Source organism: Pseudopodoces humilis, chromosome 11 (genome assembly GCF_049639895.1).
Source record: "Pseudopodoces humilis isolate 2021_Gansu_Grassland_sample_001 chromosome 11, ASM4963989v1, whole genome shotgun sequence".
In the NCBI taxonomy this organism is placed as follows: Eukaryota; Metazoa; Chordata; class Aves; order Passeriformes; family Paridae; genus Pseudopodoces; species Pseudopodoces humilis.
This window is the reverse complement of record NC_142210.1, coordinates 22,888,080-22,960,168: the sequence shown is the minus strand read 5'-3', so window position 1 is coordinate 22,960,168 and position 72,089 is coordinate 22,888,080. Positions and strand designations below refer to the sequence as shown.

The 72,089-nt window shown below is 42.2% G+C and overlaps 1 long non-coding RNA gene across 1 annotated transcript; it reads left to right on the top strand.

The window, feature by feature from the left end:
• Positions 1-42,879: 42,879 nt before the first annotated feature.
• Positions 42,880-52,750, top strand: LOC148183632 (uncharacterized). Its single transcript, XR_015773520.1, has 2 exons — positions 42,880-43,003; positions 52,367-52,750. It is a non-coding gene; the product is annotated as an uncharacterized LOC148183632 (long non-coding RNA).
• Positions 52,751-72,089: the final 19,339 nt, after the last annotated feature.

Below are 72,089 nucleotides of genomic sequence, written 5' to 3'. Positions count from 1 at the left end.
TTTTATAAAATAAAAATCCCCACAAACACCCACCAAAACAGTCAATAGAGGCCCAGTTACCATCATGCACCAAACCTTTTCCAACCAAGCCACAGAAATTCCCAATATCTGAGCATTCCTGGGAAGTTCTTTAGACTTGAACACTGCAACATCTCAGGAGAAAAATGAGTCTGTCCTGGGCCAGAAAAGATGAAGCATGCTTGAGAAAAATCTCCTGGAAGTGTGATATTTTTCCTTTGGCTCTGTGATTTTTTTGAGAACTTAACATAAAAATTTGTCCACTAAAGGGATGTCTTAACTGCAGCAGTCAGTGACTGAATCATTGAATTATTTCTTAAGGTGCTTGGAGCTTCCCCACCTGGAAAGTGTCAGTCAAAAGCCATTAAAATATGTGCACTCCATCTTCTCAATACCAGTTTGATGATTTAAAATCAAACTAAACCTCACTGTCCTATTTTTGGTGTATCATTTAGTTTTCCATTTATCTTCCTCGCTTGCTTTTTCAAACTTTTATTCTTTTTTTTGACAGTCAGTCTGCAATAAAATATCAGGAATTTGATTTTATTTGATGGAGACCTGCTGAAGTGTCAATGTGACACAGTGACCTGCTGAAGTTCTAACTGTCAGTAAACATAAATCAAGACTCAGAGGTGATGGACCACAACTTGGTTTAGGCTCAGTTTCTACATTTTTTAATTAATAGGGTAATGAAAAAGGTTATGAATTTGGGAAGGAATTGTTGCCTGTGATATTGGGGAGGCCCTGGAATAGAATTCCCAGAGAAGCTGTGGCTGCCCCTGGATCCCTGGCAGTGCCCAAGGCCAAGTTGGACAGGGTTTGGAGAGACCTGGGACAGTGGGAGGTGTCCCAGCCATGGCTAGGGTGGAATGGGATGGGATTTAAGATCCCTTCCAACCCAAACCATTCCAGGATTCCATGAATTAAGGATTAGGTGGCAAAGCCAGTAGTGTTGTCTTTGGGAGGACTGACAAGATTTGCTCTGGGACAGAACCTGCTCTGCTGGGGACTGAGGAAACCTGGATATCCACTGAGAGGCCAATTGGGATCTCCACTGGGATATCTATCAGGATATCTCTTTACTCCACGTTCAATCAAAGTTGTTTTTGGTAAGAAATGGCTGAATATGTGGATTCACATGATTATGTGAAAGCAAACAAAATTACAGCCTCACAAACTATCAGGAGTCTGTGCAAGAGGAGTTTGGCTTCTTTGAGATGCCAAATAACTCATTGAGTGCAATTCTTGCACTAATTTTTGGTGGATACCCACTGTACCCATATCCTTTGGGGTTTCTGGAGCTCTCATCTGTCTCTGGTTCTGTCTGCACTTCGAAGGGGCAAAGAGCACATGAAGGATTATCCTAAAAGAGCGTTTCCACTCTCTCATGTATTACAAGAAGCAGCTTTAATAACAGTGTGGATGGCAGAGACTGAGCTGGAGCCTTTATAAACACGAGGAGATGGAATGGAATATTTTGTATACAAAGCTGAAATATCATTGCCACCCAAAGTGCAGCACTTACGCCCGGAGTGCTCTCTAATCCATTTTAAATTGAATAGGAATACTTCAGGGAAAACGCCATCTCTTTTCATCAGTGTGTTGTCTCTTTTAGAGCAGTCACTGATCCTATGAAAGCCCCCACTTTTCTGGCTCAGCCTGTTCCCAGACATGGGGCTGGATTTGCTGTGCATGGATATTTGCTGGGGTTTAGGTTTTGTTATGGGGTTGATACATTAAATAAAAATTTCACCTGGGGGTTTGTGATGTGGCAAGGTAAGGGCTTCAGCCTTGTGAGCCAAACACATCTAAAATGTTGTTCTTTAGGCTTAACTTTATTGTCAAAAGTAGGTATTAGTCAAAGATCCATGCATTTGGTAATCAGGTAATCCTTGGAGGGATTGCCTCATGTTGTGAGCACTTTGCCTTTCTCTGGTTGCATGGAATTTGTGACTGGGCTCAGAGAAGTCACCATTTCTGTAATGAAGTTTTAGATTCTCTGTGAAATCTGGTTTTGTGGGGTTAGGATTGACATGATGCATGAGAAAAGCCACATCCAGCTGGGAGAGATGGAAAGGAACGTGCAGGCACAGCATGGCAAGTCCTGGGTAAATATCACTGATTTTTACTTTATTTTTAGATTAAAAAGTTGCTGTTAGCACAAAGTCTCCTCTGCTTAGAGCTTGTTTTATTTCCACCAGATTTGCTCGCAGCATGGGAGCTCTCTGTGGAGCCAACCTCGTCTTCTGGCAGGAATGTAGAATTGTTCAGGTTTCAAATGCTCAGATTTCAAACCCAAATGGATTTGGGGAGCCAGGGCAGTCACAGCAGACACAGCTCTGGAGGGTGAAGGGCTTTGCACTGAACCACTGCGGCGTTTGTCACGTTAGCAAAGACAAAAGCTGCTCTTCTCCATCAATTTTGACCAGGGTTTGGATGCTGCAGGATTGTCTGGCGTTGATTGATGTTGCCTCCAGTCCCCCAAGGGCTTTGGTGAGGAACAAAATGTTTTGGAGAGAGAGAAAGCTGGAGCAGCGACAAGTGCTCCTTCCTTCCAAAAGAAAATAAATCCAGGGCTCATCCAGCCCATCCATCACTTCTGTCCCCACGGTGTCTCGTGTGGAAAATGTCTGAGTTTTCCACTGTGAAACTCCCTGGTGAGACAGAAGGAGGTGGGAATGCAGTTTAATTGAGATGGAAGCTCCCCATCCCTCCTGGGGGATTCTGCAGGAGTAAATTCCTTCTTTTCCTCCTTGGTGTCATCATTCAGGGGATGTGTTCAAGCTGTGTCCTAGAGAATGTGGTGCTTCTCCTGCTGATAAAACAACCCCACAATAAAGTACATTATTTAAAATTAAATAATGTGTTATTTGGCTTTGCTGCCAAAATACAAAATGGAGGAAATATGTGAAAAATTGCCAACAATGCTGGATTTTCAATTAGAGTTTCCTTTTCCTTGGTGTTTTTTTGGTTATATTCAGCAGAAGATACAGAGAGGGAATATGACATTTTATGGATAAATGTGATGCTGTCCCAAAGTGAGGTCTGTGGAAGTGAAATTAATTTCTCACAGAACTTTGAATTATTTCTGGTCAAATTGGAAGTGGAAAATGTTTGGGTTATGTTTTGTAATTGCCAGATTAGACAGTACTTCTGTGTGGGATTAAAATTATTATTTCAGAGTCAGAGCCAACCAAAACTGGAGCCAGAGTGGGCAAGAGCAGAGTTTGTTAAACTGGGCAAGTTTCCTCTGGGATGTTTTTCCATAAATACCCCCCTGGTGAGCTCTGCCTTCACACATGGGATGAGCCCCAGCCACTCTGCCCACATCCCTCTCCCCACAAAGCTGCTGGCAGCTCCCCAGCAGGTTTGTTCCCTGTTTTTATCCTAAAGTAAATTTACCCAGCTCCCTGCATTCCTGTGGATCTGGTATTTTCTTTTATTAAAATGAATGTCTTGGCTCTGTTCGTGGATATTCTCTATTCCTGTGAAGAATGGGAAGCTGGAATGATTCATTAGAAAGGTTTTGCTAGAGTGATTGCCCAATGCCAACTTCACCTTTAAAAATTCCCTATAATTTTGTTTTTTCCCTTAAAAAGGCTTGGGAAGGCAATTAACTTTTTATCAATTTATTATTGTCTTACCTTGGGATGAGAACTACAGGAACTTTGATAAATGGGTTCAAAAGTTTGTCCAGCCTTAAAACTGCTCTTATAAATCTCTGCTTTCTGCTGATCTGAGGCCCTGGAGTAGAATTCCCAGAGCAGCTGTGGCTGCCCCTGGATCCCTGGAAATGTCCAAGGCCAGGCTGGTTGGGGCTTGGAGCAGCCTGGGACAGTGGAAGGTGTCCCTGCCATCGCAGGATGATTAAGGTCCCTTCCAACCCAAATCATTCCATAATTCTCCCTTGCTTTGGACTGATACACAGATATTTCTAAAATTTAACATCTAGGATTTGTTTTATTCATATTTAACTCTGAAATGAATTGGATTTTTGTTCCTTTTTTTTCTCCTATTTGCTTTATTATTCTGGATCTGCTGTGTGAGATGACAGAGCTGTGGTCAGGTTAGCAGCCAGGCTTTGCCCTGGGAGCAGCCACTTCTCCATGACAACAGAGAGTTCTTGTTTCCTGGAGCTATTTAAAGAAGTATTTCTTAAACCATCCTAGCCTGATGTTAATAAGCACACTTTTCATGGAATTAGCAGAACAAATTCACATGGACACAAAAAAAAAAAAAATTCCCCATTAATTGCAGCCTGACAGATTTGGATCTCCCTCTTTTTTTCTCTGTGCTGTGGAAGGAGCACTGGGAGGTAAACTGGGATGTGCCTTTTCCCCAGCCCCTCCTTGCAGCAGGGCTCCACGAGCTGCACGCAGAGAGAGATTTTTCATTTTGAACCAAACAATAAAATGACATCTGAGCAGCAGCAGCGGCTCCAGTGACCTCCAGCTCGCCCGTCATGGGCCATCAGTCCCTGAGCACTTGTCACATCCCAGGACTGCGTTAAAAAAATGTCACAGTGTCAACACATTTACCATGTGAAACTCTTCTGCTCGTGTCTCCTCTTGTTTTATGTCCCCATCAGTCAAGCCTAAAGCGTTGAAATTCCAGCAAACGCTTTGGAAGTGGAGCGGTGATGTTTGGGAACAGAATGCTCGTTTCCTTTAAGTACTTCCATCCAGCCCCGAAGAAGTAATCACTTCACAGAAGCTAATAAAGAATGGATTAAGCTCGAGCTTTGAAGAACTCATCTCAAAAGGGCCCCGAAACCACTGTCTAAAAGCAATATTAGCAGTATTAGGAGCTGAAAAATTACACCAATGTATCTAGGTCAGTGCATTATAGGGAGAAACAATGGAACTGATGTCAGGAATATTACCCAAAATCTGCCTTGGGTAGTCTGGGGGGATTTAAGTCATCAACTGTGCTTTCATTTGAAGAGTTTGGGGCATGGCTGTATCAATTTGCATCCTCATGTTTGGGATTTGGCTCACCAGGGGAGGTCCCACTGCAGGGTTTTGTTTTAAAGGCTGAACGCCATGGTAAGGATTTCCCTGCGTGTTTATGATCGAGGTGTGCGAACTCCTGAGAACAAACACCTGGACATGGAGCCAGGGGAGGTTCAGACTGGATATCAGGGAAAAGGTCTCCGTGGAAAGGAATGTTGAGCACAGCTGCCCAGGGCACTGCTGGAGTCACCACCCCTGCAGGGGTCTCGGAGCCATGAGGATGTGGCTCTTGGGGACACTCAGGCTGGACTTGATGGTTTTGGAGCTCTTTTCCAACCTGATGGCTCCATGCTTATTGTGTAAATTCCCAGTTTCCTTTGGAGTGGTTTAGAGTGGTTCTTTCTGGGTTTGTGCTGTTTAGGGAGCCACAGCACCAGGCTGTGACCCTGCTGGTGACATCCAGGGACAGCCCCCTGCACGATTTGTCACATTTTAAACTCCCCAGCAGATGATGCTGATAAAAACCCTCCTGGATGGGCAGGTTTCTTTAACCACTTCTGTATCCTGCTCAAAACACCTGCTAAAACGAGGCCTTTATTTCTTTAAAGTTGTGTTTGGGAGGGTTTTACATCTTTTTATTGAAAGGGAAGAGCTCTGAGAGGTGCTGAATGTTGTGAATGCATTATTTGCATTGATGTTAAATGCATACTAGAGACTAAAAGCTCATTGGTGTGTACAACAACATCTCTCAACATCAGCCTGAGGATTTGAAGTGAAGACACAAAATTATGGGTTTGATGTCTGGAGGTTTTTTCAAGTCACTCCGAAGCCTCCTGCACTTCAGAAGAATAGAAATATTATTATTTATATTAATCTACACTGCAGCACTGAGGCCTGGGAAAGACCTGGTCACAAAGGGAGGTAATGCAGACAAAGTTTCAATCCTGAGCTAATATTTTATGTTGTATCAAACTAAAATTTTGCATTGTTTTAGCACTCCAGTTGAAAGCACAATTTTAATAATAAGATAATGGAGAAAAACAAAGATGACTGGAGTGTCTGTGACAAAATTCTAAAAACATTCTTTTCTTTTGTGAATGTTGATGGATACCAGGAAACCACCTCTCCAGCAGCTGGGTAATTTGATTTTGTGTACTATTACAAAAGATAATTAAGCATCTGAGAGGAAGAAAAAAGGAACAAAACCAAAAAAAAAAAAAAAAAAAAAAGGCAGAATAAAATGAGCTGTATAGCTACAGGAAAGCTATTTTAAAAGAAATCAATTATTCCCTGAAACATGAGAAGCTTCATTTCAGAAATTACAACAAAAGGAACTGCTGGTAACCACCCCAATACATCTCCATTTCTCAAAATAGTACAAGCACTTGCAGAGAGAAGCCAAGTCATTCATTATAGAGTACCCCCAGGAGAGAGGTTTTCTCCAAGTGAACTTCACATTCCTCTTTTGCAGAGAAAAGCAACCCTGAAATAAAGACAAGTGCTCAGAAAGAAAACTAGAGTGGCCTTAAAAGTTTATACATTCATGGGCAGTGTAGGCATTCTATGGGTCAGATTGTTCATTTATGTATTTAGAAGTTTTAAAATCCTTGGGTTTAGACAAAAAGCTCTCTCTGTAGCTGTAACTGGACTGTAATACATCATTATTTTAAATAATTGAGTGTGATAATTAACTTGTTAAAGTGTTCAGGTGAGTGGTGTTAAAGGATGGAGAGGAAGAAGTTATGTCAGGTTTGATTTGCCACTAGAGAACTCTTGCTTCTGCAAAATGACAGCATTTTATGCAAAAGTCTGGATGTGATTCCTGGAAAAGCAGCCAATACATACAGTAATATTTTCACAATAAAATAGATTTTCCACAAGAGAAATTACAGTTTTGCAAAATTAGCAAGTCAGACACAAAAAAGAGCATTCTCAAAATTGATTTTTTTTTCTTTTATCCTGCCATTACTTTTTGATAACAAGACAATAAATTGCTGTGTTCTGCTAATTTATAATTTGGCTTCTAAAGATTTCACTTTGGTAGAGGATTAGCAGAGCTGGTGTGCAGCACTCAGCAAGGTAAAGAGACTTTGCTTTTAACTGTTTTCAAAGGGATTTGATGTTTGCCATCCCCGCAGAGCTTTCCCTGGGAATGGTCATCTCAGGGAGCTGGAAATGGGCCCTTTGCAGGAGAGATTAACGCTGGACCTTTGCTTGGCAGATCAGCTCAACGTGCAAGGGAGCTTTGATCAGTTTATGCACAACTCTGAGCCTCTAATGAGTTCATTTTGAAGCGCTTCTTCAACATGAAGAAGGGAATAATCTCAATTTCCGCACTGCTCTTCCCTGTGTTTTCCTCGTGTACAATGCTGCCCCTCGCTGACATTCGTGTTCCTCCAAAAGCTCAGATAATTGGGAGCTGAACCAACAAATTTCTCATCATCATCCTCCCTCTCTGAGACCTCAGGACACTCCAGCATTCCCTGAGAATGGGATGAAGCCCTTCAGTTGTAGCTGCCATTGGGTCTTACACCAAACCTGCAGCATTTTGCAGTTCAGGAGGAAAAAACACCTTGGTTTTGATCTTTAGGGTGGTGCCCTGGCTTTTTTTCTTCTATCTTTTGTGGTTTGCTGCGAAGGGATTGGTGGATGAAGGATGGAAAAGGATGAGGGAAGGGGGTCAGGGCAGTCATTGGAAGGATGTTTCCTTTTAAAAGAAAGTTCAGTGAGTGTGAGGGGGAAATGAGAGGGTCAGCAGCACAAACTTCACCAAAAGCTGAGTCTCCTCTCCAGCTTCTCTGATCTGGGGCCTGTGGGATTTTTGGGAATCTGCACCTGGCTGGAGTGGTGTCATGGATTCCTGCATGAGCAGGAATTATGACATCACACAGAGACTCAGCTGATACAAAACAAACCCATCTCTTTCTTCCTCGAGCCAAAACACTGGAGAATTATGAACCACCTAAGAGAAATGATGAAAATTGGTGTTTGAGGCTGGCAGTCACTGGCTGAAATAAAAGGTCAGATAAGGCTTAAAGAACCATGCCCCCCTTTCTACCTTGGCTCACCATCAGGAGCTGTGGGAAACTCTTGGGATGGTTTCCACAGGAAAAAGTGGTAGAAACCACATTTGTGCTCCTTGGGATGCTGATTGCTGAAATATCTTCTTTAAATGAGGCACACAATTACAGGGGCTTCAGAAAAATGAGGCAAAACTCACCAGCAAGTCTTTGAGGGATTTTCTCTTCCTCTTCCATTCCTGCCAGTTTGAAGGGATTTGTGCATTTTCCCAGTTTTGGGGGAAAGTGTTGTTCACACCTCCTTCAAAGTGAAGATTAAATCTTCAGTAATTCAATCTTACTTGGAATTTGAAGTCTGATTGTGGATGTTACAGACTGTTCACCTAATTTAAATAAGTTAAAACCATCACATAATCCATTTTTATCCTGGAATTACTAATGTTGCTAATTAAGTCATAGTGGGCATGGTGGTATTCAGTTGAAGGTTGGACTTGATGATCTTGGAAGTCTTTCCCAACCTTAATGAATCCATGATTCTTTAATTATGGTTCTGGAAATCAGGCTATTCTCTGTATTCTAAAACAAGTTTGGGATTTTTCCTTCTAAGCAACAGTCCTTATCCCAAGATAAATGTTTGGTCCTGGCAGCAAAAAAAGCTGTTCCCCACCCTTTATGACCTGGGTTGGTTTTGGTTTCACTACAGAAATCAAGTCAGATGAGGAAAGCTCTAACAAAGCTACAAGAATATGTGGAGTTCCCTCTTCCCATTAATTTCCAGGAAGACTTGGATGCCTTAAATGCTTTTGTGCCTTTGAAAACAGCACCCAAACAACTTTTAATTGAAGCAGAGATTCAGCCACTATAATCAGGGCCTTTCCCATCCTTTGAGTTCACAGGCAATAAAAGAACTTTCAACACCAAGAAAACAGCAGAAAATACTGTTTGTTTGTCCGTCCTGTTCCTGTGACCTTTGCTATCAGTGGAGCCTCTAAAGTAGGGCAGAAAAATGAGATTTAGGCCCAGCGTGGCTGATACCCAAAGCAACAACATAAGACAGATTTCTTTTTTTTCCCCCTTTCTCTTTTTCTTTGCTTCATGCTTGGGCAATTTTTTTGTTTTTGTTTTTGGAGTTGACATTGTGAGATCAGTCTGGCTGGTGGTGAATGATGTATGAACGGGAACAGTCCCTGCCCATGGCACAAATAAACAGCCACTGCAGGCAGATGAAGTTTTTGTGCTGGGCTCTTGGCAGTGGCCTTTGTGCTCAGCCTGACCATGAAGCTGGAGTATAAAAAGAAAGGTCTGAGGTGTGTATCCCAAAAAAGAGGGAAAAGTTGAGAAACAGGCACTTAAAAGTATTTTTTGTTTGTTTTTTCTTACCACGTTTCTGAAGAATTCCCTTTTTTCTGTGAGTAAATCTGGTGGAATTTGATTTTTCTTGGTTTTTTTATAAAAAATTCCTCGTGTGATACCTATGGATAAATTCCTAATGGCATTCTGGGAAAGCACAGGAAAATTACAGTTGTGGTGTAATTATAAAATGCATTTTGTCATGCAGTGGGAAGGGAATGAAACAACAAGTTCAGCTTTAACTAAATGTTTATATTTTTTTCAAATATTTAATTGAGCAACAGTCTGATAGGCTAAATATTTATAATTAATTTGCAGAGTAAGGAATGTAACGAGGATGATGTTTGGTAGATCTTGATATTTAAAGGGTGTTTATTTGGAAAGTTCCCTTCCTGGGGAAATGGGAGAGTGAGGATTTCTCCATTAACAAAAGGTTCTGTTTTTATGTATTACTCGTCTGTATGTCCATGAGCACGGTGAGCACAGCCCTTCTTGTTCCTTGCACCACTCACAGAACAGTTCTGGGATCTGTAAAACCTGTAATTAATCAAAAGTATCTATTAGCTAAAGTTTCTCGAGTAATTTGTTGGTAGGAAGTGGTTTTTTGCCACATTTTTCATAAATGTATTTTATAAACAAGACTGTATTAACACTGGGCAGTTTTATGCATGTAGGTTTGCTCTCATGAAATCAAATTTTTTTTATTTTTAAAGATTGTATTTAGCCACCTGGGATGCATCATTAAGTTCAGAATTGACCTTTAACCCCCCCAAAAAAATAAAAATCAAATCTTGAGAGCTCCAGGAATTTGAATACTCTGCTGCTGGAGGATAATATTTGTGTTTAGGTTTTCCATGATTTACCATGTGTCAGTTGTCGTGTCCCAAGGAACTGAAAGGAAGGAAGTGACAAGTTGTCGTGACAAGTCTGGAACGAAAAGATGGTGGGATGAGCAAACAAAAATAAATGCAGACATAGCTGCTCTTTTCTGTGCTGCTGCAGAGATGAAATCCTCAGGCTGATGAGTTTGGGTTTGCTGTATCACTGCCTGGAAATTGTGGCTCTGGATCTTGCTGGGCAGGGAGCCCTCGGGATGGGAAAAAAGAGGATCTTGTTCAACAAGAAAAGCAAAGAGGGTGGTGTAGCTGTGGCTGAAATGCAAAATGCAGCAGAGCTCCTTCCCAATCCCTTAGTGTCTTCCTCTGAAGTATTTGAAGAGTCAGTCATTTGTTATTTTAACCATGATTTTGTTGAAAACTTCAGCCTTCCTATGCGGAAATAACTGGGGAAAACATGAAAATATCATCTAAATTTAAACAAATGCAGTAAAAGCAGAATTTTCACAGGTTTGGGTTGGGAGGGACCTTAAAGCCCATCCAGTGCCACCCCAGCCATGGCAGGGACACCTCCCACTGTCCCAGGTGCTCCCAGCCCCAGTGTCCAACTTGTCCTTGGGCACTGCCAGGGATCCAGGGGCAGCCACAGCTTCCCTGGGAATCCCATCCCAGCCAGGAATTCCTTCCCAATATCCCATCTAATCTCCAATCAATCTTCTCATTTCTGACATGAGTTGGACCTACAGGCACCTTAAAATACACCAAATCAACACTCACGGTTATGTTTTCCTCTCTAAAGCAGGATTTCAACTTACAGGTGCAACATTTGGTTAGGGCTCAAAGCTCCCTGGATCTACCCACGCTCCCCAGTGACAGAAAGCAAGCAAGAAAGGAAAGAAAAGTCAAGGCAACTGGAAGATATTTCATATAAGAGGATATAAAAAACCTCTTAAAGCCATGGCCCAGCCTTTTAGACAAATTGAAATTAATTAAAAACAATTAATACTTGAAGTCTAGTGTAAGCTAATGGGTTCAACAGCTGCAAATAACTCCAAAGTCACTCATGGGTCATGGTGAATAATGTATCCCTCAGCAGAAATCAGGGATTGCTGCTTATTCCAGGCATTGAAGGGTCTGTTTGGAATTATTTTACAGCTGTGTATGTGCCACTTGCCCCTTGTGGATTTTGGTTATCCACACCTCCTCCTAACACAATTGTACATGACTTAAATGGGTTTTTTTCCTTATGCAGTTCAATAGATCAGGAAGGGTAAGGTCACCTCAAGCTCTGCCTTACAATTCTTTCCAGTGTATAATTGAACATTTTGTTAAAAAATTGACATTTGAGGAGGGAGTGACATTCACTTTACTCTCCAAACAGATGCAATGTGAATTTATTTGGTTCTCAAGACTGTTCTTATCAACGCCTAATTCATTTCTCAACAATGTGGGAAGATAAAGAGAAGCTTTTTATTCCAACTCTCCTAACTCACTCCAGCTTCCTGGCTCGAAGCAGGTTGTGTTTGCACGTTCAGGGATTGATCACAATTTGTTAGAACAAGATATAATTCTCCACTCATCCCTTGCTGCTGATTTATAAATGGGTTTTATGGGCCCATCTGATCTGTGCATGCTGTTCTTGCATTTCAAGAGGCTTTAATACATTTATTTTGACGGCAACTTTTTGTTTAATAATAATATGTCAGTCTTACATCCTGGCTTGCATAAATAATTCCTTCCAACGGCGTGTTGCTCAAACATGAAAGTGTTCTTTAAATTATTCTTTAGTAAATGTCTCTAGAAATTCGTTCCACTCCACATTGAGAGCTCTTCATGTGCATGTTTTATATTTGAATTGTCTGTTGGGTGGAGAAATTCTAGTATAAATCTAAATATATAATTCTAAAATAATATATATAATTCTGTATAATAGACATAGATAATTCTATATAATATATAGAATATATAAAATAAAATCTATATGTAATATATAATACATATTATATCTAATTCTATATAATAATATATGTTATATAGTTCTATATAATATATAATTCTAAAATAATTTCTAGTGCTCATTTTGGGGCTGCTGACCTCTGATTCTGGGCACATTTGAGTCATGGAGCATTTCTAAAATATATAATAATAATTTTTCATTTACCTGTTAATCAAGCCAATTGATGAATGGGTATTGTCCACTTTTATTCAGGGAGAACAGGGGATTTTAGGTTATTTAGAAAATCTCATTATTTACTACTCCTGAGACAGGAGGATTCCAGGATCCAGACAATGGCTCTGCAGCTGTTTCCCAGTACACACTTCCCAGTTTTTCCTCACAGCTGGGAAAAGGAAGAAGTTTTTTAAGGAAGCAAAGATTCCAGTGAGTCTCAGGAGCTGGGAGGGGACGTTTTAAATCCTTCAGGTTTATTTTTCCTGGGCAAAACTGATGTAATTTTAGGATTTCTTGCTGTTTATATTCTCCAGGATGGCTTAAAAAAATTGAAAATTGGAGGGGGGACAAAAGCAGCGCATCCATCCATCCATCCTACCCAAAATACATCCATAGGAGATATTTTTGTGCACTGTAGTTCTCAGAGCACACGTTTAGGGAGATGTTTCCACGTCAGTTCCCCTCTGAGTCAGAATCCAGGATGGAATGATATTCCCAAACACAGGAACAGCATCTCTGCACGTAGCAGGACTTTTGTTTTTATGGAAGACATCTCTGAAGGCTTTCCATCAAAACCAATGTCCCCTTGAACAAAAGCTGTTGAAAAATGTATTTTTTGTTCAGTGAATTCTTGTCTTTACTGTTTACAGGGTTTGTTATTTATAGTTTGGGGAGAATATATATTAAATAAATTAAAATACTCTGGTTACAGAGTTTATAGCTTGTGTTTTCTAAATAAACACAGAAAACCTGCAGTAGCAAAACTGCAAAAGAAGTTTTCTCTCTCAAAATGGCCTTTAATTTGATAACAGTGAAATAACAATAATAATAATAAATCTCTCTCACTGCCATCAGTCACACTTAAATCACTGTGAATATTTTATTAAAAGGAAAGATTGCAACAAAGTAATTTTAAGGCAGCAGAATTGAAGTCAGTTCTTGTGGGAATGGACTACTGTTCTTTCCTTCAGTCTATGATTAATTTTTAAATAAATGAAACTACACAGGCATGAGGCCTTAGAGGCTTCTGGTTTCCTCCTCTCTGAAATGTTCAGATTAAACAGTGAGACAGGAGGATTCCAGAGATCCAGATTTGAGAACTATTGTAAATATTGTAGTTTGTTTCGCACTGGAAACTTCTGATATGATGGGCCCAGGCTGTGATGAATATTTCATTCCACATTGTTATCAGGGCTGGGGTGATACGAGGTCCTGAGATGGTTTGGAGTGTGAGCTGGGGGTGAGTGCACGGTAATATCTATCCCATTATCCTAAGGAGAATCCCAGGATCATTTAGGTTGGAAAAGCCCTCTGAGATCGAGTCCAGCTGTTTCCCACCCCTGCCCCACAACCCAAACACCCACACAGCTTTGAAATCCCTCCAGGGGTGGGGACTCCACCCCTGCCCTGTCCCAGGAACCCTTTTGGTGAATAGATTTTTCCAAATATCTGAGCCAAACCTCCCCTTGTGCAACCTGAGGCCATTTCCTCTCATCCTGCCCATGTTCCCTGGGACAGGAGCCTGACCCCACTGAGCTCCAGCCTCCTTCCAGGGATTTTTAGATGCTCACCCACACTCAGCCTCCCTTGCTCACACCTGGGCACATCCAATCAGCTCATCCAGCTCCAAATATCCAGAATAAACCCCCTCTGCTGTTAATTAACACACAGAATGCAAAGAAAACCTGATGCTGTGTCCATTTCTGCCTCCCTGCCCAGCCTCTCTCTGCTGTGGGGTTTGGCAGGAGCTCTTTGTGCAGTAACACTGTTCACTAGGAGGGCTCTGGGTTCATTTTTGGGTAGAGGAGGCTTTGATTTAAGCTCAAAGTCAAGCCTTGGTGACTCACACCGTAAATTTAAATTTAGTAAATTTAGAAAATATAGTCCATAATCCTCAGCCCAGCAGCTGTATACTCCATCTGATGAGAATCTCTGGTGCTTTGGCTGCAATAGAATATATGAAAAATACCTTAAGTGGCTTAGGAAATTGTGCCAAATCCTGTTTGATTAATGCACTTCGTCTCCCCGTTCCTCTACTTGCAGCTTTGGACCATTCTCAAAAAATAAAAAAGTCTCAATAGAAACTAATTTTAGTGTGGATATGACATCTCTTGACAGTGGGTCCCTCACAGCCTCTTAAAGCTTAATTTACTTTCCTGTCTTAAAAGACTTCTAAAATCTAAAACCCCAAAGCCCTCCCAGAGGACTTTTCTCCCTTCTTCCCCCAGAAAACAATTATTGTCCATGACTAATTCAATCATGGTGGATTTAAAATTCTGGAGCAAATAGGTAAAGCCAAAGGGAGCAAAGCTTTTTTATTTATTTATTTGTTGCTGTTGCCAGCCGTCTGTGATATTTTTCATCCTTAATCATCCCTGCATGAAATCAGGAATAGAATGGGACTGATCTGCTAAATGAGCCCAAGTGGTGCAGGGCTCCTGGACACCAGATGAAAGTGGTGTTATGTGATAGAGCTGATCTATTTTAGCAGATTTTTGTGTGGATTAGAGGCTATAAATCTCTTCTGGGGTGGGTTTTGTTCTGTTCAATATGCTTTGCATCCGGGCTGTATTATTCCACACACCTCCTATCACAGATGGGATCGGATTCCTTCAGCCTAATGTGGTTTGTAGCCATTTGGAGACCTACTAAGTCTAGATTTTTTTTATTTTTTTTTTAAATAGAATTTGCCTTTTTATGGAATTAATTAGATCAGACAACGTCTATTGAATGATGTGGTGGTTTTGTACGACTGTGATAAGAATGGTGTTGGCTCGATATTAAGAAAACTTAAATATCTGCCCCTCAGGCGGTGGAAACAATACAAACTTCTAAGGACTCCCTGCATGGATTCTGTGTTTTAGACATCTGCTCTGATAGCCTGGGTAAGTGATTAATGCTGTGTCAAGGATTTGCAAAGTTTCTGCTGAGAGTCGAACACTTGTGACTATGAACCCACAAATCTTCTTGCTAAGATGGAAAGAGTAGAACAATCTGGGGGGAAAAAAGGATAATTCTCATGACCACCAACCTCAAAACCCCAAACTGTGCTGCTTGAGAAGTTACTTCCAAAAAAAATTGTTCATTTTGTTATCCCAGGAGCTTTGAAATGACGTGAAATATGTGATGGAACCTGAGTTCCACCACGCACAGGTTGTGAGTTCAGAGTTCCTGGTTTCTTGATGGTTTCTACACTTCTTGTTTTGATATATACAGAGAGTTTCAGATAAATCTCACTGTGCATTAACTTCATTATTATCAGATTATCGACACATGGGCAGTTCTGCACTGAGAATGGGAGTTCAGGAAGCGTTTGGACAGGGTGGGATTCTTGGGATTGTCCTGTGCAAGGCCAGGAGTTGGACATAGATGATCCTTGTGGGTCCCTTCCACTTCAGGATATTCCATGATTTATTATTTATCATGAGGGAGCACAGCAGTAGGTTCTCAACCCACAGGCTGTTGGTTTCAGGCATTTCCTTATGGAACTGGGATAATGAAGAGGGAAAATGGAATTAAGAAAGGTGTTCAAAACAGGAAACAGTGGTGCCAAACCTGAGATCCACATGTGTGTTTTAGGCTGTACATCCTAGAGGCACCTGCTGCCAAAGCATCGTCTCTGTGGGATGTAGGATTGTCTCCAAACACCCCACAAATGTCCAATCCGTGTCATTCCATGAGTACAACTGATGGAAACAATCAGTTAATGGGGGAAACAGAGAGAAAATTTGGGGGTTTTGGCTCAACGGCCACTCACCATCAGTGGGTCTAACAGGGCTGTGAGGATGGGGGGCACACACACCTGGGTATTCCAGGTGGAGTGGAGCTGTGCACCAAAACATACCTTGGAGGCAGCAACATCAGAAGAGTGAAGTCATTGATGATTAAAAAAACCCCAAAACAACCCAAAAAAGAAATGACTACTTGATCTAAGCTTTTAATCTGTTCACCAGTAGCTGTTGCCCAAACACCATCAGGGAATATCCAAACCACACAGGTTATTCACAAGGGCACAGAAGTGCTTTGCTGCCACTGCTCAATGAATGACAAATCAAATCCAGGCATCTCCAATTGGGAGAATCATCTGCCATCTGCTCTTCATTCACTTGGGAAGTCTTTTCATACTGGGATGGGAGAGATAAGATCCAAATGATGGGGAGGCTACAGAGAGAGAAACATTTTGTGTCTTTTTATCCTCTAAGAAATCCCATAAAAAGCCTTTTACTTTGAGTTTGGTACAAAGGTAGATTTTCAGGCTCTGAAACAAAGCATTTCTGCTTGAGATGATAAATCTTAAAAGGAAGAAAAGGCCATTTTTCTTCTTGGCAAAGTCTCCCAAGTTGATCAGTTGGATCCGTTTAATGAAACTTGGGAGGGTTTGCATTTGACCAGCAGCGTTGGGATCAGCAGCAGAGGATGGAAGGGCAGCCATGGATCAGCCAAGGGAATTCAGTTTCACAGAGATTGCTCCTGAAAGGGACAAGAAATTTCCTCCTTGAAGCAGCCCTGGAGACATCTCCCATAGAGCAAAAACTGAGCCAGCAGAATGGAGAAATTTTGTACAAATCATTAATAAGCACAAGGAAATGCTACAAAATATTTATTGTCAGGCTGTTGATTGAATTCCAGTTGTGGGGAGACATCTGTTTGTCTTTGTTCGAGCTCAGGAAGCACCATGAAGCATTAGAAATAATTCCAGAGTTGTTACATTTGTGATTTCATTGTAGTTCTGGGTTTGTTCTTTGATAAAGCACATTCAAAATCACAGCAGATGCCAGCTTTCAGCATAATTTTTGAAGGATTAAGTCTTATTCTGATCAGGTTTGAAATAAAACAGGTAAAGAGTTTCTGAACTCCTGATAAATCCCTTCATAATTAAAAAGAAGGGAATTTGTTTCAAGCCTAATTTGAAGGATTTCCTTAGGATGATACTGCTGCAGTTCGCTACCCACCTTTATTATAATTAATAACGTAATTACAATCAAAAGGGATCTGAGTAGGAATTCTGATAAGAAATGGGGATTTTGATAACATTGGACATCATGGAAAAACTTGTTGGCCTATGAAAAAATCAAGGATTTTTGTCCCTCACTTTTGACATTGTTTGACCAGACCTGCAAGGCACAGAGGTCAAAATAAATTCCCTTATTTTATAGAAAGTAACAGAATCAAGAGACTTCACACATCCATGTGTCCAACAAGGAAACAAATTCAGAAGCTGTTATTTGAAGGGGCTACAGGAAATTCAATTTAAATGGCTCCCTTGAATACATATCTTCTAAGTGAGGTTTGTTTGGATGACACCTTTGCTCTGACTTTCTATTTGATCTGCAGAAATATTTGTCTGGGGATTTTTTGCTTTGTCTGGGATTTTTCATGGAAGTTTTCTGTTCAATAATTACTACAAGCCCTTGACTCCAAAGGACACAAATTGCCAGGTCCAAGAGTGTCTGTGGAAATCATGAGTGATGGACAAGGGAATAAGCTCCAGCCTCCACCCTGGGTTAGAGATAAAACTGAAATCCTGAGATGTGAATTGTTTGCTTGTGGAGTCAGGCTGGGTCCAAGATGTCAGCAGGAATGTTTGGTTTGCTTTCCCTGATTTTTACAACTCTTTTCCATGCCCGTGTTTGAATGGAGCTGGTGCATTTCAGGGAATTAAAATCCAGTCTTGCTCAAGTAGTGGATTCAGCAGGATAGAGAAATTAGTGAGGAAGTACAAAATAAAAAATAAAATATAAGATATAAAATAAATATACAATATGCAACATGCAATATATAATATACAACATGTGATATATAATATACATGTGATATACAATATACAATACACAATATACAATACACAATATACAATATACAATATACAATATACAATATACAATATACAATATACAATATACAATATACAATACCCATGCATGACCAGGGAAGCCAGCAGTGATTGAAAGCTGCTCCTGTAGATAAAAGAATTGAGTCAGGGGAGAGAGAGCTGGTGAAGACAAACTCTTGAGCACCTTTATCAGGAAAAAAAGGAGCTGGATTGGCTGTCAGAAAGGGAGAAAATGAGATTAGAAAATCAAATGGCAAGGCCTCTCCTGCTCCTCTTTGTTAGGGTTCAGCTGGGCATCCTTCTGAATTTATATTGGCATTATCTTTGGACATGTGGAGAAACTGGAAAATACAGCTGATATTGAATTGTTGGGAATTTTCCCCTAAAACAGGAGGACTGTATCCTAATTTGCAAGTACAGAATATTCAGAATAATTCAGGATATAAACCAGGTCCTAAATAGTCAAACACATAAACTTACTGTTTTTTCTGTCCCAGGAAATGCCATCATAGCTTAATTTAAAAAATCCTGATACTCTAAATCTCTAAAATAAAATTTTAGAAATCCTTGTATTATATAGCACCTCAGACTTAATTAAAATACAAAAATGAACTTCTGGGAAAGGTCTACAAATTCAGCTTAGCCACTTTATTTTATTGTCTTCCCAATAAGGAAAATAAATTCTATTTAATATTTGCAAAAGGTTATTTTAGGATCAGCAACACCTCAAAAAACGGGCGCTTTTTACACTATCTAGGTTGTACTACATTTAGTCCATTTTCCTCCTGCAGGTGAAGGACTGTAACAGATTTGAAGCTAAAAATAGTTGCACAATGACTGAAATAATACAAAAATGATACCAGGAGCCTGCCATGGATCTCTCTGGACATAGCTGGTGCTTGAAATGTGTAATTGTGGGGGAAGAGCTTTCAAAGGACTCCAACTGACTTGAAATTCCATGGGCATGGAAAGCTCTGGCTGCAGGGAAAGGGCAGCTGCTTTTAGCTGGAAATTTTTCTGCTTCACCCCTGAATTACTGCTCCCTAATTTGAGATTTTATTTAGTTGACATTCCACCCTGATTTTTTTTTGTCTGTATGTATATTTCAAAATAATGTATTTTGACTTGAACTAATGCACAGGTTGAAAACCTCATAAAAGATATCAAAAGGCTTTTTTTTTTCTCTTGTGATCAATATCACCCACCTGCTAATATTAAATATGGATTCTTGTTCAGAAGTTCTCCCACCCAGAAATTGCTGGAAGCTTGGAGTTTATCCTATAGGATTATTTTTCTTCTAATGGCATCCATTTCCCTAATGTTTAGGGATTAACTCTGGTTCTGGATAATTTTAGGATAATTAAATATAGGAAAATATAGAATTATAGAATTATTCAGGTTGGAAAAGAGCTTTAAGAACATCAAATCCAACCATCAACCAGCAGCTTGACAAATTAAAAACAAATTAAACCTTGTCCCCAGGTGCCACATCCACAGAGAGGGGCTGCAGCCCCATCCATCCATATGGAACTTCACCAGAAGTGAAATAAAAATTGCATTGTAGAGACAAGCATGGCCTCTTTTTTCTACACAGAAAATACTTCTGCACAGCGTGAAGAGCATTTATTTGGCAAAATTGCATCAATTCTCCTCTTCTTTCCAAGGGAAGAATAAGGCAAGTGGGTAAAATATTATGGGACCTTCAGAAATTAGATTTTATTTCCTTCTTTCATGCAGCCTTGTTAGTGTTAAACCCTCCAGTGCCCCTCTCCAATTGCCAGATTGATTGAAAAATGCAGATTTTGATAAAAACACTGTCTGTTGTTTCATCTGCCTCTTAGTTTCCAATTCCCGGGAAAAAGTTGCTCTTTTTATTGCTTATTTTGGAATGGCTTCAATTTAACCCTGGAAGGAAGAGCTGGATGAGATATAGGCAAAATGGACAAATGGAAACTGGGTTTTCTATAAAAACACCCTGAAAATGCACCTTGCAATCTCTCTCCTGCACCCAGATGGCAGCAGGATGCTCTTTATAACACAGGACAGCGCTTCACAGTGGATGTTCAACATCCCCACTTATGTTTACTCTGATTATTTAATCCACTTTAAATAAAAACCAACACCACCCCCAACCTAATAATTGTAAGGCAGCTTCATGACCTCAGAAAAGCTGGGTTAAACACAGCTCTAAATTCTCCCACCACAAAAATCTATACAGAAGTGGAATAAACAGCTTTGGATGTGCAATTTCTTTTGTTTTCTTTTTTTTTAAAAAAAAGGAGGAGGAAGGATCTGAATGTTTAGGGCTGTAATACATCCTCGTGGGATTTGGGTCCAATTATCTGCATTTTCCCTGGATTTCTTCTATCTCCTCAAGTAATTTAGCTCATGCCCATACTTAGCCCAGGTCTATTTAGTTATGGAGACCTTGATTTAATGAGTGCTGAGTTGCCCAGGCAGGGACAAAAGTATTGTTGAGGCTTAACAGTGCTGAGCATGAACTAAATACAGCTCTGGTATAAGATCCTGGCATTTGGGAGGTTTTTAAGGAGTTGCTCATGGAAAACTGGAGTTCTGGGTGTTAAATTTGGAATTTAATAGCTGGGGGACAAAAGCTGTGCACACTGAGGGGAAAATGCAAGTAAAAAACATATGGGAAAAAAGCAAGCTGGTGATGATAGAAATGAAAAAGAGGCTTTAGTTCATCTCTTGCCCAGGTTTTTTTCACTGAGCAACAGCAGTGAGACAAATGTAGCCTTGCCTGGACAACAGGCAATGACTTTTCCCCCCACAGAACCCAATCCTGTGCCTGGTGTCTGCAGGAAAACCCAGGAGCAGGCAGAGCTCTGGTGCTGCACCAGTACAAAACCATCAGATTTTGCCTGGGAATGCACCATTCCTGCTTAAAGTGGAGCAAAACTCCCTGCTCCTGGCTCCTCAGCATTGGGAAACTGGGTAAGGTTCATAAACCACATCCAGAGGGTGCTGAATGCAGGATCAAGCCTTCATTTTATGTGCTCATAAATTCTTTGACGATAAAAAGCCATCTTTTATTTTAAAAAGTCTCTCCAACTCCTCGTTTGGGAGCCAGTTTGACTCTGAGCCCAACTGCACGTTGACCAACCCTTTACAATTCAGCTGGGTTTGTGGGTTTAATACATTTGCAGAGCATAAAGAAGTGGCTGTTGTTCCCTGCTGGGGTTTGTGATTTACAGTGGTCACTTTGGGTAACCACAAATGTATTCTAAACTTCCTCAGAAAATCATCTGGGTTTTGTGCAGGTATAGTTGGAACCCTTGAAATTGGAGGATGGGATTTTCTGTTTCATATATTCAGCACCAAACCCACCAAAATTCAGATTTTTTTAACAGTCTGAAAGGCTGGGAGAGTTGGGAACATTCAGCCTGGAGAGGAGAAGCTTTGGAGTGACTTTCCAGTGCCTGAAGGAGCTGCAGGAAAGATGGAGAGAGACAACTGAAAAGGGATGGAGGGAGTGGAAAAGAGGGAATGGCTTCAAACTGACAGAGGGCAGGGATGGCTGGGATATTGGGAAGGAATCCTTCTCTGGCAGGGTGGGCAGGCCCTGGAATAGAATTCCCAGAGAAGCTGTGGCTGCCCCTGGATCCCTGGCAGTGTCCCAGGCCAGGCTGGATGGGGTTTGGAGCAGCCTGGAACAGTGGGAGGTGTCCCTGGGGGTGGAACTGGATGAGCTTTAAGGTTCCTCCCAACCCAAACCAGTCCACAACTCTGTGATTTAATACACAGTGATAGAAACATTGTGACACAACAATTTCTATTTTGCATGCATATTTTATTTTTTTCTCCTCTTATCTACCTTTTGTCCCGCTGCATAATTTTTCTAGGATTCAAAAGTAGGAGTGACAAGATGGACAAGGGGAATTGAGAGAGTTTGTCCTGTAGTGTCCGAACTTTTGCAAGGGGAAATTGTCTTTAGAGGATGGTGCCAGTGCCTGGTGCAGACAGCGTGGGAGAGCTGGAAAGAGCTGGAAGGAGCAAGGTTAAGCAGCTTTTTCCATCACCTGGAAGAAGATCATCCTGGGAAAAAGTCACTCCATCATGCAGTGAATTATCTCAGCTGCTAAAGGTTTCAAAGTTTCAAGGCCAAGCAGTGACAGAGGCGCATTTGGGGAGCAGCACGGAGATGATCCATCATTGATGACAAATCCAAGTTTTCCTGTTAGGATGTGCAGGAGTGCATGGCAGACATCTGTTCTCCGTGCCACAGCAGCAGCCACCACTTGTTCTCTCAGCTCTTTAGAGGAGTAATCTGCCAGAACCTGAGCGGAATTACCTGGGGCACGGTCACGTTAGTGCACGTAATCTGGGGAAGAATGGATCTCTGAACAGATGAATTCATAAATTATGGATTTTTGACATCTAGATGCATCACAGGAACCCTGTAATCAGGCACTTTTGGAAGTACAGTGCACTCAGAACACTCTCAGACCTTGCAGATGTGATTAAACCAACCTGCCCTGTGCTACTCCAGTGAATTCCAAAATTCCAACCTTCCCAACCTGCTTTTCTCAACATTTAACTTCCACCAGTCTCCTGCTTCCATGAATCCACCTGAGCTCTGCTGTGTCACTGAAGTATTTTACTACTGAATTCTTTCTATAAACCAGCTTTCCTGGTTAGGCCTTCTATTTTCAGATACTTAAATTTAGTGCATATTCAGAATGTTCTCTCTGTACAATCTATATATAGCTTATTCTATTTATATAGATATATCCTTATATTCCCTAAACAGTTTATATAGTTCTCTCTTTATATAAACTATTTTTATAATTTACATAGAAATTCTCTCTTTTTAGGAACCATTTTTAAAGATAGTTTACACAGATATCCTCTGTTTATATAAATTATTTTATATAGAGAACATAAACTCTCTTTAAAGAGCTCTATCTATGGTGTTATGTGTAGAAATAGGTGATATTTATATAGATATTTTAATTTTGTTTATATTTATATTTATAAATTTATATAAATAATTATTTCTATTTCTATTTCTATTTCTATTTTTTTCTATTTCTATTCTTTCTATTTCCATTTCCATTTTTATTTTACTTATATCTATATTTTCATTTTCATTTTTAATTATTTTTTAGTTTTAGTTTTAACTTGTAGTTTTATTTTTGGGATGCTCTGGCTCTCAGGAAGGTTGGGCTTGGCTCCAGGACAGGAGCTGTGGATGCCACCTGTGACCCCGCGGCCGGTGACGCACACGCGGGATCCGTCCACTCCTTGAAATTCTGTGTCCACACAAAAGCCCAGCCTGGTCTGGAGAGGCTTCCAAGCAGCTCAGGATTTTTCAGAGTTTCCATTAAAGGTCTGAGGGCAGTGGGGATTTGATTTCCTTTTCCAGAGCCATCTGTAAGCCGTGGTGGGGAACAGCTGCTCCTGCAGCAGGTGCCAGCTCCCAGATTTCCTGGGAGAGAAGCTAACGAGGTTTTAGGAGGTTTTAGGCTGTCAGATCAAGATTGTCATTGGATGTTTCTGGTTTTCCTCTGTTAAGCAGGCACTGTGTTTATTAAAAATTAGGGGTTAAAGACTGGGAACAAAATATCTCCCTTGAAAAGCAAAGGGACTGGGGGAAAAAAGGTGTAGGGACTGGGAATGGTCACAGAGAAGAACCTGCACTGGAAGTCTGTGTGATAAAGACAGGTTCTGATCGTATTTGAAGAGTTTAGTCATAATTTAATCTGGGGAAACAAGGGGAGAAGCAAAGTGGAGAGATAAAAATAGATAAATATGAGTAAGGCACTGGTCTAAAGGGCAAGGAAGCAGCTCTGGTGCAGAAAACCATGGCCAAGGCTCACCCGGCAGGGCAGAACCCGGAGCAGGAATTAAATCCTGCAGTTGTGTGTTCAGGCTGATTCAGACAGTCCTGTTGATGGGAACAATTAACAAATTCTGGAGTCCCATTTCCAGTGCTGAGCCAGTGCTTCAGCCTGCAGCAGCCGTGTTGGATGAGCTGGGCTCGGTCCAACTTCTGATGCTCCTCGGGGTGGATGAAGAGCTCAGTCCAAATATCCTGTTGATTTATTTTTATTTTTGTTTATAATAAATTTTCTGGTGCTTTGCTTCTATTTATCCAAGAATTCAGTATTCTATTTCTGTCCTCTTTTCTTTTGTAAAGACAAACTTTTACAGCTTTCTCTAATTCATGGAATTATCTCATTTGTCTTCCAGGTTCAAGGGATCACCATGAGCAGTTTCAGACCATTACCAGGTAACTGAGGTTATTGATTTCCACCAATCAACCCTCCAGATTACAGAGGCCAAAGACAACACTGTAAAATAGAATATTTTATCTCCAACAGTTATCCAGACTCAAATTAACTAAAATATTTCCCTCAAAGAATCTATGGGCTGATGATTTCACAGTTAATGCAGGGCCCCGTTACAGAAATGTAATTAAATCAAAGGAAGTTCTTGTTTTCATTCCCACATTTTTCAGTAATGATGACAATAAATACATTAATTTGTTATCACCCTAATTCACTGAATTGTCACATCCTTTTATTAGGTCAAATAAAGATACTGCACTGAATAGAACACATCTATCAAAATTTGACATTTAGGTTTTGTTGATCTTCTGAGAAATATTTATCTGGTAAACATTGATGACCGTTCTGTCTATTTTAATCATCATTCTCAACTATCTTGGACAAATATTTAAATGACTGCTGGGGCTGAAATGCAGATAAAACGCCCCCTAATAATCTCTCTGAGGGTGTTCATAACCCAATTACTCGGGGCTTGGAACCTTCCCATTGAGCTTTATCCAGTCCCATAACAGAAATCACTCAAAGCTGAAGGTCTGGATCAAATAAGTTCTACTTGTGTTTTTATTACGTAAATTTCAAGAGCTTTTTGGAATATTTTCATTTTAGACATTAGGGCTAATTTGTCTCAGAGTTCACTTATAAAATGATGTTAGAAATAATTGTAACAACAGAATATTTGATAAGGAGAGTTGCCTGGAGGCTTGGAAATGATTCAGTGGAGGGAGGCAGTTTCCCAAAAGAAAAGAAGCTGCTTTTTTTTTTCCAACAGAATATAAAGGTCAGCCCATTTCAGAAATATTTTAGTTATTAGTGGAGATGCTTAAAAGCTTGAAGGAAAAATGTGAATGTGTCATTCCCAGTTTAGAGTTGCCCTCCAGCTCATTTGGTTTTAAGATGGTCTCACTTTCATGATATTGTACAGAAGATTTGAAGATAGAAATGTCACAACCAAAGGAACTCATTATCTTGTCCTTAAATTTGGTGGAATTCCATGCATTTTTACATCCTGAGTGGGGATTATTCAAACACTGCTTCATCTGGTGATAGCTGAGCCAGCAGACACGAGAACAAACACAGCTTTTGGGAAAACCACTTTATTACCCCAGTTTAGAACAGCTTTTTACAACTCCTGCTGCAGAGCTGTGATGTTTAAAGTCGTTGTTTTACCAGAATTCGTAAGAAATTCAGCAGAGCACTAATTCCAGCAGAGCCTGAACCTGTTTTTTTCCCCAGCTGCTGCTCCGTAACTCCTTTTTCTCTGGAGATTTTGGAAACGATGCTGTTCTGGAGGTTGAATGAAAAGCTCTCCAGGGAATACAGACACTTTATCTGGGAGTCAAAGGAGAGGATGGGGAGGGTTTTCTCTGCAGGAACAAAAGTCTGAGGCAGGTTCTTGAGTTCACTGAGCTGTGCTTAAGAAGAATTAATTTCTTAAGAAATAATACCTGAAAAGCAATGCAAATAAACAACTTACTGAAAAAAAAAAATACTTTACCTGTGATGAGAATTGTATCTGCTTCAGTGAACCTGAGCAGGTTCTTTTGTTATTAATGCCTCCTGACTAATTTAGTTGCTAATACCTGCTAATTCCATTTTTATCAGCTCAGAAGAAAAACCAAACCCCGTCATGAAAACGCTGCCTGTAGCCAAATAAAATCTCTGGCGACACATTTAAAACAGGTTACACGAAACTTCAAGCCTGGTGGAGATTAAAAGGCAGTGGGAAAGTTCTCTGAGAGTCTCAGAGGGTCTCGGTGCTTAACAGCACTCAGGGAAACAAAACTTTTGCGTTCTGAAATAGATTAAGGACAGAGGATGATGTGCCAGGGCCTTCCCATCCTCACAGCCAAGAATTCCTTCCCAAAATCCCATCCATCCCTCCCCTCCAGCAGTTCGAAACCATCCCTCCTTGTCCTGTCCTTCACACCCTTGGAAAAGGTTTCTCTGCATATTAAAGTTATTTTCTGACCTTAATTCTGTTATTTTGTGATTTTAGCCCTGGTCTAATTCATTCTTGGAGGTGAAAGGGAAATCTTTACCCACGTGAACATCTGCAAATGAAGAACTGCCTTCACTTTTCAAAAGCACTACAGAGCCAGAAGATTTAAATCAGCTCTGATCCCTTCTGTTTCTCAAGGTGGAGCATGCAAACCATGGAATTTTGTCTTGGAAAGGGATGACCAGACCATGGAGATCTCAACATTTAACAGTTTTTTATAATTGTTTTTTATTTCCAGAACAACATGCAGCTTTGGGGCTGACCCAACCCAGACAGGCAGTTCTGGACAGGATTCTGCTGGATTTCAGGAGAATGCTGCAATAGAAATTCAGGGTTTGTATTTTCTTTATCTACTTCATTGATCTGCTCCATCAAATTCCAGGGAATTGCAATTACCTGTAGGAAGAACACAGCTGTGAATGTTTTCTGGTGATCCAATGCTATCTCCTTTCTTTTTTGTTCTTCTACTGCCAGGAGCTGAACCAAAGCTGGCTCCTTCCAAAGGCAGTGCCTGTATTCCTTACCCACATCATCTTTAAATTCCTAAGGAAGTGTTGGTGTTATCAATCCCAGTTTTACTCCTCTTTTCCAAGCTCTGTGGAAATTCCTTTGGCATTTCCACAGCTGGACAGGCTCTGCTCACCTCAAACTGAGCTGAACAAAGACCTTGGCCAGGCTTCAGCTGCTTCTTGAAGCAAAATATCTGCTCGTGAATGTGACCTGGCAGAAGGAAGAGCTCCCAGAGAAAAGTGGGATTCTCCTAAGGGAAGGTTTGAGACCACCAAGACTGAGGGTTGAGGATAAAAACCTCCCTGATATCAGCAGGAAGTTTTGCTGGAATCACAGTCACAACTTTTTCCCACTGCAGGTGATGCCTCTGCCATCCCTTCTGTGCCTTGATTGGCAGGGAGCAAAAAATGGGAAGTGGGAAACCCAAGGAAGGCTGAAAAAGATGGAGAGAGACAATTTATGAGAGAATGGAGGAGCAGGACAAGGGGGGAATGGCTTCAAACTGACAGAGAATAGGGTTAGGTGGGATATTGGGAAGGAATTCCTGGCTGTGAGGGTGGGGAAGCCCTGGAATGGAATTCCCAGAGAAACTGTGGCTGCCCCTGGTTCCCTGGAGGTGTCCAAGGCCAGGCTGGATTGGGATTGGAGCATCCTGGGACTGTGGAAGGTGTCCCTGTCATGGCAGGAATGGGACAAAGTGATCATTAATGTTCTTTTCAAACCAAACTATTCCGATTCTGTGATCAAAGGAAAAATAAGAGGGGAAGAGCTCCGGCCTTTCCTGGCTTTCTCACACCCATTCAGATCCACCACAGTTCATCTCCTGGAAAATAAATTTATCACCAGTCAAAGCTGGCAGCTCTGTTTATAGCCTGCAATTACTCCAGGCCCCATAAATGTGGATGGAATTAAGTGTTAATATCTGTCTGTGTGAGGAGTGCAGCAGCACATCAGCACTGTTATTATATGAAGGTAATTATTGACACAAGTCTTCAGCTGGATCTTAATGTATTTATTAAGAATTCTTTTACAATCGCTGTTGCTCTCCCATTATTATGGTTTTATTCTTTGTTCAGCTGGTAGATGATAACCTTGGAAAAGATACTTGTAATAATAAACTTTGGACATTGTTTTTAAATGTAGAATATGTATTTCAAGCATCACTTATTAAGCCTAGCACTCATCAGTATTGATTTTTCCAGGAAATAGAATTTCCTCATCTCATAGCACAGGAATAAAAGAGGACTGAACATTTTTTAGACAGTTCTCACTCAGCAAATTATTGTATTATTGCATTGTCTTCATCCCTTCTAACCAGAAATGAGTGTACAGAGGCTGTTAACACCTAAGCAGTGAAGGTTACAATAATTTCTTTGGAAGTTTGACTTGGAACAAAAGGATTTAGGGTCAGATAAACACTCTACCACGAGCTAAATTAAATCTTTTTGCTGGATACCAGAGCCAAAGAAGCAAAAATCATGGAGTAAACTTCCCACAGTCAATAAACTATAAGTAACCTGTCAAATGTAAGTAAAAGGGGGAAAAAATAAGGCAATGTTGAGATCTGCAAACCAGAGCAACAAGGCAGAAGAGTGAGAAAATTAATGCCAACACCTCATAGAAATTACCAGTGGCTTCAGCTGAGTTTCTCACAAGTAAATGTCAGCTGAGCCAGAGGCAGCAAACACCTCTGGAACTTGGATATTAAAATTACTTTGAAGGCAAATACCTGGAATCCAAGGAGAAAGGTGCCAGACTTGGAAATTGAGTAAAGCATTAATGAGTGAGGAGAGGCAAAGCAGGCCCTGGAGCTCTCTGTGCTGATGTTCCCACCCCTGGGTTAAATCTCTGCCATTTTTGGGCAAGGTTTAATTTTCATTAACTTCTCTGTTGACACAAACAGATCCTCACCAGGAATCCTTTCTAATCCCTATCTTGTTAAAGCAAGCTAGGACCCACAAAAAGCATTTTTCCCTATTTCAGCTGCTCATTAGAAAGCTTTTACTACTCTTTAAATACTCATTTAAATACTCATTTCTGTATTTTCATCTGCATCATCCATCTTTTTCCCAAAAAATGTATTTTTCCCTGGAAAATTCATGTCAGGAATATTCCCAAACCCTGGTGAGAGCTGAGCCAAGACATGGCTGAGACAATAAAGGCGTAGCCAGAAAATTCCAGAGTGCTGGATCTGTTTGTTCACCATTGAAATTCCTCTCCCCAGTCTCAACCCTACTCAAACCCTTCTGTTTAATTCCCTTTTGCTTTTTCTTTTCCAGGTTTTGTCCATTTTGCTGGATGAAAAGGGAAGGGCTCAAACAGCACCCTCTGGTCTGAATTGGCTGGGTGTGAACAAATGGGAAAAAGAAAATGGGGATTTTTCCACTGCCACAAAAAGCTGGGATTGAGTTTTTTCCACTTAAAGGCTGTTTTAATTAGGACTTGAGTGTCAGAAATATCCTTAAAATTATCCTAAACAAATAATAAACACCTGTTTTAATCCCATAGCTACAGCAGGGTGAGTTAGAAGCCAAATTTAGTGGTAATTCCTACATTACTGTGTCTTTAATTATCATGGCCCAGCATCATTCCCACACTTATCAATCAAAATTGGAAATACGACACAAATTCATCTGCTACTGTGGCTTTTCCCTTGTATTTCAGAGTTTATATAACACAACTCTCATAATACCTTCAAGGAAAAAAAAAAAAGAAGAAGAAATAGCAGGCAAGAAATAGATGTCTTGGTCTTTCATCTAAATTTAATGAGAAAAAGAGTTGCAATGAAATTAGAGATGTGCTGAACTATCCATAGGAGATTCCAAGCCATTATTAGCCTGCTCACCCTGCTACTTATCTTCAAATGCACACACCAGCAGCAGAAAGGATTTAGGTTACATTTTAGTAATCCAAATCTTGTAGGTACTGGGGTTTAGTGAAACTGGAGCACTCGTTACTATAATTTTGCTACAAAAAAAAAATCAGTATTTAGTGAAGTGAGAGGCCTGGTTTAATGTACAAAAGCAAGGAGTTTGGGGCTGTGCAGCGAGGTTGGAGTGTCAGTCTGGATTGCCAGCCCTAAAGCTGAATTTCCTCGGGTTTGGGGATTTGTCAAGTATTTAAGAGCATAGAAATGTAAACTTTCTTCTTGATGATATTCAAACCTCTGTAAAACAGCCTTTGAAAAAGGGGAAAATACAGGAGGAAGAAGCCAAATCAGCAATGCTGGTGTGGCTGTGGTTAGGAACAAATCCTGGATTTGTATGGCCAGAGTGGGATTTACACATCCAAGTTCTCTCCTAACCATGGATGAGGAGGAGCTGGGATCTCTCAGGAGAATTTTTGCCTTCCTCTGCCTCAGTTTCCTGGACCTCTGGTAAAGCTTCAATTTAACTGAAATGCAATTTTAACTGGAAATGAATATTATGATAATATGGCCCTGGGTGTCTGAAGCAATAATCAAAAGCAATAAGTGTGATGGATTAATTAATTGGAGAAATCATTATCAGGGATACAAAAACTACATCTATTTCTCTATTAATCTAAAACCTCTATTTCTCAGTCATCCACCTCATTCTCACTACAACCCCTCTGTTAAAGGTGCTGTGGAGGGAAGAAGCATCGCTGTGTAGAAGAGATGTGTTATAAAAGTAACATTTTGTGGTGCTTGGAAATGTTGAGGATTTGGTTTAAATCTGCAAAATTCAACAAATTGTGGACACCAGCACATTTTAACAGTGACTTTGAGCGCTGCTTCTCCTTTGTGTCCCCTTGGCAGTGAGCTGGGAGCTCCCCAGCCACTGATTAATTCAGGTTATCACAATTAGAGGTCTCCCAATTAATACAAATCAGAATCCAGTGGCCCTGTCAGACTCAGAGCTGCATTCCTGATGGCAAATTCATGAGTAGCTGCTACCTTTAGCTCTGACACCACTTGTTAGGGAGCAGGAAAACTTCCTTCCAGTTCTCCATGAAAGAATGGAAAGCACCCACTGATAATTCTGAAGAGGTCTTAAAAATGTTGCCTTCCAAATATCCCTGCTCAAATCGAACTGCCCTCAGCTGGGTTTATCAGCAGGGACTGATCTGCAGTGGGGGTTTGGAAAACATAACCCAAATGTTTAAAAGAAACTCTCTGGGAAGGTTTGGAATGGGTTCAGACACGGTGGGAATGCTCAGGAGCTTTAGAGCTGAGGGCAAGATTCTCACCAAACCCATTAGGTCCTGGATGGTGGAAATTGCTGTGGTCTTTAATACTTGTAGCTCTGGAAAGTTCATTAAAATTAAAGCTTTGTCTAATTAAGCAGCTCTTTCAGACAGTTTGTCCCCTGTTCAGCTGGTTTTAAACCCAAGGTTTTGCTTGGAAGCTCTTGGTGATATCTGAATATTTCTCCTCATGTCTCTGCCTATATTTATCTGATTTTCTGGTAAATCCTTCAGGGCTGAGTCTCCTGAATCCATTATCCTGGCTGCACTCGTGGAATCCAATTCAATAATTCAATACTACTCCAAAAAAAAAGAAAAAAGGAAAAATTAGACCTATTTTTAGAAGCTCAGTTCCTCATTCAGCTTTTTCTGTACAACTAACTGCAGCTGGGGATCATTTTTCATATTTCCCTATCAGTGTTTTATCAGCTTTTTCAGTTTGGGATGTTAATTGAACTGAATTAATTCTTACCAACACACTGTGAGGAAAATGTTACACCCAGAGTTTTAGAAATGGTACCTAATTATTGAAATTTTAATGGATTTAAGTTCTAGATACAATATTTGACCTCTAACCTAAAAAGTGGGGATTGATGTGGCACAAGAAAATAGAATTTCATGATACAGCAGCAAAACGAGACTGATATTTTGTTAGAAGTGTTTGCACATGAAATGTGCTGTGAAAGTTAATTTTATTACTAAATTGGTATACAAAGCTGAATCCCCAAAAGGGAGCTCAGCTGTCAATTCTTCAAGCACAATGCTACAACTAAAAATAAAAAATTCAATGTTCACATGAAATTTCTTGGCTTCAAGCGTGCAGAGCAGATTGTGCAGCTCTTCTTGCTCCTGAATACTAATTTTACATGTAAACATTTCCTTATTCTGGGCAGGATTGCTCTTCGTTTGCCTCTCACAATCCCTGGAAAACTGGAAAATAGGTAATTATCTCCCTTACAAAGGGAGGCTGGAAACTGAATAGATATGAAACTACAGATGAAAGGGTCTTAGAAGTAAATTGTGTGTCCAGTGCTGCTTTTCAGCATCCCTGAGCCAGTGGCTCCTGTGCCCATGGCATTGCTGCGCTCCCTGCAACCACTGAAAGTCCTGCAGAAAGTGAATTTGGGGTGAATTTGGCCCAGGGGGGTGAAATAGTAGAAGTCCAGCTGTGTTTTGCATCAATTTAAAAATAAAAAATTCCTGTGCAATTAGTGAGATTTAACGAGGTGATGGCCAGGGGAGAAGGGGGAAGATCAGGCTTTAGCTAAGGCTGGTCTTTTCTACCAACAGGTAACAGGATGAAAATGAATTTGTGTCTGAGATCTGGGGACAGCAAAAATAGTTTTTTATTAATTAAGTACCTCTAGCACAGTGTCCTTCCCATGGAAAAAAACCAACAATTTTCTCCTGGAATAATGAAGTATCCAAGGCCAGGTTGGACAAGGCTTGGAGCAACCTGGTCTAGTGGGAGATGTCCCTGCCCATGGCAAGGGGTGAAAAATAAGATTACACTTGGCACTCTGCACCTACAAACCGAGTTTGCTTTAGTCCCTTGTTCCTAATTTAGGTTTTCCCGCTGTATCACATTCCTGGGGCACCCCTGGGCCATAAAAGCCTTGTTTTCCTGTCACAGGAGTGCTGTGATTCCCAGCCAGGTGTGAATACACTCCCTGCATTATTTATCCTTCCAGGAGCATGGAAATCCCTGCAGCTTGTGGCTGCTTCAGGCTGAGACCTGATTTAGATTGGCACAGAAAGACTTTTTCTTGCTGTATCCCTCTGCAAATAATCCCATCTTCCTGCAGACATTCCTTTATTAATTCAGCTGTTCCCCAAAGTCACCCTCTCTACTCTGCTGGTTGGGTTGTCCCACTACAAAAAAAAACCAAAAAAACAAAAAAACAACAACTTTAATTTTCAATTTGTGGTTGGTTTGATGTGGCTGCATTTGTGTAAAAGCAGTGGTGCAGCACCTGGAGGAGCGGCCAGGACAGTAAATGTGTGTTAAATCCCAAACCAGGGGAGCTGGGCTGGGAGCTTGATGATCTTGGACATCTTTTCCAGCCTTAATGATTCTGTAATTGTCTCATTCCCCACCTGCCAGCTCCACCCTTCTGCCATGCCCTTGGACACTCCCCTGGTATGTGTAAAATTGGTTTTTAAAGTGGGATTTTAGGGCTTGAAAGGTGCAGGAGGACTTTGCTGAGCACACAGCCATTTCTTAGATGAACTGAAACGTCTCTTCCCCAGCTTTGTAAAGAATAATTCAGCTCCATAAATGCGTGGGTTTTCCATCTGACCCCGAAGTCAGGGAAATCCCTCCTGTGGGAGCTGAAAGCAGGAGCAGGTGCTGCATACCCCAACATCATCCCAGCAGCAGAATGTTCTCCCCTGGTGTTTTAAGCTCTTCTCTGACAGCTTAGCAGGCACCACGAGCTGAGCACTTGAGCATTTTAGAGCTAATAGGAGAAGCAGCATCTTTGCAGGGTGTCATTAGGAGATGACATTTGCAAAAGAGAGTCAAAGACTTATTAAAATTTGATGTGAGCTTCAGGAGCCTCTCGAAAGTGAATCATTCCCCCTTCCAGCCAGGCTTTGTGCTGACTCCCAGGCTGGCATCCCCCCGTCCTCTGAATTTTCGGAGCTTTATGAATTCACGATTACAGAGTGTCAGGAATTCAAGGACCAGCTTGCCACGGAGCACGATTTGGATGGGAACATTAAAAATTCCTGCCTGGAATTGCTCTGGCCCACCAGTGGGAGCAGAACTGCTGGTTGCTGGTGGAGGGGAAGCAATTAGAGGAGAGGCTGCTGCTCAGAGCTCCTGCTCTTGGTTGTTGCAGGTTGTGAACATGCTGAGAGCTGTTTATTTGAGCAGAGACTTACTAAAGGGAGTGATAGTCATACATTTGGGTCAGTGACAATTTTATGTAGAGCTGTGAAGTGCTGCTGGTTTTTTTGTTGTTGGTTTGTTGTTTTTTATTTTGTTTGCCTCCCTGGAAACATGGGCTGTAGCAAAAACAAATTGCTGCAAAGAGAAGCAGCTGCCAGGGAGGTCAGAGAGTAATTTCTGTGGCCAGATATGATCAACTGGTGTTGAGAAAGAGGTGGATAAGGAAGGAAATTGTGCAGTGCCTTTGTTTCCAGAAGAAGAGCTGATTAAGATGTCAGCCTGTTCTGCTTCCATCTTCATTTATTAAATTGTCAGTTTCTATCTGTCCCACGGGATCTCCCCGTAGTGAATCTTCTCTGCAGAGGGAGATTTCTGGAGCTGGGTTTGATATCTCAGACTCAGCTTCCCATGGAAATGGTACTAATTTCAGGGCCTTAAAAATGGGGATAAAAAGCAGCACATTTGATCTCAGCTTTTATCATTCATCACACAGGATTTTTTTGGCCAAAGCTTCGAGATCAATCCTTTGGTTTCACACTCCATCAGCGTCGTGTGTAAAATGCATCTCTCAACTTTCAAGTGACTTTGGCTTCTCTTCAGGCTGACTCAGGACCCCGAGTGGAAGAAGCTTTGGTTGTCACTGGAGCCCTTCCTCCTTCTCCAGGCTGACCTGGACCCACTCTCGGAGGTGTTAGGTCACAGGTTGGACTTGATGATCTCGAAGATCTTTTCCAACGTAGCTCATCCTGTGATTCACTCCATGATTCTCTTTGTTCAGTCACTTTCCAAGGGTCACCCCAGCCCACTTTGCCCTAAATCAGCCTGGCTGTGTTCTCATGGTGCATCCTGTGATCATTTTCTGTGTGGGATGGCCGTGCACAGACCAGAAATGTCTTATCAAACACCACATCCCTGGGTCTTGGTGTCAACAACAACAACAACACTTGGCCCGATGGGGAGCTCCTTTGACTTCCTTTTAGCTGACCTGATTATTCCTTCTGAGGTGAGATCACGCCAAAAGCACGTAAAGTCTGATGAAAACAGCACCTGGATCTGTGAAAAGGAGCAAAAGCTCTTTTAGTTGATTGAAGAGTCTTCAGTTTGCAAACACCTTTATTGCACTCAACACAGGCCTCGCCCAGGCCCGCCCTCTGGAAATAAAAATCCTAATTTGTGTTCCCTGCCCCCTGAGAGGTGCTGGAACCTGACTGGTGCCAGAGGCTTCCCAGAGCTGCAGCAGAGCCTCTCAGAGCCACAGCAGAGCGTGCTCAAAGTCACAGCATCCTTGAGCTTTCACTGCCTCCCTGTTATTATTGCTGCTGTTATTAGACTTTGTAATGCACTCAGCTCCCAAGTGCTCCCTGCTATTGCTGAGATTACACAATCCTTCAAGGAATTTTAAAGACAGCTGTTTTGTGCATGCTCCAAAGGAACAGGGAGGGGGAGAAGCTGTTTTTTGCACTGATAGGCAGCGTTGCTGTACAAAACTAAAGTGTAGGTGATGGAGAAAAGACCTACAAGGTCTCCAGCGTACAGCAGGAGAAGGGAGGTGCAGCTCTTCCCAGAAAACCTGTCCTGCAGGACACGGCTGTGACTTTGAGGGAGCTGGAATGAGTTTTCCTTCAGCTCAGTATCCAGGGTGGAGAGTCCAGAGCCACAGGAACGTGGCCAGAAAGGTCTCAAAAGGCCAAGTGGTCCACGGTGGTCCCATCTCAGCACAGCCACACACAAAACTTCAGAGAACAAGAGAATCATTAAGGGTGGAGAAGAACAAGATCATCAAATCCAACCATTCCTTGATAAATTATGGCTGGAGGCTGGAAAGGGAATGGAATAGAAAGTGGTGGAGGAAAGGAATTATCTGAGAAATTGTTTTAGCTACAGGGTTTGGAGAAGAAGGAATGAAGGACTTTTATATTTGCAAAGCTCCTTTGCATTTTAGAAGTGTGCTGTAACCTGAATTGTGCAACAGGATAGAGCATTGATAGTACTGATAAAGGTTTTAATTGATTTTTATTCCTAGGGATAGGGAGTTTATGACATCTGAATGTTCCCTGTCTGTCTCAAGCAGTATTTCCCTAATTTCTTCCAGTTTTCCTTGAGGTCGAGTCTGGGCTTGGACAGGCTGGGACACTTTTCCTGTATTTTCTTTCGGAAGAAATTTAAGAGAGCAACACCCAAAATTCATGAAGTCTAAAGGTTCAGAGTGATTTTCACAGCTGAGATATTCCAAGAAGAGTTGATGTGAGCAGCAAACAAACCCCATAATAGAAACAGTCACCTAATGCAATATGGAAATAATTCTGTGAAATATTGAAGGCTGGAGAGCCGCTCACTTAGCTTTCCCTAATTGGGTGGTTAATTAATGGGGCTAATTACCACAGTATGAGGGGAGTGTCAGGAAATCATTGTGAGCTCAGGTGGGGCCTTCACCAGCCCAGGGTGGGGGGTGGCCCTCAAAACATCCCTCAAAGTCCCACCTGAAGGGTGTTGGAGGAGGGTGAGAAACCTGAGCAGGGAAAATCTGTCTAAATCAAGTTGTGTCTGCTTGGGTTTTGGGAATGTGCTCCGGGAGGGGAAGGGAGCTGGATGCAGGGAGTGAGGGAAGCAGAACGAGCCCAGCCACTCGGGTATGGCCCTTCCAGGGGAGTGAAGCTCCCAGAGCTTTCAGCAGGAAAATCCATCACCAAAAAGTGCCAGGCTGAGCACAGGGAAAGGCCCCGGCCGGGAGCGCCGCTCTGGCTGGAACTCCAGTGAGGAGCTGCTCCTGTCCTGTTTTCTGGGAATTCTGAGGGGCTGCTCCTGTCCTGTTTTCTGGGAATTCTGAGGGGCTGCTCTTGTCCCGTTTTCTGGGAATTCTGAGGGGCTGCTGTTGGTGTCATTCCACTGAAGGGATTCCCTTGTCCCATTCTCAGGGAATTCTGAGTGAGTGCTCTTGTCCCGTTTTTCTGGGAATTCTGAGTGGGTGCTGCTCCTTCCAGCCAGGACAGAGGCTCTGGGTGGGAGAGGGCACCGTGCTCAGGATCCCTGGGATCCCCAAAAGCCTCTGGCTGAGGCGTTTCAGGGGAGGATGTTACCAACCACTTGGAGTTATCCTTGTTTTTTGCATCCAGCTTTCCCAGAAACTTCAGGGAAAAGCCAGGTGATGTGAATTATAATGGAGAATTAGGGATTTTCCCCAATCTCAACACTTACCTGAGTGTTGCTGCTTTCCTCTTGACCAACCTGATCCTTGGAATTTAGGCCTGAGCACCATTATTTTATATAAAGTTCTGAGCCCACCAGGCTGCAGGGAAGTTCCAGAACCTCATGGAATTGTGGTGAGGGTGGAGAAAGGATGGACCCAGTGCTGTGACAAGAGGTGACAGCCAGAGGTAAAACACAAAATTGTGACTCACTGTGACAAGAGGTGACAGCCAGTGGAAGAACACAGGAATTTAAATCAGAGTAATTCTAAGGATAGTATTTTTAATCATGAGTGTGGTCAGATATGAGATGATGTTGTGGGCTCACCCCATTAGAAAGGGGTTAAGGATATCCAGAGGGGCTGGAACACATCCTGCTGGAATAAGTTAAATTGTTTTATTGGGCCTGAGGTCTGAAGGCAATCAGAGAGAGAAAGGAACCAAACCCATCGCTCTGGCTGGCTGCCAAACAACCTGAATGCTGCCAGAGCGGGATAATAACACCAATTGGCTCATTGTCTTTCTTCAAAAGCCATTTCCATTCATTCTGTTCCCTAATTGTTCTCCGAGCCAGCTTCCCATGGCTGTGTTTGGGCTGCACAGCTGAGTTCTGTGCTGCTCCTGCTTTCAGCTCCTGGCTGGAATCTCAGCCTGGAGCACCTGGGAGTCAGAGCAGCCCTGGAAAAGCACAGCAGCAGGGGGATGGTTTTGTGAGCAGGGCTTTGCTGACGAGGGAACCCACAGCAAATTACGAAAGGGAGGACACAAAGCCATGATTGGAGGTGAGGTTCAAACAGGGATGATCCAAGGAGTGTCCTGGACCACAGGATGGGGGTGAGGAACTGGACAAAACTCCTCCTTCCCCTCCTAAAAGTTGCCTTGGAGCTGCTGCTGTGTTCAGAGGATGCTCAGACCCTCAGATCATCATCTTTTGCGGGAATCACAACCAACAGGAACAGCAAAATGTGTGATGAAGGGATTCTGATTAGACCCCTCTCACTTTTGAAGATAGAGTATTAATTTTTACAGCCTTTCCAGCCTGAGATTCAATTTCACTTCTTGTGCTTTGCAGGAATCGATAGTTATTCTTTAGATGTGGAGCAGAAGATAACTGTCTGGGTGTTGTTTGAAATTGCTGGGTGTATGAAATGATCAGGAGTGACCCCTGGAGAGTCGTTCAGGATGGTTTGAATCACCCACTTTGAATCACCACCCTCTGTGTGACCTACAGAGATGAACAAGGCTAATCTTAAATATTTACAGTAAAGACCAAACCATCTCTAATGTCTTAGCCTAACAGGTTTTGACACAGTGAAATTAAATCTGGCTGTGAAATCAGGGTTATGTGGTTGCTTAAACTCAACCGAACCCACTATTAAATGTTACTGGACCCAGAATGGATGTCTGGGTCCCAGAATGGATGTTTTGGTCAAATTTGGCTTCAGGAGTGGTAAATGCTACTAATAACTTATGGATAAATTAATCTGGATCTGCTGCTCTTCACAGAATTTTGTGGTGCTTGATTATTCCTCCATTGCTCTGATGCCCATGCTCCCCTCCAGTCTGCAAATAGCCATTTATAAATTTGGGATATGGAATGACTCAGTTCATTATTAAAGGATACTGAACCTCAGAGACTGCAGATAATTACTTTTGCATACTATTAAAAGTGTTCGTAAAAATTGACATTATTTTAAGGCTCAACGAGAAGTACAAGACTAAAATAGCATTAAAATTTTATTTTTTTTCCCCCTCTCTGCAAACCCAATGACATTTAAAATATGACATTTGGAAGGCAGTACCTCTAATATCCAATAATGCCAGCGTGTGTGGCCGTATTTCTTTGCTGGCTGCAGACAAATGGTTGTCAATGTCACCTTCAGCACCTGCCATCACTTATTAGCAGCTCTGAAATCCTGCTTGGGGAAGTTTTGGAGCATTTTATAGCCACCAGCAAAGTCAATTAATTAGGCTGCGCCGCCACACGGGCGCTGCAATTATTTCGCCATTCCCTTTGATTTTTCTGTTGACCAGAAATTTTCAGGCAAATCTTGGAGGCCAATTAAGAAGTTGTAGGATTGCACACGAGCGCAGATCCCATTCCCTGTGTGTAACTTTGATTTGTTTGTCTGCTTTGTTTTGCTCTCATTGCTGCCATCTGCATTGCTCTTCAAGGAAATCCCTTCTTTTGAGAGCTCTTCCTTTCAAATTTAGCACACCAAGTTGGAGATACAAAGAGTAATTTGGGAAGTGAGTGGGTTCAGACTCAAACCTTGCTGAGTTCTTAGCTTAAAATGACTTCTCCTAAATATCTAGCTGTAAAAATTTAGATTTTACTGTGTCTAGCCTTTTTTACCTCCCTTCATCAGATATCTGCAATCATGGAACGAGTGGAAGTGGCACTTTCTGATGTGGTGTAGTGGGCAGGGTCACGTTTGGTCAAAGGTTGATGATCTTGGAGTTCTTTTCCCACCTTAACAATTCCAAGATTCTTTAATCACACCCCAGACCAAACTCTAAAATTCTAGTTAGCATTTAGTCAGCATCCAACAAAAATGCGTCCCACGACACAGATTATTCAAACAACATTCATTTTAACCTGTTCCAGAAATGGGACTCCTAAAGGAGACCTAAATAATAATGAATATTTTTTAATACCCACAGCAAAGGCTGTGCAGATATTGCTGTATGGCAGGAAAGCATTCCAACCTCTTGGAGTTTTTGTTTTCACCAATCTGTCTGACAGAGTTAAGTGCATATGGTTCAGAGAGGGAATTCTTGAGAGACAAGTGAAAGATAAAAATTTCTGGGCTTGGATTTCTACTGAATAGCAAATGAATTTCGGGACTGGATTAGATGGGGCAGGGAACTTTTCTCCATCTGCACTGTCTGACCCAAATTAGATCAGAAATCAGTGGGCTGTCAGGAGTGAATCACACTGGATATACCTAATAATAAACTGAGTCCTGACAGGCAGAGGGGGAGAGGGTTTTGATGCCTTTTTCCAGGGTTACCTAAAACAGAGGCCAGACAGAATTAAGGGAATACAAATCAGTTCTATTTCTATTTATTGAGGGCCCTCCAGGCACATTTAGGGCAGGTGAAGCCCCCCAGGGGCTGCACCCAAAATGTCCCACGGCTCACGGGTTTCACACTTTTACAAGTTTGGTCCATTTGCACATTGGGGGTCAATCCTGCAATTCCAGCTGCAGCTGATGAAGGCATTCAGCCCAAGTTTGCTGCCCCAGCTCCCTTTTGTTCCCATTTCTGGGGCCTGGGGCACTGAGGTGTCCTTGATTGCCAGGCCTGGGGAGGAATTGTTGTGTCTGCCCAGAATGGGAAAGCAGCAGCTGACGCTGTGTGTGGAGTTTGGAGTTCTGGAAAGAACTGCAGGGTTACAAATGCATGGAAGAGATAAAAGCTAAATTCCAAGGCAGCAGTGGTTTCAGATCTGAAATGCTAAAAGGACACGGGCAGGAAGGGAGATCATCACACGGAGACTGTTCTGAGGAGCTGGGCTGAAATCATCCTAACGACAGGACTGGCACTCCTGGTGAAGGATTACCCAGTTTTTACACCTTGTGTGGCTGAATGCTGCTTATTTTTGATTTGATTTGCAGTTGTGTTCATTCTCCAATCCAGGTTTTAAGGACATTCCAGGCAGTGTCTGAGCCATCTCCAGCTGAGCGCTGCCCCGAGCAGGAGCCACGGACAGCAGTGGGATCCATCCAGGAGCTCCAGGGAGAAATCCCATGGAAGAAACACCACTGCTCCTGTGGGATGGCAGCCACTCCATGGATTTACCACATTCCCCCTGCTCTGTGCCTGCTCCATCCCTCTGGATCCAGCAGCACCACACGCTCTGGCCTGGTTTGCCAAGTGTTCAATTACTGTTAAATCACCTCTCTAAAGGCTTGGATTATTTAAAAATTCCCCTCAGATGGGGTCCTGTCCCTCAAATCCTCTGCTATTCCCAATCCCTGTATCCTCTACCACACAAATCCAGTAGGAACAGCCTGCTGCAAAGCTCCCAGGGAGGAATTCCTACTCACCAGGAGCAAACAGGCTGGATTATTTTAGTGCTGTTGTCAATAGGTGGCAATAATCTCCTTCCCTGCAGCTCCTTAATAAATGTTTACGCTCTTCCACCGCCCCGGTTGGAAATTTTCTCTCAGAGTCTCCAGTTATTTATATCTGCAAAGTTCTGCATTTCCCCCATTATAATTTTTCATGTCACCACAGGCCAGCGACGGGGGAGGCATGGCATGGCATTACTTTATTAAAGGCGACACTTCGCCTTGGATCGAATGAGTTTTCATCTGCTGCATTTGCAGCCAAAAGTCATCAGCATTCCACTTCTGTCCTGCCATCAACTACCACGCTCCCAAATATTTGCAGAAAATCAGATTTATAAAGTGGTCAGAGAGCTCCAAGGAAGGGAATGTGACGCTCCAGGTTCTCTGAGGTATTCAGAGCATGGAGGAGTCACCACAGACACCCAGGATTTGCTTTCCTGTCACTGTTCCCTTCTCTGCTCCTGATTTATCCAGGATGAATCCCAAGCCCTTAAAAACACGTGTTCTTCTCTTGCTTTATCAGCAAGAGGTGATGACATTCCAGCTCCTTTCGAATTTGTCACCTTGGAAGTTCATGGTGTGGAAAGGCATCTTTTGATTTGTTGAATGTGCTGAAACCCCCTCACTCCAAACACGAGTCTGGAAGTCATTCAGGCAAATCTCAGAATGAACCAGGGTGGCCACTGCCAAGTGCTTTTTGCACTGGTTAATCTGCTTTTCCTCAGGCTGGGTATTTTAATCTCTTTAAAGATGAGAACACGATTTTCCTGCCATTTTTGTCCTGTTTCATCTTGACAGCTGTGGCTGTGCAATATTAGCAGTTACTCATGAAACACTTCCCTACGCAGGGTTTGGGAGCATTTTAATGTCACACTGACATCACACTCACAAAGGTTCAGCTGCTAAAGTTGGTGCTCAACACTCACTAATATTTCCCTGAAGTTTTTTTGATGTGAAAAGCCAGAATGTTGCTCACCCTCCACAGGAATATATATTTATATTAGAGAATTATGGAACTATTAAGATTGAAAAGACTCTCTGAGATCATCAGGAGCTGAGACAATATAAATATAAATAGAATAAAGTTACCTTGAAATTTGGGATCCTGAAATTTGGGAATGGGGACCAAGGCCAAGGTACCATTAAAAAATGCACATCACACTGGCTTTAGTTCTCATGTTTTTATTAATTTACCTTTAATTCCATCCCAGCCCCTCCCCACCCTCACAGGGAAGAATTCCTTCCTCACATCCAACCTAATTGTTTCCATTTCAGCTCATTCATCATTATCAATCATTTTTCTAACATCCAATCGAAACAATTTTGTTTTTCCCCACCACCAGTCCTGCTGGAGGTGACCTGGAGCAGATGTCCCCAATGAACCCCTAGGATCACAGTCAATATTTTAACAAAGCAAATCCAGGGGCTCCATCCCTGAGCAGCTGAAAATGGTTGAAGGAGGGAAATCACTCAGGGGGAAGCAGCTGCTGGGGTTTATAAAAGCAGGAAGAGCAGCAGGACTGGATGTTTCCTTGTCCCAGAAAGTGCTTCCTGCTAGGAGTGAGGAATCTGTTTATCTTCTCTTCTTCAGCCCATCCAGCTGCTGGAACCAGGGCAAGAAATCTTCTGTCCACTGTCCAAGAGGTAAGACTTGTCCCAAGGATGCTCTTTGGTTCTGTATAGCTTCCATTGATTAGAGAATATAAGAAAAATTTACTTCTTTTCCCTTTCATCTAAAGGGGTTATAAACAACTCACTGAAGTTGGAGATTTGTTGTTTGGCTGGGTTTTGTTCTTTAGCTGTTGCAAATCTTTGACTTCTTAAAACTCTTGCTTTTATGATGCATGTTGGAGAACTGATGTTAGAAATCTGATTTAACACATAAACTGGCTTCCAAGTGCTTTTTTTTTTCAGGCTTTGAAAAATCTAATCCACCCTCTTTTTTTTTTCTATTTTTTTTTTTTGTTGACATATTTAATCCATCCTCTCCTCTTGTCAGGCCTGCCAATATTTAATTCTCAGAGTCTTAAATAATTTCAGGGTGTAACTTTTGCCTCTAAGTAAACAAGAGCATAACAAGCTCCCAGAATGAGGCAGGCCCAGGCGATGAGTGATTTGCTCCTGAAGAATTTTCTCCAGCAATAAAATGCTCATTTCTTTCTTGCCAAGGCCCCAAAATGCTGCTGCTTCGAGCTTGCACAGCTCTCAAGGCTCTGGGTTCATCCTTTTCTCTCCTCCTCTTGACTCTGGCTGCAGGAGCAGCAGAAGGATGCTCCAATTATCTCGCTCAAGTCACTCCTCCTTGGAAAGAGGCTCTAAAAGCTGCTGGGGATGGGGAGAGCTGGGCAGGACAAAGCCCCAAAAGCAGGGAATTCTAGAATTCAGAAGCTGGAGCACTCTAAGCAATCCCAAGGAGATTGTTTATCCCAGTGCTTGTTTGGGAAGCGCCTCCTTCTGAGGATAAAATCATGATTATTCAAGTGGGCTGGTTTGTGTTATTGATAATCAAATATTTTCCTAAATTGGTCAGATCTGTTTATGTGCTGTAGCCAAAAAAACACTTCTATGGGACAGACATCCCTTGGATAACTTCGCTTAAGCCAACCAGATGCTTCATTAATTTATTTACCTTCCTCAGGAGGCATTAATGTAACTTCCTTTATCTTTTTTTCTGCTCTTTTTGGTGAAAGACAATTTTAAAACCACACGATTTCACCAACCAATCCAAAATGTTGGGTTTTTCTTTGCTTTGAACTGCTAAAGGAAAATATTGACTAAACAAAACTCTGCCTCTTACCACCTTGTTTGTTAGGGATGTGTGGCCTTCAGCAGAGCAGTGCTGGGTTAAATTAATTCTCCTCAAAACTTCGAGTTGCTCCGTGTGAGGGGGCAGGAACCAGGAGCTGGGTGAGGGAAGGAATTCCCAAGAATTCCTGGGAGTGCAGGGAATGAGCAATGGAAGCTGCCAGCCCTGGAATCCAAACAAGGAGCAGGAATTCCCACTTTGCTGGGCACTGCCTTTCCCAGCCTCTGCTCTTCATTCCAAAGTGGCTGGGGATGGACGCTTCAAACTAAAGTCTTGGAAGGTTTAATTATTTAAATGCTTCATTCAGGAAGGTTTTTTTTTTATTTCCCCACCCACTATTACCTGTGTTTTAAAGGCAATGTGTGTTTTGATCAATGGTTACTGCAGGCCTTATACCAACAGATCAAATGTAGGAATTTCATGAGCATTAGTAGCTCATTGTTCCATGTAACTTGAATTTAAATATTGATCATGAAGCTGTTGGAGCACCAAAACCCATAAAACCTGGATATAAGGTGAGTGCATCCACCACTGAAGAGTAAGAATAAAGGGACTGGAAAGCAGAGCTTCTAAAAACCCTATTAAAAAAAATCAATTATTACACAAACGTGTAATCCTCATATTTAGCAAAACATTCTGCATCAGGGAGTCTTCTGTGCTGAAGTGTTCTGATAAACAAGCGTGATGCTACCAAGGATGATTTTGGTGCTTAGCTGAGTTTATTTCCCATTTAAAAACGCCTTTCCCAGGATGTGCTGGAGGACTGGGGCTCGGTGGAGCTGAAACCATGCACACCACGAGTTGCTGCAGTGAGAGAACTGGGGGGAAAAACATCCCACCTTCCCTGGGGCTTTGGGATGCAATTTCTGACTCCTGTGTTTTGGGAAGAAAACCCTGCTGTGTGAAATCAGGAAGGGTCAGCTCTTTCCTTCCAGGCCAGCAGCTCCCAGTGCCTGAACCATCTCTTGGGCAGTGCAAGTTCCCTTGGAGTACCAGTTCCCATTTTGGAGTTTTTTAGTTGTGGATCATGATTATTCATCACAATAACCTTCACAAGTCTAGCTAAACATTATTACATATATTAAAATCAAGAATAAATGAAAGCACAGTGTAATCTTAGGAAAAAAAAAAAGGGGGATTTTTAGCTTGTGAGTTGTGTTTATCCCTTTGGGATTTTCCCCTTCTGGACACTGAAGCAGGCTATAATTCTGTTAATTTGCCTTAATTGGCTTGTTAAATTGAGAGTGGATCCCAGGTCTGAGGCTGTCAGCACAGACAGGTCTTGGTGTCTCCATCCTTTAATTATATTTTCCTACCTGGATGAATCCATAAAGATGATCCCAGTGTCTTTACAAGCCTGGATTTTGGAGTCTGCCAAGGCCAGCTGCAATCTTTAGGTCTTTATTATTCCACAGACACATCTGGGTGGACAGAACAGACTCTCTGTACATGTTTCACTTCGTGTTTTACAAGGTGCAGCCAATTATTCACTGCAGGAACCACCGAGACTCGACGGAGAGCAGAAAATGAAATATAGACTTTGCAACCGGCCTGGCATTGCTCGTTCCCTGTGCCTTGGACACGTTTTTGTTGGGAATAGACAGCCCCAATCCCACTGTTTGGATATTTTAAAGCAGGAGTTAAGGTTTTAAATAAATAAATAGGAATGCCTTTGTGCAGGGGTAATCCCCAAGACTTGTCCAGCTTTCCCCTGAATATTTTCAGGGATGGGGCAGCTTCTCTGGAAGCCTCTCCCTGCTCCCAGGGGAGAGGAATGTCTGGGAAGAGAGCAGCTTGGACAATTAATAGGAATAGCAGATCCTACAAAACAATTAATAGTGCAGGGAAGCTTTATCAGCTGCTCCTGCTGATGCCTTGGGATGGGAACATGAAATTTAATGGGATGGGAGCATGGGATGAGCTGCAAGAGTGATCCCCACAATGTGCAATTAACACCTGGGGGCTTTGCACCGCTAGAGAACCTTAAAACCAAGGGCTCAGAAGGATAAAAAAGGGGATTATATGATATTCATGGTGATAATGAGATCAGGATTTGTTGCTGAAAGTCACAATGCAGAGGAGAAATCACGCTGGTTTTAGGATTTAAACTGCCAGGATCACCAAACACGGACTGACAGCAGCAAAAATTCTCCTGAGGGCAGGGGTTGCACCAGTAATTTAAAAAAGTTTTTTTTACACCCTTTCTAAAAATTCTTAGTGTTACCTCTGCCCCAGGAAGGGTTTGAGATTGAGACACACCAAAATTTTTAAATCCCTGGCAGCTTTTAAGAGCAAAGAGTTGTTCTGAGCACAGGTTTGGAAGTGTTTGCAAGACTGGCAAGGTTTTTTGAAGTCTTTGAAATGTGCGGTAAAATTGAGGGGCAACCTTTTAAGGGTGGAAAATGCATCTTTTGGGGAAGGTTTGGGGTTTTCTACAAAAGTTATTTGGCTCACTCTTGGCATGGAAATGTGGGAATCTGAGCACTTTGGCTCCTAAACACCAGAGAACTGCCACAGTTTCACACCATTTTGGAGTTTTTTAATTGTGGATCATGATTAATCATCACAATAACCTTCATAATTCTATCTAAATGTTATTACATATATTAAGTGAAAGCACAGTGTAATCTTAGGAAAATAATAAAAGGGGGATTTTTTAGCTTGTGAATCACTACCAAGACTGGAAAAAGGGGAGAAATATCCCAGAAACTAACAATTTTACAAGGAACTGATAAAAGCATGACCCTCCAAGTCCAGTTATTTTTTTATACCTCTAATTCTAGGATTCTGAGGTAGAACAATAAAAAAATGCCAGCTTAGATGCAGAGTTAATTAGTGAGCCAAAGCAGCGAACATTTGCTTTTAGTCTTATTTTTTGCCAATTGAAACATACAGTCTTAAGTAATGAACAAATAATCATCTCTTCAGTGATTTAGCTCTGTTTATTTCTTTCAATATTACATTGTCATGGGAGGCAATTGATGAAGTTGGGGAGAAACTGTGCAGCATGGTATGAAATGATATTTGTACCCCAATCACAGCTGATAGATTTCTGCTGGGCACATCATAAATTCCCTGCTCCCTTTAATCCACTCCTTTCATTATTCCTTGCATATTGCTTCTTGCAAGAAAAACTAATTTCTAAATATCTCAGGAATTTTGCTGCTAGAATGGCAAGATCAGGGTTTGAAGCAGTAAACACTGAATTATGGTTGTCATTCACTTGTTAAGCTTTCTCTGGCCTGATTTAGCTGGCAGCAGATTCCAACAGAGTTAAGAAGGACAATTGGTAGAAAAATAAAATGATAAACCGTGAGAGGCTAAACTGAACACCAGTTTAGCTCAATAAAGCTCTTTATGGATAAATAACAGCAAAGAGCTGCTGATTCCTGCTCTGGGCTATTATTGACTTGGAGAGAAGTCTCCCATCCATCAATCAATAGGGAGGTTTGGCTGGGAGATCTTACTACAAAGGGAAATGGCCTGAAAAAGTGACCTGAAAAAAGAGGAGCTGAAGTTAAGTGTCTCAACAAGGAATGTTTCGTAAAGTTGTGTTTCAGTGAGAGAGCACAGCTGCAATAAATTGGAAGTTTTCTTCAGACTTGAGACAAAAATGGGCAGGCAAATATTTGGGTGTTATTTGGATAGTGCAGCTCAGCTCTGCAGGTTGTGTTGCTGCTGTTGCTCCTGGCTTGGGCAGAGAAAATTAAAATAATCTCATTTAGAGCAAAAATATTTCCCTGGCAGTGCCCAAGGCCAGGCTGGATGGGGCTTGGAGCAGCCTGGGACTGCTGTCCCTGCCATGGCAGGGTGGCACTGGGTGGGCTTCAAGATCTCTTCCAACCCAAACCCTTCTATGGGGGATAAAAAAGACTTACTGAAGTTTCCAGGATGAGAATGAGAACTTCAAGCAGGTAAATTGCAGGATAAGTCCAGAGCTGGGGGTGGCCAGGGAGGCAGGAGTGATGCTGGATGATTTCCAGCCCTGACTGAGCAGTGTTTGCTGCTCACCCTTTGTTACAGAACATAAACACAGCTTTGTTTTACACCAGATTCAGGCCTTGCTGAGAATGCCTGAAAATCCATGCAGTGATTCCCACACCTTCCTGGTCCCTCACTCTCCTGACCCAGCTGGAATCTGATTGTTTCCAGAGCCTCTGGATTAAATAAATCCCTTGTGCCTCTCACTACGAGATGGTGGCTCTGCCAAGGTTGGCTTTGTGCTCCTCAGAGCTGCTCATTCCCCAAGGAACAAAAATCCTCCTCTTTCCCTTCCATCAGCGAGGAGCTGGCTCCAATTAAGTCAGTTCTGGTTCTTCTTGAACAAAAGGTTAATTCTGAGCACCTCAGTTTCTAACAGGAGTTCTGGGGCTTGTTTATTTTCACTGTAGCACAGCAAACTCTCCTCGGTGAGAGAGCTCCAAAGGGCCTGGTCAGAAAACACTGCTGGTGTTAAACACCTCTGAGTAAACAGAGCTGAAACAATTAGAAATGTCAGCTTTAAAGTTTCCTGCTTAATAGAGGGAGTAAATCAGTCCAGCAGCGGAGAATGTTCCAGAAAAACACCAAAATCCAGGTGCTGCAGAGGGTCAGGGCAGCTGCCACCTTCTAGAAAAGGTATTTGGAGTTCCTGGCATTCTTGGAAATTTCAGGTCATCCAGAAATGCTGAAAAGGAGTTTTTAAAAGCTAAACCAGCTGCATGCAACTGTGTAAAAAACGAGCCTTGAGTGTATTTTAAAGGGTTGGTGAGCAATTAAAAGGGAGATGTTAAATTCTGTTTGTTTTCGTGTCACGCAGCGGCTCACACATTATTGACAATAACATTCAATACAGAAAAAAAAAAATCTGATTTTTTCCTTTCCAAGTGCTCCCTCTGCAAGGGCTTTGTCTCCTCTGTCACCTCTGCTGGTTTTGGGAGCTCAGGTGAAGAAGGCTCAACCTGAGCCGTGAGCTTCTGTGCAAACCAAACCTTTGCAGTGCCCAAAGAACACGCCATGAGGGAGAAAACTCTGCTTGAGGGCTCGTGTCAGATCTCTGAGGGTGCTGATAGATGTGGAAATGCTGGAAATGTCTGCTCCTGTCCGTGCATGAGGAGGGCAAGGGCCAGCCAGGAAGGTTTTTCTCCTTGCATTGATCCCACAGCTGGGAGTCAGCAGGAAAATAATAAACATCTCCTCTCCCGGTCTCTCCTGAGCTCTGCTATAGGTCAGGCCATGCTTCAGTCCCAAACAGAGCAGCAGAATATTTATGGACACTCGTGGAAAGAATGGATAATTATTTCTCAGTCCTGCTGTAGTATTTATAAGACCTTCTCCAGGAAATGTAGTGAAAATGGAGAAAAATGTTACTGCAAAGCAGCTGTGAGATGCCAGTTGCTGTTATAGCTGCTCAGAATTTTTGCTTGATGATTATGTTCCAGGAGTAGCCTCATGTGTACCCTGCACAGTGACCTTTCTCTTCAGCATCAACTTTACAGAGCTCATTTCCCTGCCAGGCTGACAGGGAAACAGGTACCAAAAACCCCTGCTTGTAATTCCTCCTGTATTCCTGTTTTATCCTCTCTCCTCAGAAATGACATTTTCCACGTTAGGGGAAATATCTTAATTTTGTAACACATTTGAGGATGGAATTGTGCTTTTCTCCAGATGTGTTACAGACATGGTCAAAACCAGGAAAAAAAAATAAAAATATGGTGTTGATTTGTGTTTGTGCCTGGTCCGCTAAGAAGAGTTTTCCATCTAATGGGCACTAGGGTGTCCTATTGACCCCTGGAATTTGCTGCCAAGGCACTCAGGAACCATCTGAGAGGGTGGAAATTCCCCACTCAGGGTTTGGATGCCTGAAGGGTATCTCAGCTTTGGGGGTGTCACCTCTGAGCATGTCCCGATTTCCACAAAGACAGACATTTATTTCCTCCAAGCTCCAAATTCCACTGGAATACCAGACTCTTAGGAATCCTCTCCAAGGAGTTCCATCATTATTCCAGTAATCCAGTGGTGCCTCAGGTTGCCACGGGAGGTTGGTGGTGGCAGCTCTGCTCCCAAACTGAGATTATCAATCCCAATTTATTTATTTTGGGCTCGCAGGAAGATCCTTGGCCTGCACATATTTGCTGTTTTTCCTGCAAAACACTGAAGATCTCCAGCACTTCAGAGTTGGGAAACATTGAGTCTTTGGGGTTTTTTTTTTTTTTGAGGATTGCAGGAATGTTTGGATTATTTGCCTCTCCAGGGATTTTTTTAATAGGAGTGTTTCCTTGCTGGGGTCATAGAAAGTCACAGGACAATGTCCTTAATTTTCCAGCATCTTTTGGAATCAGATTCCAGCTGAGGCAGAAGGTGACTTTAAAGGGAGACAGGGAATGTTTTAGCAAACTGGAAGCTATTTTCATTGCAAATTGCTGGTTGCTCCCACAGGAAACAGGGCCATAATCTGGTCATGTATAAACAGACCTCTGCTGCTAGGGAACAATCCCAGGTGCAGGGTGACAGCTCCATGCCCAGGATGGAAAATCCCTGCTTTATTCCTGGGCTGAGTTGGGAATTGCATCTTGGAGCATTGAGAAAGACAAGAAAATCATCATCCAGCTCAGAGCAACCTCCAGCCCCAAACCCTTCCGTCTCCACCCCTGGCAGTGTCCAGGGAGCGGGAGGTGGAAGGAAACAAAGTCTGGATGCTCGGGATCCAACGGGATCCAGCAGCACTGGTTTTACTGGGATTTTCTAACAGGAATGTCTGAGGATTGTCTTCACATCTGGCCTTCTGCAGCCCTCTGGTTCCACAGGTTTGGAGCCTGCAGAGCTCAGCAAATCCCACTTGAAATGGTGGATTTCCAGTCGGAAATCCCTGGGGACACAGGCTGGTTACAGTAGGGACTTCACTAATGGCTAATTAATTGTGGAAACACATTAACAGTTGATAGGCAGAGGGTGGCAGGAATAACAATTAAAGGTAAGTTATCAGCCACAGCTCTGAGCAAGCCCAAATTGAGAAACACCGATTTAATCTCTGCTGAGAGGCACCTGGGCACAGCCTGCCCTGAAAAACTGCTGGGGAAACTTCTGTGCTGCCAAATTAAGGAACAATTCCACGTTGGGTTTTGTCCTGTTTTTCTTATTTTTCTCTAATCCTTGTTTTAAAACTAAAGCAAACCCCCCAGCACTATCAGTTATCTTGCCACAGGAAGATGCTTTGTGATTATCACACATCCCTCATGTTTATTTAGCTCAATAAACAACACAAAGGCAGCTTGTAGGAAATGAATCCTCCCTGCGTTATCTTGTTATCTGTATTTCCTCTGGAAGAAAGAGTGCTGGAATTATTGTGTTTGCATTTTGAATTATAATATAAATCAGCTTGCAAGAGGAAAATAATTGGCTTCCCCACGCACCTTTCCAGGTTCTGTGTTTAGGCTGCAGCACTCAGGACACAGACTGGATTTCCTTTGGTGTTGAAAGCTGACTTTATGGGCAGATGGGATATTCATTTAGCTGGGAATTTATCAGCTCTTTCAAGAATAAAATCAGATCTTGAAGAATAGAGTAGTAAAGAGGTCCATGTGGAGTTTCCCCTGCTGGAACAAGGTGCTGCTGTCACTTTTGTTTCATTTGGCTCCTTCCTAAGCAAAACACCAAAGCCCTCTCAGCAGCAAAGCCACCAAGGGTGGAGAGGAAGCTTCACCCCACAGCAGGACGAGCACTTTGTCCTTTTGAAAGTGCCTCCATTTTCTCAAAACTTGAAACTCTTTAGAGAAGAAAGTGATGGGCAAAAACTGAAGTGATCCCATTCCTGGCTGGGGGCTGTGCTGCTTGTCAGGAGTGGAGAGGAGATGGGGGCTGGAGCTTGGATGTTTCCAGCGGAGGACAGTGTTGATTTGGGAGGATTTATTGGTTTCTCAGGGAGGTGGGCTAAGACAAACATTTTCTGTGGGAAAAATGCTCTGGGAAGTCATTTAAGGTTTTATTTTTGAAGCAGAAGTACTTACTGTGGCTGAGATTTTTTCACTGGAACACCAACTCTCTTTTTTTTATTATTGAACCTGAGGGGATGAAGAATTTTGGGCTCTCTCAAGCCTTTGCCTTGGTAGGGAAGCTGAAAGCACATTCCAGGCCCTTTTCCAATGTCCCTCTCCAGCTCTCTTGGAGCCCTTTTAGGCACTGGAAGGGGCTCTAAAGTCTCCTTGGAACCTTCTCTTCTCTAGGTGAACATTCCCAGCTCTCCCAAAGCAGAGACTGCACCAGTTCCTCAAGGCTCAGCACTTACTAATTAGAAGATGAAGTAAATAATTGCTGCAGCGTGAAGGTTTGGATGCAGATAAACGTGTAAAGGTGCCAAGAACAAACTAATTGAAACAGAATTACATCAAACATTTGCCTCGTCAGTGTTTGCTTTGTGAGCCCTGGCAGAGAGGGGATGTCGAGTATCTTGCAGGGAAACACTGGGACCAAGAAAGGATCTGAGCCTCCAAGTGCCTTAGCAGTTCAAAAAGTCATTAAAAATCACTCCAGGAGATAAGGATTAAATAAATATATATCCTGGCTCGCTGTGGGATGTGCATGGAGCTGTGCATTTATCATCTCCTACACCTCAATTCAGGGGGGCAGTACCATTTTGAACCTGGGGAATTTGGGAATATCCTGAGCTGGAGGGACCCACAAAGCTCATGGAGCCTTGCACAAACACCCCAACCACCCCACCCTGTGCCTGAGAGCTTTATCCAAATGTTTCTTGAGCTGTGACATCCTTGGTGCCTGCTTCATTCCCAATTTTAAGGAAAATGTGTGTTTCTTTTAGCCATTTTCCCAAGCTGTGCCAGCTGTTTCCAATAATGTTTAATAAAATAATAAATGATATATTAATATAATATCAAATAATAATATATAAATAATCTATAATAATTTATTTTATATTTTAATTTACATTATTAATAATAATAAATATTTGTTCATGTTATAATAAACATATAGTATTTGTTATGTTATAATAAACATATATTATATGTTTCCAAGTCCAGGGAGGTTTCTTGCCACTGTACCCACTCCAAAATAACCCTGCAGGAGCTGAGCAGCACCTTGGGATTGCTCTTCCTGGCTGAGAAGACTAAAGTTCAACTTTGATCCTTGTCTGAAAGTTGGATTTATTCCTTTCAGCTCTGCCTGGGAAGCGAGGCAGCAGAGGGCTGAAGCTCCAGATGTTTGTGGCAGCAGCTCTAACATTTTGTATGTAAATTCCTGTTTTTGCAGAGATGATCCTGCTGGATTTGTGCTCATCTGATTTCTCTGAGCACACAGAGGTGGAGTCTGTGGGTAAATTGGGCAGGGGTGAAGCAGCCCTGAGTGAGCTCTGTCCTTGGGGCTCCTCTCCTGAGTGCCAGGCTTGACTTGGCCAAAGATTGGGCAGTGCAAGGGAGAATCCTCCATCCCTCCATCCCTTCCTTTCCCTTCCAATCTCCCAGGGATGATCTCACTGCATGCTTTGTTTCCTCGTTCAGAGCCCACTGAGGATCTTATTGTGAGCAGCGAGAAATGATTCTGGAGCAGATACTTCTCTTCAGATACATGAAAGCATTTTAATATATAGAAATACAATTAGCTTCATTAAGGACACCGAGAAATCAAGGCATGGAGGAGCTTTGTAAATGGAATGAGATTTTTAAGCAGGGTGCACCCCAGCAAGGACCAAAGGAGGGATCAGCTCTGGGAAACGTTCAAATGGAATATTTCCTATGGAATCCATCTCTCCTCCAGGCTGTTTTCAGAGGCTGCCTGGAAGTTAACACGCACTGGATGCAATTATCACCTCCCCAAGATCATTTAGTGTGAGCACCAATAACTAATTAGCCACACACTTTGCTCTTCCAGGGCCACAGAAACGATTCCATTCACTCCAAGCCAGACTACAAAGAAAATATTCCCAGTACCAGGAAAACCAGGCCCAGGCTGGGTTTGCAGTTTTGGGGGATTTCACCAGGAGCTGCTCAGCAGAAAGAGAGGAAAAACTGCTGTTGGAATGTGAAATTGCATTAAGCTGTGATTAAAAATTAATCCGGCTTCTCATTGGAAATATTTGGAAATGAAGGGTGAAATCCTCACAGGAATACTTTAAAAGGTTTCCACTGTTGATTTTTAATGGATTAAGTTTCATTATCACATAAGGCCACAAAACCAACTGGATTTCAAGAGGTAAATTTCCACCTTCCAGGATTTGTCCCACCTTGTTTCTTCCTCCAGCTTTAAAGTTGCTGGCTTCACCTATATCTGTATTTGCATAAATCCTGGAAGCCACATTTTGCCTCTGTCCTTTTTCCAATCTTTTTCCTGCACTTTTTCCCCTCATTTTTCTCATTTACCTCCCTAAATTTTCAGTTCTGCAGATTCCATTTTTTTAGACACTGGTTCTGATTTTTCCAGGCCTTTATTTAAACTGCTTTCAGTCCCTCATTCCCTTTACTGAAGCCAAATATTTTGATTTTATATTTTATCTGACTGAACACTAAACCTAAATAATACTAAAATTGATTTAAATCTCTTCTTTTATCTTTGTCTACTCTTGATGTTTGGAAGATTAGGTGGCAGATCTTCCAATTTGATAACTAAAATACTTTTAAGTATGAATTTTTAATATATATGAAACATTTGATCAGAGACAGATTTTTATTGCATTGTTCTCTTAATCCCTGCTATTAAATATATATATATAATATATATATAGTGTTATGTTATGTTATGTTATATTATGTTATATTAATTATATTAATTATAGTCTATTATTTTATATTTTAATAATGCAACATATATAACATAATTATATATATATATATAAAAAACATATTGTATTCCTCTATATATTGAAAAATATTCATTTTTACAACTGTTCCTCAATGTTCTTGTGACTCTTTAGGTTCTGTGTTCATGCAGAAACCAAGTCATTCTTCTCTCCTTTTTTAGTTTATTTTAAATTTATTTTTTAGCATATTTATAAAACATTTAAGAAATGTAAGGAGAGCCCTTGAAATAAATAGCTGAGCCTAGCCAAAATATTTTTTATTATTAATGAGGGACACAAAATGCAGAGATTTGCTGTGCTATGGATCTTGAAAAGTGCTTATAATCATAATATTTATCTCTAGATTTCTCCTGAATCAGTGTTTTGTGGTAATTAACAGTGAGGAATGTGATTTGCTGAGTTACCTTTCAAATTTGGAATCACCTAAATTTCAGTTATTAATATTCTTTTCTCATGAGCTGTTTCCCAGTGCAATCCCAGTGTTATCCCGAATTCCTGCAGGTGCTTTGAAAAGGGTGTGGCCCCCTCAGCTGGGAGCAGTGCTGTCAAAAATGAAATTAAAGTGGAATTTTTGGACTTTTAAGGATTATAATAATAATAATAATAATTATTATTATTACTATTATATTTTAATTTTTTTTATTTTGAGGCCTCATCTTGCAACTCTTCCCCCACCATCACCCTCTGCCTTGGAGAAGTGAGGAATGGCAAATTCCTTGAGGATATTTTGTTCCTGCCAATGGAACTGGCTGCTCGTGAAGTCCCTTCTAACCCAAACCGCTCCGTGATTCTGTAATTCTATTTAATTCAGAATTCTGCCCAAAAATACCAGGTGGGAAAAAAGGATATTGAAAATCAAACCAACTGAGGGGTGAAAAGTATCAGCAAAACACATTGAGGAGATATGGAATATCTCTTTAGAATAATCCAGAAATTTAGAATAATCCAGAAATGGCATCTTTGAACTCCCCTGTCTCAAAGCAAGAGGAAAATCTCTCCAGCTCTCAGGTCTGGGGATTGCAGAGAATCCTTTTTATTTTTTCCAGTGAAATATTGACTTTTTCCAGTGCAAATCATTGCCTTATCTTATGAAACTTGTTAATTTTGGGAGCAAATATTAATAATAATTAGCATTAGCTAATAATAAAGGTTTAGCAATTGATAAACTATTGCCACTTAAAGGGAGGAGCAAAAAATCCACACAGTCCTAATGATTTTTTTTTTACTGATAATACAGAAAAAAATTAAATAATTTTAATATAAATTTAATTTCTAATAATACAATAATTATGAGATAATATATAATAGAAAATACAATTTTATTATTTATTATTTAGAATATAACTTTATAATATATAATATAGTATTATATATAGTACTAGATATAAAATATTATAATATATAATATACATTATAATATAGATAATACATTATAAATATTATAAATATTACATATATATGTAATATATATTATATATTAGTTATACTTTAATATATTATAAATATAATATATAATATATAAAATATTTCTTTAAATTAGTAAATATTTATATTAACATTAATATAATTCTAATAATAATAAATAATAATAAATTATTAAATAGTTAAATTATTGCAAAATATGTTGTAATGTATATGAAATTATTTATAGATTATATACAAATTACATATAAATTATATATAAATATATATTTTTATATATTAAAATTATATATAAATTATATATAAATATATATTTATATATTAAAATTATATATAAATTATATATAAATATACATTCATATATTTAAATTATATATAAATTATATACAATATATTATATTATAATTATATTGAAATAGAATCATTTACTATTTATAATATAATAATTTTAATTTAATAATTTTAAAAGTAATTTTAAATTTCTTTAAATTTATTTAAATTCTTTAGTGTGATTGTGTCAGATTACAGGGACTGCACATCCCAATGAGCTCCCAGCCCTCCCCATCCCAAATCCCAGCCTGGCCCAGGGAAGGATTTCATTGCTTGCTGAGGCTCCTGCCCAGTTTTTGGCCACCTCCAAGCTCTAATCCATTGCCAGTTAAACGCTGCTCTTTGAAGTTGTCATTTTAATGAGTGCTGTGAGTTTCCTGTTGTCGCAGTTGGGATCATGTTTATTAACAAAAAATCCCCACAAAATGTCTGAAATTCAGTCTTGCTCACTGAACCGTGGCTAAAATCATCATCACGCAGCGTTCGGGGTCATGCTGAAGGTTCTTCTGAGCTCTGAGGGAAATTTCTGACCCATAAACCAGAACACATCTGATTTTTCTTCCTTACATTTGCAATAAATGCAATAAAATTGAGTGACAAACGAGGAGAGGACAGACGTGTAAATGAGTAAATGTGGGAGCTCAGAGAGCGCTGGGGCAGAATTTGTCTCGTTTCAGATTTCCATTCCTCCCTTTTCCAATTCCATAGCCCTTCTGTCAAGCCTGGAAGATCCTGATGATTGTCCAGGAGATTTAAAATTTGATTTTCACTCAAATCTATCAAATTTTTATGTTTCTTTAACCCTCTCCCAAAATCTTGATCTCGCTGTTAGTGAAGCAACGACTGACGCTGCCCTTAATTAATATTCAATCTCCAACCCTCAGACTGAAAAAATATCATTCTGTTAGATGACTTTTCTAATGAACATATCTAGTTCTGTGTCAGCAAATATCTATTTTCACTGCTGTGTTGAATAATCACTGCTGCCAGCTTGTTTGGAGAGGAATCCAAGTGATGTCCCTCCAAATAACACAAATCACCGGTGCCTCAAACCCACAACGAGCTGAATTTCAACCAACAAGTTGCTTCTTGTGTCTCCTGAAATATTTCCCATCCCATAAATCAAATATGAGCACAACACCGAGTTGAGGCAGCCCCAGCAACTCCTCAGGATGAAACAAAAAGCGATTTTTTTGCAGAGGCTTCAAAGGGTGTGAGACAAATCTCGTGGCTGAGATGGCTCAAAGGAGGCTGAGGGAAACAAGCACTGAGGTGGGAGCAAATTCTAAATGTTAGAATGCTTTAATATTATTTAATATTAATAATTCTGTTTTATGGAGCTGACTAACAATGTGTAGACACAAAAAAAAAAAGTGATTTTCTGTAATTATTTCTACATCCTGCAAATTTGGCTGCTCTGTGGTCAGCTGATTTTTATCAAGGAGCAGTTTGCACCCTGAGCAGTGCTGATCTCAAAAGATGCAGTGCACAAATCCCCCCTCCATGCCATCCTTTATTACTCTGTGCTTGTGAAAGGAATCCTGAATTCCTCCGCGTTGCTCTTCGTGTTTTCAAGTCAAATGATGTTTATGCTCATTTTTTACTGCTGCCACAAACTGCAGCGCACAGAACCAATAACAGAACCCTGAGAATGGCTGGAGATGTGAAAACTTCATTTCTGTGGCCCAACATTTTGGGTTTTGGCTCATTTAGCTGAGCCCTGGTGCCCTTTTGCTGGCAGAGCCTCGTGTTTGCTGCCCCAGCTCAGGAAAATTCCACTGCTCCATCACATCCACATTTACATTCCCTTCCTCCCATTAATGTGCTCCCAATCATTTTTTTTTCCCAAAGCTGTGTTATTTTGAAGCGTTTGAGTTCATTCTCATTCACATCTCTAATGTCTCTACTTGCTGTGTTTGATTTCCTAATTTCATTTGGACAAAATTCTCCGATTTTTCCCCCTTTTTTTTAATTTTGTTTTTTGCCGTATCATTAGTGAAGATAAGAAATAATTTATCTCTCTGGGGGAATATATTACAGTAGTTGTGTGGCTGTGATATTACAGAAGTGATTTTTTTTTTTTTGTTCTCCCTTTTGGGAAGGTAAAACTTTCAGAACAAAAACCCTGGAGATTAATTTGTAATTTGTGGGCTGAAGAATGAGGATTTTAGTCACAGCTGACCACACGTCTTTAGAATCAGAGAATCATTAAGGCTGGAAAAGACTTTCAAGATCATTAAGTCCAGCCTTTGTATTTGCAGTTAACAAGGTGAATTCTGGCTAAAATACCCAAGGTGTTAGAGAGCCATTAAAAAAATCCAATTTTTGCCATTGTTAGATGTAATTACACTCCTTCTTTACTGTATATAATTGTCTTCTGGGTACATATTTTTATTAGCAATAAAATAGAGAGAAACACCAGTAACAGCCTAAAATATGAAGTATTTCATATAAAATATGAAAACCTCATAGCCTTAGTGGAAGAAACTTAAATGTTGGTTGATATAACACAGAAGTTTGGGAATTATTATAATGATAAATATCAATTTTTGTTCTAGAACTCTGTGTTTGGCATAGAAAAGCTAAAAAAGAGGATAAGTGCTGCAAGAGAAATCTGAATTTTGCATAGAAAGGATAAAAAAAAAAGGTGGAAAATGGTTCCTGTACTGGAGATTCAGATTGTACAAGCAATGCATTTAAGGAGTTGCTGAATCCAGACTTAAATTGTTAATTTATTCCATGTTATCTTTTAAAACTCGTGACTAGCAAAGATATTTCTCTCTAGTTTACTACAGAGCAGGCACCTGAGGTCATGAATCTCCTCTGCTTTACTTATAAGGCAGGGGAATTCTTGATCAAAACCTACAAAGATGATTTTTTTTACTTTTTCCTTCTCTCTTTTATTTTTCTCCTGCTAACAGAATTGCTGTTTTCTCAGCATTCTCTCGTCCTCAAATGTCATTGTAAATCAGCTGTCTCCATTCCTCTTTCCCCTGGCTCCTTCCACGATGCACTTATTAAATATAACAATAACAATAAATTATCTCCACTCCTCTGTTTAAATCACAAACCCTTCTTCTGGTCAGGTTTTGCCAGCAAACCTTGCAGCCTCTTCTGTCCTGCTCTCCAAAATTTCCCTGCTGGCTCCCATCTCCTTTTCCACCATTCCATCCCTGCTCCAGTCTCTCCCTTCCACTCCTTTTCCTTCTTCACAATATTCACCCCTGAGTATTTCAGTTTGCCATCTACAGGAAAAAAAATCCTCTTAAAATTCAGATCTTCCAGCTTAAAATTGCTCTGCTCTCGAAAAATCTTCTGGTGACATCAAGGAAAAATACTTGTGCAGGCTGGAATATGGGGAAAGTTTCTCCCTCGTTAGTTGCTGTTGTTGTAAGTTGTGAGTAACTGTGATTAAATTTTAAGAGCGATAAATTGGATGAGCTCAAGGATTTTTTGTTATTTCAACAAAGCCAAAACCTGGAGAAGTGACAGCAACCCAGGCTAACAAATAAAAACAATGGCTTTAATTAGAATAATTCATTAGAAGCAGAAATCCAATGTGCATTTGGTATGAAGACAGGAACAAAGTCCAAAGCGCTGCTGTTTGCATTCTGAGATAAATGCAAAAAAAAAACCCCAAGTAAGGTATAAAATTTAAATCACAACGTTCTTACAGAACTCCATAAACACAAGTTCCTGCCGGGCTCTGTGTGTGTTACAAAGGATGCCTCATTACATCTCCCAGTTTGAGGCAGGTATTTATTTGTTAGCCTGTTTTTGATGCTGATGTTTGGGCTTTCATTTGAATCCAGGCTGCATTTGAATCCTGGAAGCACCACCCTGAGTCTCCCTGTGGCTTCTGCAGAAGGAGCTGGGGCTCCAGCACCAGTGAGCATTGGCTGAGGAAAATCTGCATTTTCACTTCTTTTACCAGGCCTATTTTTACTTATTTTTGGCTTTTGGATTGAGAAACCCCCACAAACTCTCAGCCCACCCCCAATTCTTGTTTTGTTTGCCTCTTGTCCTTCACATCTGGGCCCATCCATTCTTCCCAGCCGGCATTTGGGAGGGATGGAGAGGCAGCATGGGGTGACAGCCCAAGGCTGTGTCCTGTCCATCCTTCCTCTCATTTCATCAGAAATTCCCACCACAGAGATGGAATGCCATGGATAAATCTGCTCCATCACACCCATGGGAATCTTGTCCCATTTTTTAGCAGGGCCCAGCTGGTGGCTGCTGTTTCCTTGTGAGGGTTGGAGACATCTGGGGCTCTTCTTCACCTCGTCCTGGGCACTGCCCAGAGGAGTTTCACCAGCTGATGGCCAAAAGATGGGCACTGCTTTTTGGGCTTCCCCACGAGGGGCTGGAGCGTGGCCAGGGAAGGGAATGGGGCTGGGAAAGGGGCTCAGCCTGGAGAAAAGGGGGATCAGGGGGAATTTCTGGCTCTGCACAAGTCCCTGCCAGGAGGGGACAGCTGGGTTTGGGATCTTATCCCAGGGAACAGCGACAGGAGGAGAGGGAACAGCCTCGGGCTGGGCCAGGGGAAGGTCAGACTGGATATCAGGGAAAATTTCTTCCCTTAAAAAGATGCTCAGGTGCTGGCACAGCTGCCAGGACAGCAGTGGAGTCACCATCCCTGGAAGGGCCCCAAAGGATGGATGTGGCCCTTGGAAGCGCTTCTGTGGCAGTGCTGGGTTAATGCTTGGACTCAGCCACCTTGGAGGTGTTTTCCAACCTTAACAATTCCAGCCTGTGACCTCGAGCCAGTAATCAGGTGTGTACATTCCCCTCAGTTTTCCCTATTTCAGTGCAGGGCAGATTCACCCATCACACCTCTGCCCCTAATTAATGCACTCTTTATTGAGCTGGATCAGCTGATGAACAGACCAAGGCACTGCTGGCTTATCAGGGAAGATGAAGCACCCCAAAAGCCAGGCATGGAGGATTTCCAGCGTGGTCTGCAAGTTAAAAACTCCCTCAGAAAACCCCGAGCTCCCCTGAGCGATCCCAGCAGTGAACACAGCCCAGCCATGCTATTGCTATTTACTTTGCGTGTTTTACCAGGTTTTAAAGCTAAAAGCAGTGGATTTAAGAAGAAAATGGGCTTTAGAGGCGCTAGGAATTAAGCATTTCTATTGAATTAGTTAAAAGCAAAGGATCTTCCTCCCCGCTGCTTTGCATTTTTGTGGCTTTTTAGACCAACAGCATCTCGAAGCAAGCCAGGTATAAAATGCTTCAGAATGAAGGTACTGATGTTTAATTCCTCCTTGTGCTGATGTGAAATATCCTTCAGAGCTAAAGGTGATGAAGTAGCCACCTGTGAATTAGAAACAGAGGGGAATGCAAAGCTGGTTTCAGCTGTTGTGCCTGACACCTTCCTCAGGTTTCTTCCGTGTCTCTGGGGCAGGTTGTGTTTTCCCCACAACACAGATGGGACCTGAGGTACCAGGAGGTTAAATGACTTCCCTGATGTGACACAAGCAAAACCAAGAGCTGAGCTGAACTAATCTTCCCCTCAGTTTAGTGCCTCAATCCCAAAGTCATCCTGTAAAATATGAGCCAGGAATACTGGGAGAAGTATTACATGCTTTTTTTTTTGCTGTTGTTGTTGAAATGATGCAATTTTTGGGAGCTAGAAGGAGAAATTGGCCAGAGCAATGTGTGAATGTGTGTTTGCATCCTTCCCAGGGCTCCCTGAGGTCCTGGGTGCATAAAATCCCACGCTCACATACTCGGCCAGATAATTGAAAGTACAAGCAGGTAATTAAGTTCCAACTGATCCCATTAGCAAGTGCATATCCAGGATCAGATCTATATTCCTGCCGGCCCAAGGCTCAAAGGTTGCCCTGTAGGAACATCTGACTGCATCACACACTAAATAAAGCTGCTGCCACAGCTTTTGCCAATATTTAACTTCCCACTCTCTGTTTGAACCACAACTCTATAGGGCAGCAGAAATATTGTACATTAATGCCACGGAAAGCCATTCCAAAGTATTATCTCTATTATATATGTAAATACATGCATTTAAGTGACCCTTTAGAGCAATAGCACTTAAAGGAAATCACGTTTAAAATGCTCCCAAATGGAGACATTAATATTTCTATCCTCCTTGTGCTGCTGATTTCCCCTTCAGCGCTGATGCTAATGAAGAATTAACCCATGAAGAGTGAGTAGGATGGAAGCAGAAAACCTCTTCTTGCTGCTTGTATTTTTGCTATTTTAAAGTTAAAATTCTGGCTAAAAATAGAAATCACAGATCTATAATTTTTTTGTGCTGAAGGAAGGAGCTGTAGCCAGAAGTAAAAAAACTTGAAGTTCATTGGAACAGGCTCAATCCATGATGTTATTCTAATGGATGAGCCAACAGGACGTTTAAAGTGTCTTAAAGTCATTTTAAGAACTTTTGTTGTATATTTTACAGCAGTTACTTCTTTCCAAGCCGTTCTTTCCTCTTGCTCCACCTTTCCTTGCATCCAGCCCAGCTGCTGCCCTCAGCCAGGCAGCCTTTCCCATTCCCACAGGATTCCTTCCCCATTCTCCCAAGCGTGGCTCCATGGGATGATCCATGGCTGGAGCTCCTTCCAGGCTCAGGGAGTTGGGGATGCTCAGCCTGGAGAAGAGGAGGTTGTGTGGAAACCTCAGAGGAGCGTTGGAAGGGACCTCCAGGGAAGCTGAAGAGGGGCTGTGCTGATAAAACAGGGAGAGGTGGCTTCAAAATGAGAGGAAATGGGTTTAGATGGGATTTTGGGAAGGAATTGTTCCCTGGGAGGGGCTGGCACAGATTCCCAGAGCAGCTGTGGCTGCCCCTGGATCCCTGGAAGTGTCCAAGGCCAGGCTGGACAGGACTTGGAGCATCCTGGGATGGTGGAAGGTGTCCCCTCTGCTATTTAAATTATGCGGTCTCATTTAATTATTTTTTATTAAAAGAAATATTTATTTTTTTTTAAAAGGCAGGCTTGGAATAATGACAAGAAAATTGTCTGTTCTCTTGGGGGTTTATGGAACTATTGTAAAGACATATTAAGTTTAAAAATGCTGCTCCAGTAGATCACGCAGTTCCAATTTGAAAACTCAGCTTTCATTACAGACACGAAGTGAGGACCAGGAAGAGTAGAAAAGCTCATTCCTGAGACACTGAAAAAGGGATTTGATGTTTCAATGATCTCCTCTGACCTGGGCCAAGCTAAGATGATTTAGAGCCCAACTTTTTACCTCTTTTCTGAAAATTTTGGACTAAAGTTGTGCCATGGTGCTTTCAAAGGCATTAATCACTTTTTCCAATGAGAAAGAAAAGACTTGCATTTTGAAATATATATATATATATATGTATTTATTTATAATATTTATTTATTTATTCTATTTATGTAGAAAGTATTACCTGCCCTTGGTCCAGGCTGGCATTTTTATTTAATTTGTTTGTCTCTCTCTCTCTCTTTGGACTTTGTAAAACGGGGTTCTTACCCCAGTTAAACTTTTATTGCTGTAACACTGAGCAAGTAGCACCTGTTTGGAATGAAGGATACTTTGGAATGAGGCAGAATCAGACTTAAAATTGAGACTTACTATGGAGCTTCCAATAACATGGAAATTAAGAGTAAAAAACAGCTCTGTGCTGGCTCAAAGTCATTTTTGAAGGTAGTTTTTGTCAGGTCACAGCTTAAAACATCGAGATGATAATGAGTAATCTTCATTAATAACACAAATCTGTGTGTGGCTTTCCGAAATGTTATTAATTCACAGTTTATGCAACTGTGAGCTAACGTGCCATGTTTCTTCGTGTGACATTTGGAAAAAGCAGGAATTGAATCCCAATAACAGCTGTCTCCTGGAAAACAAACAGCTGCTTGGCATGAACTGAGGCTCCAGACCCACAGATTACGGATAATAAATATCCCCATTTCTGCACAACTGGCTGACTCCTGCAATTAGCACTCAGGTGGATAATTGCATTGTCCTCCTTGGGATTGCAGCAGGGCTACCAGATGAAAATCCAGCTGCTTCCAGTCTTTTTAAGGAGAGAAACACAAACCTTCAGCCTTCCCCCCTCTTCTGCGCTTGTGGCCAGGTTTCCAGGAGGGATTTAACATCCAGAGTGGTAAAAAACTCTTCATTCACTCATTTAAGCCAGGGCACCAAGGCATGCTGAGCAGTTCTTCTGACACTGAACCCAAACCCACAACTCCTGGAAAATCCTTTAGAGCTTCCCAAGGTGCTCCCTGAGGATTTGGCTTTTCTCACTGAGGAGCTGAACCCAGTTCTAGGTTAAGCCTGGGCACTGAAAAGTTGTAAGAAATTATTTGTTGTTTGTAGATTGGATATTAGGGAAAAATTCTTTGCTGGAAGGGGTGTAAAACATTGGAAGTGGCTTCCAGAGCAGGGGTGGAATCACCATCCCTGGAAGTGTTCAGAAAACGTGGGAAGTGGTTTGGTGGTGGACTGAGTGATTTTGGAAGGCTTTCCCACCTTTAATAATTCCATGATTCCATGGGACAGGGCAGCTTTAGGTGTGGATGCTGACCCTTTTCCCATATTATTCAGGATCTAACAAGAAGCAGGAATCATTTGAACACACTATTGCATGGAGCTCACATGAAAAAAGGGAAATATTCTGTTTTTCCTTCCATCTATCCAGCCCTGCTTTTTACAGAATATTCCTGAAGTGTTCCCCAAACAAAATCCAGTGTTCAGTTGCACTTTATTTGAATCTGGAAGGGAATGAGACAGAGGAAGGTGTCTTGGAAGCAGTCCTAGGCCAGCCTAGAGGCAAAACAATTTAGGATTTGGGCACCATGGTGTGAAAGAGTTTTCCCTGGGAGCCCCTCACCCTGACCTGGGCACTGGGAGAAAGATCCCAGGGTGAGTGGTAAGGTCTGCAGCTGGCACAGCTGGAGCTGGGAAAGGGCTTTGAACCAGCCTTGAGCAACTGAAAAAAAATGTCAGGAGAACTCCCAGGGAAGAATTTCTTCCCAATATCCCACCTAACCCTGTCCTCTGGCAGTGGGAAGCCATTCCCTGTGTCCTGTCACTCCATCCCTTTCCCAAAGTGTCTCTCCAGCTTTTGGGAACTGGAAAGGGCTCTGAGGTCTCCCTGGAGCCTTTTCTTCCTCAGGATGAATAACCCAGATATTCTCAGCCTATTTTCAACCTCCTGATCATCCTCACAGCCTCTTCTGGCATTGATCCAGCAGCTCCTTGTCCTTCTGATCTTTGGGATCCCAGAGCTGGGCACAGGTGGCCTCTCTCTCCTTGGCCATGATGCTGCTGATGGCTGTGTGAAGGGTGGTGCTGATAGGAGCTGAATTAGCAGAAAGGGTTTAAAACCCTTGGCTAGCCCAGCTAGGCTGGACTAAAACATCTTGGAGAGCCCTGGAAGCATCAGGAGATGCTGGGCTGTTCCGCTGGGGAGGGAGGAGGTGACAGCAGCCCAGCACTGCTGGGGCAGAGCTCGGAGAAGAAGCAAAACAAGCACAAAAGGTCAGACAGATCATCCCTCCTTCCCTTTAAAACACATCCCAGGCTGAGCCTGATGCCCAGAGCTTCCCTCTCACGGCTCCTGGGATGTTGGGGCAGGGCTTGGTGTCACTTCACCTCTCCACGAGATTGCCTGCTGCTCACAGGGATTAAAAACCCCTTCCAGAGCCACAGCAGGAGTGTGAGGAGACAGAAACACCACCTCCAAACTGCTTCTGGAACAGGCAGATGATGAAAACTGGAGCAGCAGGCATTTAAATTATGACCAAGGTCATCATGTTTGGGAAAAGTCACAGAACTGATGCAAAGTGCTTCGGGCAGATTGCACATCCCAAGGGTTTGGCTTTATGGAATCTCTTTGTGCCCATGGGATCTCTTCTGCTGGCACATTTTATGGATGATGGTATAAAATGGGCCCATGACATTATTTACACAGGCTGGAGCCCATAGCAAGCTACAAATGGGAAAAAACAACACGGATGGATTTGCTAATTTTCCCCTAGGAAGAAAATTGGGGAAAATTGGGATTTCAATGGAAATGCATGATATTTTGCTAGAGGAGCTATGATGTAAAATAGATCATGAAGGGATTTGGGGAAATACTAAACTTTTGGTTGCTCCAAGCCCTGTCCAACCTGGCCTTGGACACTTTCCAGGGCTGAGGCAGCTTCGCTGGGCAACCTCCCCACCCTCCCAGGGAACAATTCCTTCCCAAAATCCCATCTAAACCTAATCTCTGTCACTGTGGGGCCATTCCCCCTTGTCCTGGAACTGCATTCCCGTGGTGAAGACCCCTCGGGACACCAGAAAAGGCGTGGTTAACCTTGGCTCCCGATGGATTTCAAGTGGAACATCGGCAGGAGGAAAGGCTGGCAAAGAGCAGGATGGGCTGGGGGAGAAAGGACAAACGGAAGGGGCCGGTCCAGAGCCCAGAGGGGGCTGAGGGAGCCTTTGATGAGCTCCTTGGGGGCCATTCCCTCCCCAGGTGCTCCATGAGGAGCTGCAGAGTGCTGAGGGACAGAAGGACAACGAGCACATTCCAAGGGAAGCCACGGTGGGAGCTGTGCCCAGGAATCCGGGTAGGCTGAGCCGGGGGTCAGCGGTGGGAAAGGGGAAAGGTGGAAAACTGAGAAGCTGTGTGAAAACGGAGCTCAGAACAGAAAAAAGCAAGAATAGAGATACGCAAGGACAGGAAACAAGGCTGTGTTTTGAGCTGTGTAGAGACAGACCTCCGAAATGTAATAAGAAAATAAATATAAGTTTAATAACGAAGCTTTATCCATTGTGTTTAAGCTGTGACAAGCAGGCACTGTTAGAGGCAAAAGGTGTACTCGTCCTTTCAATGATGGGCTTAAGCAAACGCTTATAAGCTTTTAACATTATGCTATTGGCTAGAAAGTTGTTAAAAAGCATTATAACCAGGAAAGTTTGGCTGTTGCTGTTATGGCTCGAGCTTTCAGCATCTATCGCGTCTCACCCTGTGTTAATGAGGCTGATGCTGAATAAAAAGCTCAAGGAGTGTCCCGTTGTGGATTAAAAAAAATAGATCCAGCAGTCAGCCCTTCTGTTTCGGGGATTGCTGAGGAGCCTGATGGTTTTCAGGGCAGGATTAGTACCAAAACAATGCAAAATGCTGAGGATGGGGGAAGGGGGAGCAGCGCCGTGTTCCCATCGCAGCCCCGGCCTCTGCAGGGGTCTCGCCGGCAGAGCGGCGGATAAAAAGAACATTTGCTGGTGTGAGAAGGACAGAGGAAGGAAAAGCGGTCTGGGTTCCATGTTCCAGGCATTCTCTGCCTGGCTGGGCTCTCTCTCCCATGCACACAAAGCCACCGAACCCCCCCGGCCGGGAGCGGCTGGCAGTGCCTCGCTGCTCCCGGGCTGGAACTGAGCAGCAGCTTTCAGAAATCCCAAACCACCGAATAAATCACCGCAGGGTGCAAATGAACAATCATCATTCACGTGGATTGTTCCTCAAGGATATGCTCATCCCGATGAGTCCTGCTCACTAAACGAGCTGGGAAGAACAAGCCGGTGTTAATGTGGAGCTGCTCAAGAGAGGATAAAGTTATCATTAGTGCTCTGCTTAATGAATTTAGCTACATCATGCGTGAGGGTGTGAGGAGGTGGATTTGGGCTGAGGCTTCTCCTTTCCTTAGAAACTCACAAAAATTGGTATTTCACCTTTTTCGCGGTGTGAGGTTGTTTATTTATGTGTGTGGTTGGTTTTGTGGAGGGGTTTTTTTGGGCAGTTTTCTGCGTTCGAGTGAAAATAATGCCTGGAAGGCCGGCTGGGAAAGTGAATCCCTGGGGAAAAAGTCTGGAATTCCTTGGATTTCCTGAATTCTTGGAGAAATCCGCAGAGTCTGACATGGTGCTGTGTCCATCTGGTGAGGTGGCAGATGTAGCTGCAGAGGACACCTTCTACTTCTGTGTTTTGTTTGCATCTCCTCCCTCTCAACTTCTGCTTCTTTTCTGCCGTTTTACGAAAAGGGTGGAAATTATGGAACACTCCAAGTTAGAAGAGACCTTTCAGAATTTCTCCTGTCCTTGGAAAAACGCTTTGAATTAATTTCTCTCTTATTCTACTCTTCTAAAAAGCAACTTTCCAGAGCGTCACCCCTCTGACTGACTCTGAAAAAAATATCCTGCTTAGACTTTGTTTTTTATTTATTTATTTAGCAATTCCCTGAGGATTTCCAGCTTTTCAAAGGTGGAATCTCTGCTGTTGAGAGCGGTTTAAGCCCCTCTTTAGCAGCTCATTGACTGGGACTCAGGTGCTAAATGCGCCTGACCCATCACCTCGGCTTTTGCACTGAACGGAGCAGAAAAGCTGGGAAGAAATCCCCTGCACTTGGAGCGGGTTTAGCAGCCTAATGCGGATGTGCAGAGTATTTCTGATGTCCCCCAAATCCTCTTAAGTTCCGCCGAGCTGTCCTTTGCAATGCTGATTTGAACAACAGCAAAGCACGGGAAATAGGATGAAAGCACACCTTAGAATAAAAGTGTGTATTTTAGAGGCTGGGAGGGTCTGGAGGTTACCTTTAATCTTAACCACTGCTGTTAAAACGCTGTCACAGGGGCTGGATTTTGCTGTTTCTTATTTTTTTCTTTATTTCTCCTGTGTGGAGTCAGACTAATGAGCAAGCTGATGACTTCTCCACTGACAACTGGCTGCTGGCTCCATAAATCTGCTGTGCTTCTACAGCTCCTTTCTTGGGCTTAGAATTTTTTTCCCTGTTCTCCTGCAAGGGACAACCTGTGAATTTGAGAACAATGTTGGAAGAGAAGCTCGAGGCAATCTCGCTGATTTATGGCTGTCCGAGCATATTGCGAGTGTTGGTATTTCTTTCCTGAGCTGTCGAGATTTGTCCTTTTAGGCTGCTTGAGGCACAAGTCTCCATTTATTCCTGAAACCTTCGGTAGATCTGCGTGACAAAGCAGCCAGGTGGGTTTTACAGGAGAGGTTTAGCCCATCTTGAATGGTCCCTAAAATCATTCGGATTATTGAGCTGAGGGGGTTTCAGGAAGGTTGGGAGGTGGTGATAAAGCTCATGGTGTCTGCTGACAGGCGGAATTATTTACCCCACTTTACGATGCTAACGATGGTAACTGGGAGGTGATTATAGATCGTAGGTGACTTTAGGATGCTGAGGTTTTTTTCCTTGTAGTTCTGTGCTTCTCTCCCTCTCTCTCGAGTGCTTCTAAAAGCGAGGAGCGAATTACAAAGCGCTCTTGAGAAACCCGAGTGCTTTACAGCGAAACAGTTGAAATACTCAGTAGTCAACAGTTGGAATAATAGGAATATTTTTGTTTATTTTGAATGGAAGAATGGTTTGGCTTTTCCATATGTCAGATGTGGAATTTGCTCCTACTGAGGAATATAATTATGGGATGCTTTGAGCTCCCGTTGTCTCAAGGTTATGTTTAGGACACATTAACCACCAGCGTCTCATAACGAGTCACATCACATGTACAGATTGCATCAGTGGTCAGTGAAATGCACTGGCTTATGGCAGTGAAATAATTCAAGTGCAAGTATCATTTACTTCGGAGTGATTGTAAAAACGGGCTGGAAATGAAACCTGGCTTTTTCCTGAACGTGTTGGTGCTGCTGTGGGCAGGGCTGGGAGCGGAGGGCCTGAGGATTGCTGCCATGGTGGGAGCGTTCAGAGGGGCTTCTTACCTCTGCTATGGAAAATCCCGCTGGGAAAAGCCAGTGTCCATGAAGGAGATGGAGAATCTTGCAGCTTTCTTCGAGTAAAGGGAGCCCACTGGGTTTTCTCTCTCGGGTTCCGGAGGGCGCAGCCTCCTGTTATCCCAAACTTTTATCCTTTTATCCCAAACTCTGCTCGTTCCCCTCTTCCCCCATGGAGGTACCAGGGAACTCCCTGCCCCATATCCCTCCTGAACCTGGCATTTCCCCAAAGTTCAGGAGTTCTTGTGCAGACCCTCGGCTGTGCCAGGGCTCAGAGTGTCGGGCTCTGGGAGGAACCTGCTGCTTGAAGTTAACCCCAAAGTTCACAAACTCCCCCTTGTCTGTGCCAGGGCTCTGTCACAAACCTGCTGCCCCAAGCCAGTGCAGACATTAAACCCCATCTCAGAGCTGTCAACACCCATCCCCTCACCCATGGAATTGTTTGTGAAGACATCAGCACACATCCTCTCTCTCAGTTTAAAACTTCGGATTTTGTTGTTCCCTGTTTGGCAGATTTGCCAGATCCAGGCATTCCTTGGACACTTCCAGGGATGGGCACTCCAGACCTCCCTGCTGCTGCTCCAATGTTTATTCATCCTTTCCATGGGGAAATTCCTGCTGCTGTCCCCCCCTGAGCTGCCCTGGCCCAGCCTGAGGCCGTTCCCTCTCCTCCTGTCCCTGTTCCCTGCCAGCAGAGCCCGACCCCCCCGGCTGTCCCCTCCTGGCAGGGACTTGTGCAGAGCCAGAAATTCCCCCTGATCCCCCTTTTCTCCAGGCTGAGCCCCTTCCCAGCTCCCTCAGCCCCTCCTGGGGCTCCAGCCGCTTCCCTGGATATGCTCCTGTCCCTCAATGTCCTTGCAGTGATGTGCTCAGAGCTGGACACAGCACTGGAGGTGCCTCACCAGTGTCCAGTAACTCTCTCTCAAAAAACAAAGCCCTAAAATGTTCTGTTCAGTTGTTTTACTGGTTCATTTCTGACCTGAATTACAGAAAAGATCAGTTTTGTGTTCCTACTGTCCCTACCTGCCCTGTGACCCTTGCTCAGGCCAACATCCCTCTGCTCAAACAACATCCCCACCGATTCTCAGCATTGCAGTACCCAAAAAACTCTTCCCTGCTGTCACAGGCTGTGCCAGCAGCAATAAAAAGCTTGTGATCCAGAGTTAGGAAGGAATATTTCAGCTTGTGAGCAGCCATCGAGTGTCTAAGTAGCATTTGGCATATTTACACCAACAGGCAATTTCCTTCATGACTCAAGGCAGGAGTGTCTTTGTCCAGGAGCTGCAGCCTTTGGGGAAAATGCTTTTTCATCCAGTCCATTATCCCACGGCTTCCTTTGGACAGGAGGAAAATGTGCTCGGTATTTTTCCCCCTACTATTCAGAGCCTATTATGAAAAAATGGTTTTAAATCAATATTGAGGAGAAAGAAGTGCACTTTGTGCAAAGATTTAATTTCTGGATGATGATTTGAAAATAGGGGAAGAGCAAAAAGATGGGAGGGCTGGAGTTCCTCCTCCAGACTTCTGTGCTGCCTGTCATATTCTGGGGGAAATCACCCCCCAAATGCTTCTGAAAATTGGGTTGCAGGTCTTTTTCTGATTATCCACAGCTCCACAAAGTGGAGCAGAGGAGTGGGAAAGCCTTGAGCACCTGTGGTGGGCTCAGCAGTGAGTGCTGACAGCAAAGTGTTCCTGATGCCTGGAAAGCTCTCCCAAG